The sequence below is a fragment of the Tursiops truncatus genome, chromosome 4 (assembly GCF_011762595.2).
Source record: "Tursiops truncatus isolate mTurTru1 chromosome 4, mTurTru1.mat.Y, whole genome shotgun sequence".
NCBI lineage: Eukaryota > Metazoa > Chordata > Mammalia > Artiodactyla > Delphinidae > Tursiops > Tursiops truncatus.
In genome coordinates, this window is record NC_047037.1 from 16,624,550 (window position 1) to 16,685,497 (window position 60,948).

At 37.2% G+C, this 60,948-nt stretch overlaps 1 long non-coding RNA gene across 1 annotated transcript; it reads left to right on the plus strand.

Annotated features, from left to right (window-relative positions):
• The first annotated feature begins 14,720 nt into the window (after window positions 1–14,720).
• On the plus strand, window positions 14,721–58,529 carry LOC141278445 (uncharacterized). Its single transcript, XR_012331197.1, has 3 exons — window positions 14,721–14,883; window positions 41,271–41,327; window positions 58,404–58,529. It is a non-coding gene; the product is annotated as an uncharacterized lncRNA (long non-coding RNA).
• The last annotated feature ends 2,419 nt before the right edge of the window (window positions 58,530–60,948 follow it).

The following is a 60,948-nucleotide window of genomic DNA, read 5'->3' on the forward strand; positions in this document are numbered from 1 at the left end:
TAGTGAGAATGAACAAATGAAGAGAAGGGTGTTTCCTTCACAAAAATACTACTGTACTTTTTTTTTTTTAAATAAACATACTTTTATTTTATTTTTGGCTGCATTGGGTCTTCACTGCTGTGCACGGGTTTTCTCCAGTTGTGGCGAGCAGCGTTGTGGTGGGCGGGCTTCTCACTGCGGGGGCTTCTCTTGTTGCAGAGCACGGGCTCTAGGTGCGCGGGCTTCAGTAGTTGTGGCACGCAGGCTCTAGAGTGCAGGCTCAGTAGTTGTGGCGCCCGGGCTTAGTTGCTCCGCGGCATGTGGGATCTTCCCAGACCAGGAATCGAAACCATGTCCCCTGCATTGGCAGGCGGATTCTTAACCACTGCACCACCAGGGAAGTCCCTGCACTTACTTTATATTCTGGTAGTTCTCCATCTGTTCCACATTGAAATACTAGGGAGACAAATTTAATCCTGGACTTATCTGTAAGAAAGCACTCTTCCAAATTCAGTAGAACTGGAGTTTCTCAGAGAACTTCCTAATTGCTCTGTCTCTTTTATCTTTGGTCCTGCATTGGTCATAGGTTGTTCTAAACCAGCCTCATTCTGCAAAAGACTATCCGAACTCCCTTATAGGAAGAGATGTTGATTTGGCTCTGTGTTAGGTGATGCATATTTAAACATGGAAACACAAGTCACTGAATTGACCAATCTCCTGTTAGGCATGTAAGCCAAGGAAATATAAACAGAATTGTGGTAATATAGAAGGACCACCTAAATCTGCGTGGACAATAGCAAAATGTCTGAAAGTAAGTGGGATAGAACTACATTCCCTTAAAACACAAAGCTGGAATGCCCTCATTTACTGCTTACATATCTAGCTAAGCCTTGACTTTGCCTCTTTTTCTTTTGTCTAGGAGGAAGCCTCTATGCTCTCTGTAAGCACTTCTAATCCTTTTATCCGCATCTAACACTTTTGCCAATGCTCTGAATCTTCTTCCCTCTTATTTCCTCTGGGATGTTCCTCCATTGGTCAGCTCTTACAGTCCATCTATTTCTCTAACATACTGCTATTAATTAACTTTATTTTTTTCAGTTTATGAAGTTTGTCAGTTCTCTCCCACATTAAAAAAAAATTAAAATTAAATGATCTCACTTTACTCTCCCTTCAATCTATCATCCTCTTGCTTGTTCCTTTCACAACTAAATCCCTTTAAGGCCAATGTTTAGAAAGTAATTAATTGCAGGACTCAAAGAAAAAATAATCAAGGACTTTGTAAATTGTAGAGCAAAAAGCAAATATGAGAAAAAACATGTTCTGCTTCTTGAAACTCTTCGGTAGCTCTGCATTGCACATAGAATGAAAGCAAAACTTGCTGCCATTGCCCACAGACCACTGTTAATCTAACATCTTCAAACTAAATTACAGCTTCCCCATCAATCCCAGATGTCTCATATGCTTTCTTGGACTTGTTGATATTTTGCAGCCGGGAATTTTGCTCTTGTTACTGGCTCTGCTGGAAAACTTCTTCCTCAACACTCAGGGTGGCTATTTCCTTTTCATTATTTTGGTCTCTAAGCAGATGTTTCCTCTTCAGAGAGCCTCTCTCTGACCATACAGCCCTGCCCCTGCCATCTGCCCAAATCACTCTCTTTTCCTCCTGTTTATCTCCCTCAGAGCACTTCTCATGTTCTTAAATTATTCATTTATTCATTAGTTTGATACTAATTTGTTATTTTACTCCACCACTAGAATGTAAGCTCTGGGGGGGCAGACTCCTTATTTGCCTGGTAGAATTTAACAAAGAGTTCAATTATCGAATCAAAGAGAGATAATAGATCATCTCTAGAAAGAGCTTTTTTTAATGAAGGAATAAAATAATCAAAGAAGTAATAGGAAAACATCCCCAAGGAGCCAGACAGAGCCACACCTTTTTGGCAGGCCAGCATCAGAGCTGCTTTGCAGGCAGTCAGTTGCCATGATATCCTAGGGTCCTCCCCTCCTTCCATTTCTGAATAGCATATGTCTCATGGTTAACCCTGGGTACATGCCAACCAGCCTGCTTATAGAGCATTTCCTTGAGACCTTCCTTACATGTCCTTGGTCTGCACTCTGGATCCCCAAATGATGGCGTAACAGTCTATAACTAACTGAGAGTCAGATGATCTCTGATTTGTTGATGAAGTTAAATACCAGACAACGTCTAAGATAAGAATTTCAAACAGCTGCCACTCTCTTGACATTAATGCTACCTAAACAAAGCATATTTTAATAAAACCTGCTCAAATGCCTCCTTGCTTGTTTTTCTTGATTTTTAAAAACATGATTCTGATATATAAACTAGAAAGCAAACAAACAAGGAAAAATTTCTAAACATTATATAGACAAAAGATGCAGCACTTATTTTTAAAAAGTGAATCAATCAATCAATCCATCAAACAAACAAAAGAGCTGAATCCTGGAACTTACTTCTCCAGATCAAATGGTTGCATACACACATCTGGATTCATAAAATTCTAAACTTACCACATGTGCTATAGTTTTCACCTGCGTTCACATTATTCTCTATGGCTCCTCAAAATTATCTGGGAGAGGTGTATAAACATAATATGCTAAAAGGTTAGAAGATAACAGTGATTTTCTCCTCATGATGTAGTTTCTATGCTCCTCTGTCACTACCTTTTCCCTTTTGTTCACCTGGTCCTAGGAGTGCTAGTTGCTTCACGTAGTTACAAATCTCTGGGGTTCATTGTTTTTGTTTTTTTAAACTTCTGATGCCTGTATAATCAACTATCCAAGTCAAATTCTTTCTGTTTGGTATACTTAGCATCATTTCAATTTCCTATCTGGACCCTGATAATACAAGCATTTGTATGCCCGTTTGTCAAAATTATATCAGCCTTTTTTCCACACATTCCTCTTTTTAAATTTTTATTTTGTGTTAGAGTACAGTTGATTAACAATGTTGTGTTACTTTCAGGTGTACAGCAAAGTAATTCAGTTATACATATACATGTGTCTATTCTTTTTCAAATTCTTTTCCCATTTAGGTTATTACAGAATATTGAGCAGAGGTCCCTGTGCTATACAGTAGGTCCTTGCTGGTTATCTATTTTAAATATAGCAGTGTGCACATGTCAATCCCAAACTCCCAGTGTACCCCTCCCACCCACCCTTCCTTTAATCAATTCTTTTAAAGCAGAACAAAAGGAGAAGCCAAAAAACGTGAACATCATAATGTTGCTTTTGCAAAATTTACTCAGAAAATCTGCTGATGTAATATGAGGTACAAATTCTCCAGATAACCATTGGTCTCCAAGTAAGTCAGAAGCAATTGTTCAGAGACAGATTTTGCTGCCCCTTGGTCTATAGCTACAATGAATCTAAATGTTAGATTTTTTTTTCTCCAGGGCATTTCAGTGAAGAGCAAGGCTTTAGTTAAGGGAATATAAAAACATAACTGTAGGGTTTATTACTGTAAATTTTCCATTCTATGGAAATATAAAAACATTATTGTAGGGTTTCTGCTCAAGAAAATAGCCATCAATTTATTTGTCAATTTTAACTAGTATACTAATTTTCTTTTCGGTTTTGTATAATTATAATCTATGAAAACAGATGTCTGTTAGACTTGCTGGATTCTGTTGTCATGCCAGCCAAGTAAGAGCTCTATGTTAGTTTCATTTTAAGCTAAAGGCCTTATATATAATAATACTCTCAGTTTCCATGGTGATTAGTTATGGTTATAACTCTAGTTATAAATCTGTGGTTCTAATGAAATTATGTGTAATAGAGGATAGAGAAAGCATGTTAGGGTCTTTTCAGTACAGAGTTAGAGAGAAAAGGTGATATAGTGATGTACATGGAAACCAATGCAGAGCGCCAATGTGTTTTAATAAAATTAAAATATGACAGCTCAAGGACACAAAGGCTACCACTGGATTTCTAGTCAGTCATGAATTATCAGAGTGAATAAGAATAAGGGTTCCAGAGATGTAAAATAAGGTTTAAGTCCTGTCTTTAAGGTTAATTGACTTTGTGTAAGTTAAATAGTATTTCTCTACCTTGTTTCTTCATCTGTGTACTGGGATCACTATAAAAATTTTTACATCATAGGATTTTTTTGAGGAGGAAGTGATAAAATATATTTAAAATTCATAGTAGTTTATGTCATTTAGTACTCCCTCAAAAGAAAAAAGCAATTAGTCACCTAATTACACATGAGACTAAAACAAAATCTATTCTCGAGGACAGTGCTGACTTTTCATCAAAAACAATGGAGCCTAGGGAATTCCCTGGCAGTCCAGTGGTTAGGCATGAGTTAGGCACATGGCTAGGCATGAGTTCAATCCCTGGTGGGGGAACTAAGATCTTGCAAGCTGCATGGCGTGGCCAAAAAAATAAAAACAATGGAGTCCAGAGGGCAGTAGAAGGACATACAAAGTGCTGGGGGCGGGGGCTGGGGAAATATACTGTCAGGCAAGGATTCTATATACAGAAAAACTATCCTTCAATGTTAAGTCAAAGTATCAATAAAGTCATCACTAGATAAATGGAAACTGACAGACTTTGTTGCTTGCAAAACCTTGCCCTTCAAATAATACTAAAGGAAATCCATCAGGTTGAATGGAAATGATACAACATGATCACATAAATCCACAAGAAGGAATGAAGAGTGCTGGAAATTGTAAACATATTGGTAAATATAAAAGACTGTGTGGATATCTATGTCTCTAACAATGTTTGTTTTAAAGTCCATTTCGTCTGATATTATTAGATCCGCTCAGTATGTTTATGGTTATAGTTTTCATGGTTTATCTTTTTCCATCCTTTTACTTTCAACTTATTTGTGTGTGCGTACTTATATATTTCTCTTCTAGCTTCTGTTTATTACATATACAGATATAAAATTTATAACACTGACAGCTAGAAAGAAGAGAAAAAAATTGAGCTATATTGCAGCAAAGGCAGTAAAGTTGCCATACTTTACTGTAATTTAGTCAGTATTAAACAGAGTAGGTTGTGATAAAATAAGGGTGCATATTCATAGAGCAACCACCACGAAAAGAACACAAGCATATTTAAATCATCAGTAAAGGATTTAACCGGTACATAAAGATTCATAAAATTAAGGCATTCAAAAGTAATTGAAGAAAAAATTACTCAAGCCGTATAGAAAACAAATAGCAAAGTGGCAGTGATATCAAACAGCAAAATTCCAATGACATCAATAACTCCACTGAATGTGAATAGACCAAGTCTCCAATAAAAAACAGATGTTGTCAGACCAGATGAAAAAGCAGGAACTAATGATATGGTATCTCCAGGGAGAAATATCTTAGATTCACAGACACAATAGCACTTCAGTGTGGCAGCCAACTGAGGCTACTGCTTCCTTTCATCCCCAAACCATATGAAAGGTGCTGTACACCTAATTTTCTATCCTTTATCTATTTCTATAGAGATACATAGATACATAAATACATAGATAGATACATAGCAGAAAAACTGCTATTTTTCTTACAGAACTATGATGGATACAGAAATGCCTATCTGAGAGATTAAATCACAGTGACAATGAAATATTTTGGTGAAAATAAGGAGTTTAAGTAAGGATTGCAATGGAAAATTTAAAGAAAGAAAACAATATAAATTTAAGCCATTAGATATCCAGCTCATGGCACCATCAGAAATTCAGAAATTCTGTCTGCCCTGACAGAACAACATCTCTTACAGGTGTAGGCCCAATGTATTTAAAATTAAACCTACACTTTGCCAGTTAAATTCATTGTCCTTCCAGGCCTCCTATGTGCAACTAAGAACTTGAGAAAGAAGAGTGCGATCAGAGTATTGTGTTGATAACATTGGTATCGATTCTAGGATTCCTTAAATAATACTTAAACGTCAAAGGTCCACAAAACCTGCCTTGCCTGCTGCAGTCACCCTTCTCCTTCATCCTCTGGCTGAAGAATTTATCTTCCAATTCTTGAAGATCATGTAATAACCTCACTTAAGTCAGTTTTCTTCCAAGATTCACTCCCATCACCTTGTTTGGCTTCACAACCAGATAAAATTCACAGATAAAGATTCACAACCAGAATGAAATCCTGGTGACCTAGAATGATGAATACAATGTCTGAGCCTGGAAGATATGTAAATTGACTGAAAAAAATAAGGCCCCTCAGGGCTTATTACCAAGCAGATCCAATGATGCTCAAAGTCTGAGGCATAAGTTTATGAATAAAATATATGGAAGATGGAGAGTCCTCAAAAAATTAAGCATAAAACTACCATAGGACCCAGCTATTCTATTTCTGAATATTTATCTGAAAAATACAAAAACATTAATTCAAAAAGATATATGCACCCTTATCTTCATTGTGGCATTATTTAGAATAGCCAAGATATGGAAACAATCTAAGTGTATATCAGTGGATGAATGGATAAAGAAGATGTGGTAAATATACACATATACCACTCAGCCATTAAAAAAAGCCATAAAAAAAGAATGAGATCCTGCCATTTGTGACAACATGGATGGATCTGGAAGGTATTATGTTAACTGAGATGACTCAGATAGAGAAAGACAAATACCATATGATTCCAATCCTATGTTGAATCCAAAAAACAAAATAAACGAACAAGCAGTGAGATACTCTGTGTTGAGAGATCGGTTTAAGATGGCATGGTAGAAGGACGTGAGCTCACTCCCTCTTGCAAGAACACCAGAATCACAACTAACTGCTGAAAAATCATTGAAAGGAAGACACTAGAACTAACCAAAAAAGATACCCCACATCCAAAGACAAAGGAGAAGCCACAATGAGATGGTAGTAGGGGCGCAATCACAGTAAAATCAAATCCCATAACTTCTGGGTGGGTGACTCACAGACTGGAGAACACTTATACCACAGAAGTCCACCCACTGGAGTGAAGGTTCTGAGCCCCACGTCAGGCTTCCCAACCTGGGGGTCCAGCAACAGGAGGAGGAATTCCCAGAGAATCAGACTTTGAAGGGTAGCAGGATTTGATTGTAAGACTTTGACAGGACTGGGGGAAAGAGAGGCTCCACTCTTAGAGGGCACACACAAAGTAGTGTGCACATCAGGACCTGGGGGAAGGAGCAATGACCCCATAGGAGACTGAACCAGACCTACCTGCTAGTGTTGGAGGGTCTCCTGCAGGGGGGGGGCCGATGTGGCTCACTGTGGGGCCAAGGACACTGGCAACAGAAGTTCTGGGAAGTACACCTTGGTGTGAGCTCCCCTAGAGTCCTCCATTAGCCCCACCAAAGAGCCCATAGGCTCCAGTGCTGGGTCACCTCAGCATTTCCTCTAAGATCAGGAACAAGACAAGGATGTCCACTCTTGCCACTATTATCCAACATAGTTTAGGAAGTCCTAACCATGGCAATCAGAGAAGAAAAAGAACTAAAAGGAATCCAAATTGGAAAAGAAGAAGTAAAACTGTCACCATTTGCAGATGACATGATACTGTACATAGAAAATCCTAAAGATGCCACCAGAAAACTACTAGACCTAGTCAATGAATTTGGTAAAGTTGCAGGATACAAAATTAATGCACAGAAATCTCTTGCATTCCTATACACTAATGATGAAAAATCTGAAATAGAAATTAAGGAAACACTCCCATTTACCATTGCAACAAAAAGAATAAAATACCTAGGAATAAACCTACCTAAGGAGACAAAGGACCTCTACACAGAAAACTATAAGACACTGATGAAAGAAATTAAAGATGATACAGATGGAGAGATATACCATGTTCTTGGATTGGAAGAATCAACATTGTGAAAATGACTCCACTACCCAAAGCAATCCATGGATTCAATGCAATCCCTATCAAACTACCACTGGCATTTTTCACAGAACGAGAACAAAAAATTTCACAATTTGTATGGAAACACAAAAGACCCCAAAGAGCCAAAGCAATCTTGAGAAAGAAAAATGGAGCTGGAGGAATCAGGCTCCCTGACTTCAGACTATACTACAAAGCTACAGTAATCAAGACAGTATGGTACTGGCACAAAAACAGAACTATAGATCAATGGAACAGGATAGAAAGCCCAGAGATAAACCCACGCACGTATGGTCACCTTATTTTTGATAAAGGAGGCAAGAATATACAATGGAGAAAAGACAGCCTCTTCAATAAGTGGTGCTAGGAAAACTGGACAGCTACATGTAAAAGAATGAAATTACAACACTCCATAGCACCATATACAAAAATAAACTCAAAATGGATTAAAGACCTAAATGTAAGGCCAGACCCTATCAAACTCTTAGAGGAAAACATAGGCAGAACACTCTATGACATACATCACAGCAAGATCCTTTTTGACCCACCTCCTAGAGAAATGGAAATAAAAACAAAAATAAACAAATAGGACCTAATGAAACTTAAAAGCTTTTGCACAACAAAAGAAAACATAAACAAGACGAAAAGACAACCCTCAGAATGGGAGAAAATATTTGCAAATGAAGCAACTGACAAAGGATTAACCTTCAATATTTATAAGCAGCTCATGCAGCTCAATATCGAAAAATCAAAACAACCCAATCCAAAAATGAGGAGAAGACCTAAATAGACATTTCTCCAAAGAAGATATACAGATTGCCAACAAACCCATGAAAGGATGCTCAACATCACTAATCATTAGAGAAATGCAAATCAAAACTATAATGAGGTATCACCTCACACGAGTCAGAATGGCCATCATCCTAAAATCTACAAACAATAAATGCTGGAGAGGGTGTGGAGAAAAGGAAACCCTCTTGCACTGTTGGTGGGAATGTAAACGGATATAGCCACTATGGAGAACAGTATGGAGGTTCCTTAAAAAACTAAAAATAGAACTACCATATGACCCAGCAATCGCACTACTGGGCATATACCCTGAGAAAACCATAATTCAAAAAGAGTCATGTACCACAATGTTCATTGCAGCTCTATTTGGAATAGCCAGGACATGGAAGCAACCTAAGTGTCCATCGACAGAGGAATGGATAAAGAAGATGTAGCACATATATACAATGGAATATTACTCAGCCATAAAAAGAAACGAAACTGAGTTATTTATAGTGAGGTGGATGGACCTAGAGTCTGTCATACAGAGTGAAGTAAGTCAGAAAGAGAAAAATAAATACCATATGCTAACACATGTATATGGAATCTTAAAAAAAAAAAAAGGCTCTGAAGAACCTAGGAGCCAGACAGGAGCAAATGTAGAGAATGGACTTGGGGACACGGGGAGGGGGAAGGGTAAGCTGGGAAGAAGTGAGAGAGTGGCATGAACATATATACACTACCAAATGCAAAATAGATATACAGTGGGAAGCAGCCGCATAGCACAGGGAAATCAGCTCAGTGCTCTGTGACCACCTAGAGGGGTGGGATAGGGAAGTGGGAGGGAGACACAAGAGGGAGGAGATATGGGGATATATATATACGTATAGCTGATTCACTTTGTTATATAGCAGCAACTAACACACCATTGTAAAGCAATTATATTCCAATAAAGATGTTAAAAAAATAAAAGAGATAAGGTGCCCACTCTTGAGGTCAAGGAAAACTTCTCTGTCTGCACATGCGCAGGAAGGTTCCTTGGGGGTCAGAAAGGGAGGGGGCACCACCCCATAATATGTGTGGACATGCACCCACAGGCCTCTGCAGTGGGATCCATCTTAACAAAGAGTGCGTACACATGTTGGGGAGGGTCCTAGGACCAGTCAGTTGTGAAAAAAGAAAGAATATAATTGGCCAAAGGTAAACAAAGACGGGGAAGGACTGTCCTATATAAGTAATTTAAATCACCTCTTTACTGCGCTCCTCATTTAGGACGCCTGCACTCCTCTCCGGGTGTGTATTTCTGCCTAGCTTCTGACTTACTGTGCTCTTCCTCATTAGAGAGGACGCCCATACCCTTTCACTCTGGGTGCGTTTCTCTGCCTTACTCTGTCTTAAACTGTTTCTCTGTGTGCTCTCCCACATGTTATGCTGTGTCTCTAATAATAAGGTATGCACCTGTTTTTACAGTTTTTGACTCCATGAAACATTCTTGCTTTTAAACGGGGAAAAGAGCTAGGGCCACTTTGCTTCTAGCCTTTAGCCCCTGGTAGACTAGCGGTTAGGGTTCCTGGTTTTCATCCAGGCTACCCAGGTTCAATTTCTGGGCAGGGAAATAAGATATCTCTTGAGGACCACTCACTGCTGTCTCTCTGAGGTCAGCTGCATATCATGGTCACTTGCAAAAGGCAAATGAACAAGGTGTTAAGCTGATGAATGTCAACACAGGAAGGAAACAAAAGTGTCATCTAATTTACATGTTTCTAATCTTAATAGGAAAACCAGACCTTCCTATTTGGATCACCAGCATTGGAAGCTACCCAGGTAGTTCTCATGACTTTGTCGCCAGCTGATATTACTTATTTAAAGACCTCTTTTCCCACTGCCCTAGATGTCTGCAGCTTGTGTCCAGTTTACAATCTCACAGGTGGAGATGTGCACTGGCCAAAGCATGGAATTCGGCCACCAGCTGACTTTGTTCTTTGGTGGCGCAAGCTCATCCCGAAGATCACCACATCAAAGTACGGGGGCCAAGGGAAGCCAGCTATCTACTGCCCCCACCGACCCACACGACTCTGGAAGATCTAAGGACTTTAGAGACCCAGAGGAGGGGTCGCTAATGAGTGACCTTTGAAGGCTTTCTGCTACAGGTGAGCTCAGAGAAGTTGCAGTGGTGTATCCAGAAGATGGGTACATTCCCCCATTGACTTCCATCAGTGCTTTATTGGGGTTTTCTCAGAAATTATTGGCATGGATGCAAGGATGGATCAAAATCATCCTCTGGCCCTAACCACTTTTGTCTTGCCTTTCTTACTGATTATCCAAACTCGAATTAGGGAAAAGGTGGGAGGATGGACAGTACAGACTACTGCTTAAATCTTAACAGTGACTACTTAGCTTGGGGGACAACCTAGAGAAGGATAAAGAAGAAAGGAATAAATTAAAAACTGCTATGTCAGCTGCTCAGAACTCTTTACTAAAAGAAATAATCCCTGCTCTGGACAACCTATGAAGGGAATGAAAGCAAAGAGATAATATGTAATTATTGCAAGAAAACGGGATGTTGGAAGAAGGACTGTAAAAAGTTACTTTGGAGGATGCAAGAATTTCATGAACAAGGGAAGCAAGAAAGGCCAGAGGCTAGGAAATAATTGACAGATGGCTTAAAATTGACAAATTCAGGGATCTCAGAGCCAGAAACTGGTGAAATGGTCATGCTGGTGCTACTTACTCTGCAATTTCCTTGAGAATTTCTCATTTCCATTTGGTGATAGATCAATATAAGATATTGGTGTATTGGATCCACCATGTTCCTTTTCCTCCGAGGTTCCCATACAAATCGGTCCTCTGATTGAAGTGCAAATTTCCTTACTTCCTGTATCCCCTGGGAAGAGATCTGCTGTGCAACTTAAAAGCCAGCATATTCTGTACTCCGGCAGAATGTCTGTGGATTTCTATGGGGAAAAAGCCACCTGATTTGTTTACTGTGTGTCGTCTGAAAGAAAAGGGATACTGCAGAAAGTAGCAGTGTGACACCATGTGGGAAAAGCACCCTGAAACAGGTTGATGTGTTACTTTTGGCCCTAGAACCAGATCTAAGAGAATCAGAAAAATAAGGGGTAGTTTAAAAAGAATGCTCATTCTGTAATACTCCCATGCCTCCAATAAAGAAGGAAGGTTAATTTTATATGGATGGTCAATGACTATATGGCTTTGTACAAAATTTCGGAGAAGTAAATAAATTTGTTGTTCCATTATCAGTGTGGTTCCTAACCCTGCAACTGTTCTGACTTCAATACCATTGTTTGCAAGGTTTTTTTTGCATTGAATAGTTGATCTATGTTCTGCATTTCTCACTTTCTGTCCCTCTCGTGGATAAATCTAAATTATTATTGCTTTTGCTTATAAAGGAATCCAGTATCCAGTATTTACGGCAAAGGATTCCTAAAGGCTTTGGGGACTCTATTTTTAAAAAATTATTTACAAAACAAAAAGTGAGCAAGAGATTTGTCCCACCCCCAGAGGGATCGGTAATTACTCAATATGTAGATGATTTGCTGGTAGTGTCAACAGCTAGAGAGCAATGAAAGATTGATAATTTGGCTTTGCTGCAATTCTTTCCTTCACAGGGGCATAAGGCCTCCCAAACAAATTGCAATCTTGCTAAATGTTTGAGGCATCTGTTGTCAGCTATAAGTCACAGAGTATTACAATCTAGTAGTCAGTGATAACAGCTTACCACCAAAAAAAAAAAAAAGCGACTCGTGGGACTAGTACAGAATTTTACACAACAGACTCCAACATTTGCAGAGTAGACAAAACATCTGATGAAAAACGTGCGTGATAATTCAACATGATAATTCGTCCTCTGGTTTGGTAAGAAGAGGCTTTGAACAACTGAAATTGGCTTTGATGCTATGCTATGGTGATTTCTTATTAAACTTGGAAGTTTGGAGGATTTTTTTTTGGGGGGTGGATTTTGTTTTGTTTTTTTGGTCTGTAATTAAGTCGTCACAAGCAGCTAAGTTAATAGCAGTTAGGAGAGCTGTAATTCTTGGTTCTGCATTTACAATGAATATGTATACTATTAATAAATATATGTTTGGTGTTTGCCATGAAACAGGGGAAATTTTTTTTTTAAAGGGCCTCCGGGTGTCCCAGCCCCATAGGAGCAGTAGAAGGCCGGGAGGAAGCCGGTGGAGTGTAGCCTGGTCTCTCCCGCGAAGCGGCGCCAGCCCGGAGCCGCCCGGGTCCTCACGGGCAGCTTGGTAGCCGCCGCCCGCGCGTCGCGGACACCCCCGCCGCCATCTTGCTCCGAGGTTCGCGGTAAGTTGGTTTTTTTTTTTTTTTTGCGGTAGGCGGGCCTCTCACTGTTGTGGCCTCTCCCGTTGCGGAGCACAGGCTCCGGACGCGCAGGCTCAGCGGCCATGGCTCACGGGCCCAGCCACTCCGCGGCATGTGGGATCTTCCCGGACCGGGGCACGAACCCGCGTCCCCTGCATCGGCAGGCAGACTCTCAACCACTGCGCCACCAGGGAAGCCCCGCAGTAAGTTTTTTGAAGAGAGAATTTTTTTTTTTTGCGGTACGCGGGCCTCTCACTGTTGTGGCCTCTCCCGTTGCGGAGCACAGGCTCCGGACGCGCAGGCTCAGCGGCCATGGCTCACGGGCCCAGCCGCTCTGCGGCATGTGGGATCCTCCCGGACCGGGGCACGAACCCGTGTCCCCTGCATCGGCAGGCGGACTCTCAACCACTGCGTCACCAGGGAAGCCCCAAGAGAGAATTTTTTGTATCAATGGGAACTTAGATATCCCATAGGAAACTGATAGCTGCTTTATCAGAGGCTTTACAACGGCCTGCTCAGATGTCAGTGATTTCTTGTAGGACTCACAGGGCAGAAGGGCAAAATTTCTAAAGGCAATAAATGTGCTGACAGAGTTTCAAAAGCGACTATGAACCTATGGCCGTCTCCAAATTTAGAAGTCCCACTTTTAATGCTATAAGAAAGTTTTGTTCATAAAATGGACAAATGGACTATAAAAGGGGCCCAAAGAAATGTGGCTGGACTATGGGAATTACCTAACAAAGTAATTCCTATATCATAGTCCCTATTAGTTTGGTTAATACTGCTGTGTCAACAAAGTCATCTGAATAAAAGAGGGATTTTATTTTAGTTTAAAAATTTTTTTGGTTTGTTTTTGTTTTGACATTTAAGAATGTTACAAATTCACAGTTTTCTCACTTTTTATTCATTTTAGTGAGCTGTAATTTGAGGAAACTAGGAAAGTCTTATAAAATTCTTCATATCTAAGAAGTTTTTACACATATATGTAAGACTTGCTTTGTTTTTTTTTGTGGTTAAGTTGAATACCTGAAAGTAGATTTAGTTTATTGAGTAACAGTGTACACTCAGTACTAACAGGCAGAAAAAGCTGGCAGATAGAATTATTGGGATGCCAAGAAATATTCTAAACGAAGGATTTTAAAGGAGCTAGACTTATACTACTCCTAATAAAAAGATGAAATTATTTAAAATATTAAAGAGTTGTGCTACGTCTCAGTAGAATTCTTTGAGGACACTTCCAAAATAAATGCAAGGAGTTTTCCTTAATCAACTTTCCAGAAACCTGGTGTCAGTTGAATTTCATAGAATTAAGGCCTGCAAAAGGAAAAAGATTCTGTCTAGTTATGGTGGATATGATGTTTGAATGGCCCAGGCAGCAGTAAAGCCTTTCTTAATACACATAATTCCTACTTTGGGCACATCAGAGCATATTAGATATAGAAGTCATTTATTTCTACTGTTGTCTGGGAATTATACAAACGTTTGCAGATTCCTATAAGCCTCACTCCTCTGCACAAGTAGAATGAATGAATAAAACTCTAAAAAAAAACTCATTGGGAAAGATTTTGCAACCTCCTGTGTTAAAAAGGCCTAGAGCTTTACTTGTAGCTTTGTTAAAAGTTAGAGGGACCCCTACAGGCAAGAACAGAATCTCTCCCTCTGAACTTATAATTGTCATACCTGTGAACTTATAATTGTCATGCCTATGAATTTGGGTCTGAGACTATATCCTGTGCCTGATTTAACTGAATCCTGTCATAATCATTGTCCAAAACTTAAAAGAGCTTCTCTGTTTCCTAGAAACCCTGAGACATAAAGTCATAAGGACCTGGAAGGACTCACTGGAAAAGGTCTGCCACCTGTATGGACCAGGATATCTCACCTGCATGAAGGTATTCCAGAGGAAAGATAGGCTGTCACTGCCCTGAGAAGGACCCACTCAGGTTGATGCTGATCACCGTGGCTATCAAAGTAAGAGAAAAACTCAGTTGGATCTGTGCTTCCCATGGGAAGCATTTCCAAAAACAACTTCAAACTTAAATTTTTTAGACTGATGTTGGTACTGAACTCAACTAAAAGGAGGTATTCTAGCAAACTTATTACTATTCTCATAGACTACCTTGCTGACCTATTCACAATAGGGTTATTTCAGATACTTTAAAATCACATTTCCTAGAAAACAAACATGCTATTTGTTACATTACTTTTTCTTTGGTATTCCCAGTAATGATGCCTATAATCTCAATCAATTCTAAATTATATTCCCAGTGTAAACAAGGTCTGGACTTATAAATTCAACAATCTGATTATTGATAGAGTAAAAGTAGAATAATCTTTCTTAGTAATATTTTTATAATAACAAAGTAAAAATAACTGATATGCACCCAGATACTCAAGCCCTAAATTTGACCCGAAAATGTTTTAGTAACTGGTTTGATTGGAAAGATGATGTAAAAAAGAACATCGTTGAATTAATAGACACATCTGGCGTTTACAGATAGGAACTTGAAGTCAACCTCATTCTATTAACTTTGGGATGCAAGTTGCCTCTAGCTCCAGTATATCCAGATAAACTAAAGTAAATGCCTGTCATTAATGCATATGTAGTTGACTGTTATAAGAGTATAATTATGGATTTAGACCCAGTGCAGGAAAAAAAAAAGTGACCTATAGGGTGAGTTTTTCATATACATTAAACATTGGAAGTTCAAATCTGTACCTTTCAGTGGGTATCTCATAGTGAGATTTTCATATTTGATGATGGCCATGGGTGTCTTTGTGTTTCACATCCAGGTAAAATTATTTGGGAACATACCAATTGGTAAATAGTTAAATCAGATTCCTGATTAGCAATGAACACAATTTTTTCTTGGTCATACATAAATTTTACAAGCTGTGATGTCTTTAATGCTTGTACTTTCAAATTATCAACTATGTATTTGGCAATTCCTTATGAAGTCTTACCCAATCCAAGCCTACAGAGTAGCTTAACTCTGGAGACCAATAAGCTAAATTTGTAATTAAGTGGTTTCTTTGCAAAGCCCAGTAAATTTCTCCTGAGTTTCAGTCAATCACATACATAGCGTCACACTGATATAACAATTTAGGCTTTTTAGTCATTGTACTATGTTCCCAAATAATTAAGCTTCTAGGGCTGATAAATTGTGGGGAAATGACTAGACATGATATTGGAGGGGAAATAATGGAGGGTAAGGTTTATTTTAGTAGGGTTGTTTATGCAAACTCATCTCCATGTAGACTCATCTCCAGTGCTAAGAATGCTCTCCTCTTCCTGGTGCAGGGAAGACACCTTTCTCATGGGACATGTTTTCCTTGATTGTGGCAGATGGGGGAGGGCAGAGAGCCCTTTCTGCATCTGCTGTTTCTCAATTACCCGCAGCTCAAAATAATCCTTATACCAAAGTGTCTTATTTTGGGGTGGCACATCCTAATTCCCTTCATTTGGAGCCCCAAGATTCTGCTTCCTGTTCAGTTGTCTTCTACTTTGAACTTTATGATGTCATCTAGCTCTTTGTTCTTACTGATGAGTTATATGCTAAATTCCTCTTCCAAAAATCCAGATATTTCATGGCAGAAGTAAATTTATTGTCACAAGGCTCAAATATTAAAAAACGTAACTCTGCTTGCTATAATAAAACTTCACTTAGCTCTTATTCTTGCATAATTGCTCATACGGGGAAATTTTACTTTTGTTAATTCAGGGTAAACTCAGTTATTTACAGTTTAAAATTCATTTTCTTTTGGGTAGATGCTCAGTCAAATTAGGATTCTCCATCTCTGATTTTTCCTTTCCTCATCACCATGTGGTATTCCTTGTTCTGTGTTAGATGACAGAGGCAGAAATAATTGGTCGCTGGCTGCCTTTTGCCAATACTTACCTATTTCTAATCTACTGACTCTTGATGCCAAAAAGTGTCCCTGGTAAATAATTACTCAATGCATTTCCTTTTTCCTAGTCCTTTTTCACAACCCCTTGTTTCTTCAAATTCTAGAACTTTTATGATAGTGAAATTGTAAAGACTTGGGTAAGATTATCCTTTCAACATGTTGTTTGCTTCCAGTTCACTTAAATCTATTTTGGAACTTCTAAACATTGTCAGTCTTGAATAAATTATGCTTCTAAGATCATAAATCAATATAAGACATTTCTCCAAAACCTCAATCAGACATCACACCATGGGTCCTCACCCAATATAGGAGCAACCCCATAGATTTTTGAAGCCTGTTTTTTCCACTTTATCACTATTTTCAGCATAATATCTTCAGCAAATTATAAAATTGCACTGTAAAAAGGAGAAATAGTTGGACTTCCCTGGTGGTGCAGTGGTTAAGAAACCTCCTGCCAATGCAGGGGACACGGGTTCGAGCCCTGGTCCAGGAACATCCCACATGCCGCAGAGCAGCTAAGCCTGTGCATCACAACTACTGAGCCCGCACACCTAGAGCCGGTGCTCTGCAACAATGCAAGCCACCACAGTGAGAAGCGCGCTCACCGCAACGAAGAGTAACCCCTGCTTGCCGCAACTAGAGAAAACCTGCGTGCAGCAATGAAGACCCAATGCAGCCAATAAATAAAATAAATTTATCAAAAAAGAGGAGAAATAGTTGATAGTTTTGATTATTTAGTCCATCAACAAATGCTAGGTAATGTTAAGGGGAAAAAGTAAAGTATTCCCTTTGTTATAATGAACGATAAATTCCTTGATGATTGAAACCAAATTTGATTTGTCTCTTTCTTTCTAGAAGTTCCTGGCTTCTAGAAATACACACATACTCTCAAAGTTGAATTAAGCCAACGTAACAGGCAGGACTCTCAAAGTGAACTTTTAGCTCTCTAATTTATAGGATACCAAAATATATATCAAAAACCAACTTAGTAATGCCTGGATTCAGAACGATGAATGTTCAGAGAGGTGAGATTTTTCCAAGCTAACCATGCCCTCTACTCAGCCTGGCTTGACCATCTCCTTCATAGTAAATCAATGCCTCTTTGGCATGTAGCCTCCTTCATTCCTGCCTCAGGGAAAGGAGACTATGAAACTCTTTTTATAAGATATCATGGCTTCTGGGTGTTCAATCAGTGAGGATATATACACATGTAATACAAGATAATTTACATTACCATTACTCTCAGGAGCTCACTGAAGTAAAACTATTGAAAAATCTGTTACTGTAAATTTTAGGTTTTTTATTTTATAAAACATTTTGTAATTGAAGTAAATATTAAATGAACCACTGAGAGGCAGTGTAGTCCCCCAAATCATCCCTTCTTCCCATAAAAAGATGGTTTTAGTTTTCCTTTTGAATCCAGAGCATACTAATACTACTTTGAAAGATTTTGGTGTACATAAGGGATGAAGACTCATTGGCAATATCTCATTCTTCTTACTGGCTCTTTTTCTATACAACCGAAAATCAAGCTATTTTGGAAACACATCCCGGAAAATTGAAAACTGTCCTAAAAAAATGGTTTCCCAGCAAGATCATAAGGTGAATATTTATCATCATTGGAACAGGGGTGGATTTAACATTTGTTAAGGATCTTATTTGAGCCAAGCATCTATTTTTAGTAAGAAATTTTACTGAAACAAATTCAGTGGAAAAACCCAGAAATAAGGATTAAATGGTCCGCTGTGAAGGTATCAAGCAGATTTATGAAACTAAACAAGACAGACTCACAGTAGAACATTTCAGTTGAACGGATAGAACTTTTTTTGGTTCCTGCTCCACCTGCAGGTGATACTGTGCTACTCACCACATCGTCTCTGGGAAAGGAAAACTCAGAGGGACACAAGTGTTTAAAAAAATAATTTTGTTTCACTTGCAATGTTTTGCAAAAATGACTTCAGAATAACTAGCTATCCAAAAAAAAAAAAAAGCCAACACACAAGTACTTAGAGTAAAAACCAAAAAAAAAACCCCATAAATATTACCATAGTTATAGGTAGTCTGTTCAAGGTGGGGAGATAGCAGTTTGCTTACTTGATTTTCATATCTGCAAGAGTCAAAGGTCATCATATGTCTCCAGTCATCAGTATTTGAAAAGTAGGGGAGATAGCAACTTAGAGAAAGGGCTCAAGGCTTTACTTACTCAGAAACCAGTGCTCTAAAAGAATGCTTTTGCTTTAAGTTTATCTGAGGATACAGATTGCTTTTTTTCTCACTGTTTATGTGAGGTGCTTAGTAAAAAAGACAAAAGAGCAAGGAGTCCATTTTGCCCTCTCAGTCCCTGTTTCTGGTTAAATATCATTCCCACATAAGTAGGGATTTGACCACATATGTTTGTATAGCTATTTCTAATTCAGTATCAATAATTTGATGTTTATTTGGCTGGTTTTATTTTATTTTATTGTTATGAATAAACAAAAATGTTCTTGTTAATATTACCATAACTAGAACCATGTGAAACTAGAGCATGATATTTAATTTCTCTCTGGAGGCTTTGTAAAAGTCTGAGGACCATAAGTTAATCACTTTTTTTCAGAAGTACTTTTATTGCCCTTATAACTATAAATTGCAAGGCTTGGGTTCAGAAAACAACCAATGTACCCCTACTAAGTTTTGCCTGCAATACTATAAATGTAGAAATATTTCTCTTTCTCTAAGATCTCCAAGATTCCTGTCCTGCAAGAAGGTAGCATTCTTTCCTATCTGTAAGTCTAGGAATCTATAAATCATAGAGCAGGAACCAAAGAGTATATTGTGGCATCATTTCCATATGAAAAATATATTCTTTTTTCCTCAATAGACTTATCATGCCTTACTAAATAAGATTTTTATTGAAACTATGCAAATAATTATAATAAAAAGCCACAAGAAATATTAAAGGCATTTTGCCCAATATTTAACCATTGTTCTGTCAACAGGAGCCAATAATGTTCCTTTGATTTAAACAAAACCATCTTTCTTAAATTTTTCCAATTATGTTTATTTTATATATTGAGGGTTTTATTTTCAGGACTCTTACTGAACTCTAAGAAATCAATTAAATATATGTCATTTAAAGAATTTTTGCAGTTTGTAATAAGATAGGCTGTTAAAATGGATAGATCAAGAAGAAAAGTGTTCTCATACTTAGTAAAAAATAAAACAAAACATTAAGTACAATTAAATTTTCTCTTTCGAGTCATTCAGTCTGAAGTAATTACTTCTTACTCATTTGATCTGAAGTTTTTGGGGAGTCCACTATCACAAAGTCATCTGCATCTATACCAAGAATGCTAGAAATCCTGTCTGATAGATATCTGCTCCTGAGAGCTGTATGCTGAAGGCTGTTCCTTACAGAATCAGTAGTTAAGAGTGTGTGGTCAAGTCCTTTACTGAAGTTATCATTCTTTTGATGTTTCTTCCAGTACACTCTGAAGCTTGTAGTAGGGACCTTTAGATAAGTGTGAATGAAAAGCAGAAACCACTTTTTGTTTATAGGATTGAAAGACTCTGGTTATTTTATTATAAGAATGAACAAAATAAGAATGGAGAAATCCGCTACTGAAGTTTCAAACAAATCAATTTTTTAACAATCAGTAAATGATTACCCTGAGAATAAGAACATATTAATGACAGTGATGTCACTGACAAGTCTCCAGGGTCTTTTAATTTATCCCCCAAAATGTGTGTTATAATTGTCACCAATTGGCAAGCTATTTTAAACCGAGAAACTAACTCTTTATAATCAACTTATTGATAGTTGTTGTAGCCGTCTTTGCACACTATGGCTGTCTTTGTACATTAACTTGACTGTTGCTATTCATCCTAAAAAGTACAAATGTACTAAACTATTTATTTTGCGTATAATTATTATAGGAAAAATGTGCTCTTTTTGATTTGTCAGCTCTTCTTATATCTTGGGCTTGGCAAACAAGTCAGGTTTCACAGTAGTGTCGAGCCAATTAAAATTATGGTATGATTTTATATACATACACAATTATTTTTTAGCATCCCTTCTTTTATAAAGTAAAAGAGAAATTTACTGATGTATGATTATTGATTGATCTATTAGTCTTCTGGGTATAAAGGACACCTTGATAGTTTTATTACTCTGGTTTTGAGGGCTGAATCTGTTGCTCTCAAAAGGAGATAATACATGTTATGAGAGTTTAAAGATAAGTGCTTATAGGAAACAGTTACAATCTTGATTTTGACTGAAAATAAACACAGCAGTGAGTAACAAGATATATGAGGAAATCTAGCTTTTCAGAAGTGAAATCTTGTTAAAAATATATTCAAAAGCATGAAAAAAGTACACACACAAAAATCAGTAGGCTCTTGAGTGAGACTGTTTTGATGATTATAAGAAACTTTTGCCACCTAAGAAGAGAAAAATGTAGTGCTACTTGTCAAGAGTGGCCAGTAGATTCAAAGATCAATTTTCCTTTGAACCATTTCGTTGTTTTTTCCTCTTTATTATAAGCTTCCTTTAACAATTTTAATATCTTCATATTTATCTTTAGACATATAGCAATGCACATTTAGTTAAAGGCTATTGTTTAGATTATCTCAGGATGCAAATTGCTTTCTCCCCCCTCTCCGTGGCAAGTAAATAGGCTTGTTCAAAATGGCAAAGAATAACAAGTCAACATTTCTTCTCACCTGGTACACAGGAAAGAAAGGGCTTGACAGGAGAAGTCCAGTATACTTTCTTGTCCAGGAGAGACATCACACATGTAAGCTCCTGAGTAAAATGTACCTTCTCTTTCCAAAACGAACACAGCAGGCTTGTATTTCTGTTAACTTGGCAGAGGAAGAAACCATGAACTAAAAAAGATAAGTTCTACGTAGGCCAAATTTCTTAACTATTCATCCTGTTTTAAAATGGTGAGGATAGAGGTTCAACGTAACTGTCTCATTGCATTCTGTTGTTTAATAAGCTAACAGTTAAGGAAAACGCCGTGCCTTTATCCTTAGGGAAAGATCAAGAACACTCATTTGGTACAAGCTTTATGCATCTAAATCACATAAGGGTGTGTCCTTTGAAATCATAACAGGGGAAATACACTGAAATTGGCAAATATATTTAAGAAGGGTTAAAAGAACCTTGGAAGTGGAAGTTTCAAATTTGCTCTTTGCACACTCTGTATTTTGTTAGCTAGCCATAATTTATCTTTAAATCATCCCATAATACTGTTAGGGTTAAAAAAAAAAAAAGATGGGAGGGAAGGGAGTATATAATTAATTTGATACAGTTGGGTATGACCTATACATTTTGATTCCTGTCCATCCCACACCACCACAAGTACATATTTTACTATAAAAATATGCCTGGGTAGTTCATTCAAGGTAGCCCAAGTTGTGTCAGAAATTAAAGTATACACATCACCAGTTTATGGTAATTTTTAGGATCTTAACATTCCTTGGGGGAAAAAAATGAGGGAGTGGGGGCTTAACCATAGATTTTTTTTTTTTGCAAGGGTGATTATTCTGTAGAGGAGCCCACTTAATGTGACTTGTTTCAATAAGGAATCTTTAAGTGTGACTAAAATATTTTAAAAAACGGTTAAAACATTTTTAATGCAAAAGAGAATGGTTTTCTTTCTCATCTGTTATTAATTAACCAGATTAGGACTTGCACAAATGGAAACAAATAGCTTCGTTTCATGAATCATCTCTGAATAAACATACAACTTCAAAAACAAAAAAAGAATTCAGATTAAATACCTCATGTATTTGAGGCAGGCCTGGGCCAAAGTGTCTTTCACCAAAAGAAGTACCAGAAAAAATGCTGAGTAACATCAAGAAGATGGAGGAATAGGAAGTTATAGCCTAATACAGAAACACCAATTTTATAACTGTCCACAGAAGAAAATACCTTCATGAGATTTCTGGAATCCATGTGAGAGGTAACAGCACCAAGGTGGAGCACAGAAATAAAAAAAGATGAATTGAAAAGGGTATGAGTAGTTTCACTTTATGTGCATCACCCATCAAAGTACAATGCTAAGAGAGATCCCCTTGGCCCACAAGTCTCTCATGGAGGAAGGGAGACTGAAGTGAGCAAGGGACTTTGCTGCAGACCCTCAAACACTGGTGGACCCCATCAGCCAGCCCACCCAGAATCTTTGGCTGGGCTGACTGGTGAAGGCCTTTCCCTGCAAAGACTGGAAGAAGTGTTCCTTCTTCAAATGCATGGACACCAACACAAGGCCACAAGGATCACAAAGAATCAGGGGAAACTTGACACCACCAAAGGAACTAAAATAGAACCCTAGTAACTGCCCTACAGAAATGGAGATCTTACTACCTGACAAAGAATTCAAAATAATTGTCTTAAAGAAGTTCAGTGAGCTATGAGAGAACATAGACAGACAACCAAATGAAATCAGAAAAACAAAATACATGAGAAGAACTTTATGTAAAAAAGCAAAAAATCATGTACTGTATAGATGAGAATCATCTATGCTGCTCAAAAAATGGTTTCTTTTTATCTTACATCATTGTACATTTATAAAGTCATGTTTTCAAAGACTGTATAGCTCTTTTTGAGACACTCCTAAATTAGAGGCCCTATATAGGAAATACATTTCGACTTCTTTGAATAAAGCAATTAAATATTCAATAGTAAAATAAACACACAAAGTATCTGGACTCCAAGCAATATTAATTTGTAATGTTTTAAGTTCTAATTGAAGTGAAAAGAGTTTTGCTTTTGTACAGATGGGAAACTTCCTGAAAATATCTTTCCTCATGTTTTCATTCTTTCACGTTAAGCTAGTTGGGAGCCTGAGAAAAACAATCTGAGACTTTGAGGAGCATGAATAAAAACATGAGGTCAGAGGAGGCTTGGATGATGAGAGCAGAGATTCATGATGGGAAATAAACTGTTCTACTCTTGGGGGGGAAAACACTTATAAAATCATACTAAGTGGAACTGTCATTGTAAAGCCACAATGTATTTCATTTTAAAATATATATATAATGATTCTATGTGTGCATTCACATGTAACATTTTCTAGCTTTGTCAACTAAAAAAGCCTAAAAATGATTGACAATAACCAATCCATGAACAATAAGCATTTTAAGTATCCAGACTGTGATCTTGAAATAACAATTTAAAGGGAAAGAAACCAGAACATCTTGAAAAGTGACGTGATTCCAGTGCAAGAAATATACTAGTTGAGCCAAGAACGCCTTGTCCTACCAGATAGTAAGGAAGCTATCAAATATCACAAGGGTCATGTTAAAAGGATGCAGGAGCCAACTTGAAGGGGCTCCCACTGACCAAATATGGAACAATTTAAGTTTTAATATGGAGAAGAAATGCAGTGGATTGAATTCCATCAAAAATGTTTAAATATGTAAGTTCATAATAATATTTAAAAAGTAAACCAATAAACTAGGTATCTTCTGAGAATGACAGTGAATCAGTTTTTCATCTTGAAAACTGTATGTTTTCAAGAATCAAGAATTTATCCTGACTGTCCCCTATAAACTGTACTACTGGGCAACCTAGGAGTAGGTAAGAGTAAAAGGCTTTTTATTAAAATCATTACAGCTAATAAATGAAAAAGAAGTGATACAACTAGAATATCACCTTTTTTCAAACTCAATTGAGGTTAACAGGTCTAGGTACTAAGTATCAATGATTACCACACCAAAAAGGAGCAAAAAACGACAGCATGCATCTTCTGATGGAAGAACACAGCCTTACCTACAGAATGGCCAAAGAGATGGAACCTGAGTCTGATCAGGACTTCTAAACCAGCTGCCGATTTGCATGAAATACAGAAGACAGAGAACCATGTTGACCTACATCATAAGTGTGCAAGATGAATATATAAAAATTAATTGTATTTCTATACACTAGCAATGAATAATTCAAAAATAAAATTAAGAAAACAGTTCTATGTACAACATAAAAAATAATGAAATACTTAGTAATAAATTACCAAAAGAAGTACAAAACATGTTCTCTGAAAACTACAAAACATTACTGAAAAAAATTAAAGAATACCAAATAAATAGAGAGACATCCTCTGTTCATACATCTTTTCTCTCTCACAGCTTAGTCAAGAAAGTTCAAAATCCTGTTCTTTATCTTTGAGAATGTCTTCTAACATAAGAGATTAAATAGAAAATAACAAAGCGTTCATTCCTCATAATGGCTCCTACAAATAAAAATGAAAGCTCTAAGGTCAATAGATTTATAAGAAAATAGATAAAAATTTAAATGAGGTAAAACATATTGCTTGATATTTACTTATCCCCGGGAACTGGCCAGATTTCCAAGGCTCAGGAAGCTTCGTGATTACTCCCTTCTTTATCTGTTAGTTCCCAAGACTTGCTAGCACCATTTCTGCTGACCTGCATGTAGTCTAGCAGTTCGGCATGTAGCTCTTTCAGGGTCTTTGTTTAGTCAGAGGCCTACTGTTGCCTCTGAAGCCTGAACAAGACTATTTTACTAGCTTCCCCAACACCTTCCAATACCAGTGGAGCTCCAGGAAATGCCAAAAGATGACTCAACACATGAAGGCCTGGTCAGGGTTCCATAAATTTATTTAGATAAAAGATGAAAGCATCAGGAGATACAGGAGGATTTTGTGGACTTCTCACATCTCAGCTCAGATGTTACCCCTGCAAGGTCTTCCTTTATAGAAAACATTAGAGAGGTACAAAGATAACAGAAGCATCATTTGAAACCAAATAAACAATACAAGTGACAATTTCAATTGCATGAGAGAAGCCTAAAGCATACAGCATCAATACTTTGCTACTCAAAGTGTGGTTTTCAGACCAGGATGGGCATCACCTGGGAGCTTACAGAATTCCAGATTATAGGCCATGCCAGACCTACTGAATCAGATTATGCATTTTAACAAGATCACCAATTAATTCATAAACACATTAATGTTTGAGAAACTGTGCTAGACAGATGCTCCTTCACTTTATTTAATGGGTAGATGAATGGAATCATATAGATAAAAGCTAAGGAATATTTTAGTCTCAGCACTTCAGAGCCAGGTGATCAATATTTTCCTTGCTTCCTTAAGCTATAGTTTGCAAGAGTCTAATTGAACATTTTCATAGGAAATAATCATTCAAGTTACTAAATCTATAGATATAAAACTATAGAAAAGTTATATTTATTGAAATTCTAGGCTAAGCATAACATATGCTAAATGTTGTAGAAAATATAAAAACAGAAGTTTGATAGCCTCAAAAACATGATTACCATGATCAGAAGGCTACAGACACCCAGAAAAAAAGCATTCTAAAAAAAAAAAAAAAAAAAAAGCATTCTATATAAATAAAGATAGAGATAGATAGAAAAGTAAATATACACAAACATTTGTGGATAATAAAACCACCTTGAATCAGAAATGGAAACAGATATGGGGAAAAAACAGGGAGAAATAAAAAAAGAGTTGCTTGAACTCAGGAAAGAAATGGCAGAAAAGACAAAATTATCTCAGAAATGAAAAATATAAGATGCTGAAGGCAGAGTCATGTCAAATAAAAATGTAACAAAGGCATTGAAGAAAGGCAGGAAAATGACCAAGAGAATGAAAATGACATAAAGAAGTAAAAAGGGTGGAAATAGAAGACAGGTAAAGTAGGAATAATATTTATGTTATCAGAGTCGCTGGAAAAGAAAAAGCAATGGAACAGAAATAATATGTAAAACTATAGCCCAAGAAAATATTCCAGAAATTTTTAAAAAATCACCTAAATCTACACATTGAAAAGGTTTACTGAGTAGCTGGCAAAAATGATGAAGGCGTTTTCTTAGTAAAATAACTAGATTTTAAAGATAAATTTAAAATCTTCAAGACCTCCAAGCAAAAATTCAAATAATTTACAAAGTCAAAATAATTAGATTGACAGATTTTTCAAAACCAAATACAAGACAACTATGAATCAATCTTTATAAAAATATTCAGTAAAAGAAAATGTGAAAAAAGGATTTTATGTTCAATCAAGCTGTCCTTTAAATATCAAACTTAGTAAATTCATTTCTAACATACAAGAACACAGGAGATTCTGCACTTAGCAGCCCTTCTTGAGGAATTAACTAGCGAAAGAATTTCAACCAAGCAATGATGAGGAAACCTTCATCAAAAGGATCAATAATAAGTGTAATAAAGTATATAAATGTACATATAAGACTAAAGCAATATGGGATAAATGTGGAAGACTAAAATACAAATGTTACATGCTGTGTAACATTTAGTAGTAGAAATTAAGCTACTAAAAAAATGGAGTAGAACAAAGAAGGAAATAGTGAAACAGAAAAGGCTCATTGCTATATAGGCAATAGGTGAGCATTAAAGAATGCTGAAAAAATAGTATAAACCAGATAGTAAAACGTTAGATAAGAAAACATGGAACTAAATATATTTTTAAAAGGAATAAATACAAAGGTAATCACAAGAATAAAAATACAAATCTTCCTAAACACAAATAATAAATGAACAAAGAAGAACATAAAGAATATACATCTCATAGATGAAGACAGAGCAAATACAACAAAATATCCATAATTACAAAATATCGTGACAATTGAAATGAAATATATCAGTCATATCAATAAATGTGAATGTATTTGACTCACTTATTTAATAAAAAAACAATTTCCAATTTGGCTTAGAAAACAAGGCCCAAATATATGCTGTAAACAAGAGACAACCCTAAATCAAAGTAATTCAGAGATGCTAAAAAATAAAGACATGGATATCCACTTACAGGAAGATAGAATAGACACACTTTTCCCTATTTCTCCCACTAAGTACAACTAAAAGTCCTGAATATTATACATAAAAGAAACATGAAAAGTCTCTGAAAAGTGGAAAGAAGGCAGACCAGCTAGGGCTCTCTGAGCCTAAGGAACAAATCATAGTGAGTTTCTTGGGTTTACTCTTTTGGCTCATGAGTCCTAAACTTTGAGCTGAAAAAAGCAGCTACCTCGAAAAGCCAAGGTACACAGACAAAAACAAACAAAAAACCCCTGCTCTCTTTAAAAAAGGACTAAGAAAGGGGCAGCTTAGCACAACATAAATATATAGATAACAACCACGCTACTCCAGTCAAACAACACAGAAAAAAACTGTGGCTCACCCCAACCTATGCCAGAAAAGGCAAAGTAGGCAGCCACCACTTCCACCATCATGCTTGCCTTCCACATAGCAAAGACTGTAAAAGAAGAGCAATTAGCCTGTCATATATAATAAAACTCACTCTTGTCTCCTTTTTGTCAATATGGTTTGCTGTTGGGCCTCCAATATTCTGGACCTCTCACCTATGTGTACCTCTGCCTGCCTCATGAAGTTGGCCTTTGCACTAGATCTGTGAGATGTAACAGCTAGTTTTGGTCTCTGCTCTTCAGACTGACCTCGATGCCTTCCACATTCCAAAATCACACACAAAATTATGTAAAGTCTCTAAACGGCTTTAGCTTTTTATTTCCCAATTGTTTTAAAATTTGTTGAAACAATACCACTTTCACTAGATTACTTGTTGAAAGGACAAAAATATTAAAAAACATGGAAAAGAAATAAAAGCTAATATTCAACACATGTCAAAAACCACTACCACTAAATATTTGAGAGTTATTTGCTTAGGTAAGGAGAAACTTCACCCAAGCCACTGCAAATAATTTTCAAATGATGTTGCATAATATTACCAAATATTGGGCATTAGAATAAAATGCTTATTTTCTGATTGTGTGAGATTTCTCAAACAGATCCAGACATAGTGTAATGTCTCTTCAGGACAGATTGTATTAGAAGATATTTTTAAAGTTCTCAAAAAGAATGAAAGTCATGTTTTACATCTAATAAAGTGTTTCTTGAATTTGAAAGGTAATGTTATATTTGTATTATCTGCTCAACTATGAGATGACTTTGGGACAATATCTTTATGAAAAGATAAAAACCATTGTTTTATCATCTCTCCAATAGGACACCAAAGGCACAGGCCATGAGAGAAAAAAACAAACAAATTGGACTTCATGAAAAATTTTAAATTTGTGCACCAAAAGACAATATCAACAGAGTAAAAAGGCAACCCATAGAATGGGAGAAAATATTTGCAAATTATATATCTGATAAGGGATTAATGTCCAGAATACATAAAAGAATTCCTATAATTCAAAAAGTAACAAAAGATCCTTATTCAAAAATAGTGGATTGAATAGATGTTTCTTCAGAGAAGATATACAAATGGCCAATAAGCACATGAAAAAATGCTCAACATCAAAACTTTAACAAGATACCATCTTGAGATACCATCTCGCGCCCATTAGGCTGGCTACTAAAAACAAACAACTACAACAACAACAGAAAATATAAAAGGTTGAAAAGGAGGCAAAGAAATTGGAACCCTGTGAACTGTTGATGGGAATGTAAAACGCTGTTAAGATGCTGCAGCTACTGTGGAAAACAGTATAGCATCTCCTCAAAAATTAAAAATAGAATTATCGTATGATCCAGCAATTCCACCTCTGGATATAAACTTAAAAAAATTGAAAGTAGGGGCTTCCCTGGTGGTGCAGTGGTTGAGAGTCCGCCTGCCAATGCAGGGGACACGGGTTCGTGCCCCGTTCTGGGAAGATCCCACATGCTGTGTAGCAGCTAGGCCTGTGAGCCATGGCCGCTGAGCCTGCACGTCCGGAGCCTGTGCTCCGCAATGGGAGAGGCCACAACAGTGAGAGGCCCTTGTACCGCAAAAAAAAAGAATTGAAAGTAGGGTCTCAAAGAGATATGTAAAACCATAGTCATAGGCATAGCCACATTATTCACAATAGCTAATAGCTATTCACATGAAAGCATCCAAAAGTCTATGGATATATGAATGGATAAGCAAAATGTGCGTATGCATACCATGGACTGTTATTTGGCCCTCAAAAGGAAGGAAATTCTGACATATGCTACAACATGGATGAAACTTGGGGTTATTATACTAAGTAAAATAAGCCAGTCACACACGCACACACATGCACACACTGTATATGAGATACTTAGAGTACTCAAAATTATAGAAAGTATAAAGTATCTGTGGGACATCCAGAAAGCAGTTAGATGTCAGATTGTCAGAGGAGTCGACTGGGATACAAATAAACTTTAAACTCAAATAGGTCCACAAATAATCAATTTATCCCCCAATTTATTCTTACACCTATTTTCTCTATCTTGATTTTAATATCTCATCCATTCCATTTTCCAAAACCAAAACTGTTTCTCTTTCCCTTCCCCAAACCAAATTGATTCCACATTTAGTTGTAAGTCAATAACTTCTCTTCATTCTAACTCTCACTCAGCCTGAATTATCTGTCCTGGGTTCCTGAAATGCTTTCTCAGGGGGCTTCATGCCTTTCATTTCTCCTCCCTCCTCCTAATCTATCCTCCAAACTGCTCCCAGGATTATCTTTAAAATATATTGTTCTGTTCTGGTTTCTCCTAGTAGCTGGTATCATCAGTGATTCTTCATCACTATCAGGATAAAAATTTGTATTTCTTAGCATGATCCTGTTTACTTTTCTAGACTTATCTGTTGCTATCTTCCCCCTTAACGACAGGAACGTTTTAAATTATCTTTGTTTCTCCTAACACAAAGTGTGGTAAAAGCAGGCACTTAATGTTTTTCAAGTAAAAGAATAAAGAAGGATCATTTTCCTTAACAAACAGTATTATTTTGTACTCCTCAGTCTTTTGCACAAGTCTAGAAAACTTTACATCCCACACCACACTGCTGCTCTCCACTGTCTCTAACATTCACTTATTTGTCCTTCAATATTCATTTCAGGTGTCACTTTCTTCAATGTATCTTCACTCACTCCTCCCTACCAAATAGAGTAAATCAATTTCTCTTCTCTGACATACTTTATAATGGTGATACTATTCTACATAGCAACAAGCAATTATAATTAATTTGTTTACATATATTCTTTCTTAACAGACTTGAGGGTAGTATTTCAATCAACTCATACATTCCCAAAGTTTGGCATAGAAATTAGCAAGTAGTAACATAGAAAGGGTACAACAAATGATTTTTCAGAGAATAAAGGAATACAATTATAAATCAAAATACAAGAAATTTGGTAAGGGAGATTTACAACATATATCATCATAGTAGAGCTACTGTCTATTAGAGTAAATATTTTCAAATATTCTATTAACCTAGGTGTATTCTTGACATGGTGTGCTGTACTTTCAAGAAATAATGATTCATGATCAATAAACTGCCAAGCCTAGGAGTTTTGAAAAATATTCCAAAGAACTAGAACTAATCACAACAAAGAGAGTGAAAAGGAGACATTTCTCTGACAAAAACAAAAAGACTAATTTTATCCAAAATAGAATTAAAACACAAATTTTCAAATTCAAAAATCTTTGTTTTGACTTCTATTGCTTATTTTTCTAAATTTCTTCTCTTCTTATCTTAGAACAGAAGTCTCAGTGTACCGTTTCGTGGTCTAAAATAACCTGACCAATTTCAAGACCAAACACACTTTGCTAAGCTTTAGATCAGGATGCAAATTCTTGCCCCAAAGTAACTTGTAACTGCTCATCCATCACAAATCAGTGGGTAATAAGAAGCATTTGGGATCTGGGTATGCATAAGCTTTGCTCTGAGGAGGCCAGAATTTGATTTTAAACAGGACACATTCCTTCAATGGAATTAGAATGTTCTTACAAGAAAGGAGAGAGGGATATTTGTAGGGTTAAAAACCAAAGGATATAATAGTGGCTGGCATATAGTAGATGGTGGATAAGTGTTTGTTAAATAGGATTGATTATTTGTGATTGAATAAAATAGAATATGTTTGTTAATTCCTAATTACTATCATTTACATAACAGGATTTGAGAAGCAATCCTTACCTTAAAGTGTCTTTTCCTTATAGAAAGACTCAGCAGTAACTCCTTCTCTGACAGATGACCACTATGGAATTATTCTTATGAGAACAAATTGTTGCATGTGAAAGCTATAAAGTTAAATGTTACTTCAGTTATTAATAACATTACCCCCCCCACACACACACTATTCCATATATAACTAATAAGTTTACCCCTCAAATGTTAAGGAGAAAATGAGAGTTGAGATAGTGCCTACAAGAGGGTAAAAAAAGTAGATCCAGAGATGAAGAAAATGTTTTTTGAGGAGACTCCATGGATAAGTTAGGGAAGAGAGGACTCCTCTGCTGTGGAGGCTACTATAGCTGGAACAAATAGCTGAGAAAACTTTCACTGTATCTCATAATTTTGCCTAATTTAGAATATAAGACATTGATCACCACCCCCAACTCTCAACCATGCCTGCCTTAAGATGAAGCAGCTTTATATGGACCCCTTTCATTTCACAGTTCTCTGAAGACCATACCTTATGAAGCTCCAGGAAGTCCTTTAGACTTGTCTAGTCACCCTAGGCATTCATTTCTTAGTTACCTCTCTAAGAACCTAACTCCAAAAGGGTGTAATTCATCCATACCACTCTTCTGCCTTCTGTTTTCTTTGTTCCCATCCTGGGGAGCCCCTGCTGTAAATAGCCTTAGAACAAAATGATCTGCTAGAAAGAAAATCTAAGGAAACTTCAATAGGTATTTGACATCCAAATCAGAGAGTCTGCTTATAGCTTTCCAGAGCTTAGGAGCCAAGCTCCAAGAAGAGTCAAGAATGGCTTTTCCAAAATCCGCATAACGGACGAATAACTTCCCTTCAGCCTGCACCTGATCACCATTCAATGTGGAGGCCTTTCTTTTGTTCCTTAAGCTGTTGAGTGCTCTTAATCTATGATTTATTGAAAGCTTTTGTTTCATAATTTGTTGAGGGCTTACTGAGTAAAGACCAGATGCCAAGATACAAGCTTTACATATGTCACTTCTCCTGTTTTGATGGAAAAAAAAAATTTTTTTTTACATCTTTATTGGAGTATAATTGCTTTACAATGGTGTGTTAGTTTCGATGGAAAAATTTTAAATGAAGTTCTTCCATACCTAAGCCAAAGGTTTTTTTTGGTATTTATATTGCTACTATTCAGTGAAACTGGACAAAGCATTTTAGATGTATTTATCCACCTTTTTCTTTTGACCACTGCACTAGTTTAACCCGTCTTTGGAACATCCACAAACAGATCATAAAAATTATCATCAGCAGAAAAGAAGACTAAAAATTTAAAACTAGAAAACAACCAAGGCTTGATCTAAAGTTTATTTTGGTTATTAACAAGTTTATGTTTCAGTGCCAAGATGACTGTGGAGGGTATGGAGGGAAAAGAAGAGTAAATGATGGTGTATGTATTCTTTTTGTTTTTGATAATTTTAATTCCATTCCTCAAATTGCTCCAAAAGCACATTCCCCCTTTATCTTCAGAATACCTCTCTTTTACATTCTGTTTATTGTCCCTCCTTGTAGCCTTCATTTTTCATTTCCACCTACAAATGTTTGAGTTGATAGGGAAAGGAGAAAAATGAGGCTTAGGAAAGCTTAATGATGAGAAGTAAAAATGATTTCAGAGCTATTAAATCAATTTAGTTTTGTCCATGCAAAGGCCAACTGCAAATGTTATTTGGGTTTCTATGAAGCCAATTGTATTTAGTCATGAGAAAACTTTTATTGAATAAAAATAAGGTGAAATCATCAAAATGGCTGTATAGGAGTTTTCTACCATCTTCCTCCCCAGAGAAAATAGACTTTTGGCTATCATCCATGAATGACAGAGCCTCTGTGGATTTCCGAAGTTCAGCAGAGAAGATACACATACCAGTGAAGCAAAAAAAGTCTGAGATTGGATTCGTTAAAGAGGGTAGGAGGAGCAGTTTTACTTTACCTGTGTCACTTCCCCCAGGGTGCACAAAGTGCCAAGAGAGACCTTCTTGGCCCATGATTTCTGCCACAGGGGAAACTGAGAACATGTGAGTGAGCACCTGATTTCCCCAGCTGTGCGGGTCACTGCCATTTCTTTCCTGCTCCACCCACAATACTGCATCATGAACTGCACAGCTGGGAGGCAGTGAATGGCTGGGAGAACAGCAGCCTGGGCTATGAATGAAACATATCGAAGAAATGCAGATCCTACTAACTGCTTTGCAGACTCCATCAGGAAGACCACCCATGAGCCTCTGGGGCTGCCTCACCTGAAGATCATCCCAACTGGCCCATGGGTTCCTCCAACACTGCACATGCCTCATTCTCCCTCCCCCACCATGCACCCCAGGCCAGCTCCCTATGTGTGCCCCTAACTGCAGACAGTTAGTGAATGTGTGCAGAAAGAGACTCAACTCTGCAGGTTTGGGAAAAAGTACACAAACCTGAACATTCAATACCACACTAGGGAAAGCAAACAAGACACAGTGAGCACCTGGCCTGGCTTGGAAGGAACCAGAGAAGGCATATAATCTTGAGAATTCTTCCTCAAGAGGACACAAGAAATGTAGAGCAGGCATATCAATATAAAAGGTATGAGAAAGCCTCAGAATCCTTAATAAGGAAGTACAAGAATTTTTGTATGAGATCAAAGTTAAGTTGCTATCATCTTAAAATAGACTTTTTTATCTATAATGGTTTTATGTGAGCCTCATGGTAACCACAAAGTAAAAACCTACAGCAGATACACAGAAGATAAAGAGAAGGGAATCAAAGTATACCATTACAGAAGATCATTGTTACAAAAGACAGCAAGAGAGGAAGAAAGAAACAAGAGAACTACTTAACAGTCAAAAACCAATAAAATTCCATTAGTAAGTTCTTAACTATCAAGAATTTCTTCAAATGTAAATGGATTAAGTTGTCCAATCAAAAGGTACAGAGTGACTAAATGGATTAAAAAAAAATAACACACAACTATATGCTACCTACAATAGACTCATTTCAGCTTTAAGAACACACATAGTTTCCAACTGGGAGAAGGGAAAATAGTATTTAATGCAAACGGAAACCAAAGAGAACAGGGGTAGCTAATTTTTTTTTCTTTTAGATATTTATTTGGCCGCACCAGGTCTTAGTTGTGTCATGCAGGTTCTTTAGTTGTGGCATGCGGGGTCTTTTAGCTGTGGCATGTGAGCTCTTTTTGTTGTGGCATGAGGAATCTAGTTCCCTGATCAAGGACTGAACCCAGGCCCCCTGCATTGAGAGCACGAATCTTAACCCTGGACCACCAGGGAAGTCCCACAGGGGTAGCTAATCTTAGATCAGATAAAATAGACTTTAAGTAACAAGGGACAAAAAAGGGTCATTATATAATGATAAAGAGGTCAATTTATCAAGAGAATATAACAATTCTAAATATATATGCAACCAACATCAGAACACTTACATATACTAAATATACTAAGCAAATACTGACAGGTCCGAAGGTAGAAATAGACAACAATACAGTAATAGTAGGGGCCTTCAGTACTCCACTTCCAACAATGGATAGATTATCCATACAGAAAATTAATAAGGAAACATTGAACTTTAACTGTACTTTAGACCAAATAAGCCTAACAGGTATATACAGAATATTCCATCCAACAGCAGCAGAATACACATTCTTCTTAAGTACACAGGGACTATTCTCCAGGATAGATCATATGTTAGGCCACAAAACAAGTCTTAGCAAATTTAAGAAGATTGAAACCATACTAAGTATCTTTTCTGACCACAGTGTTATGAAATTAGAAATCAATAACAGAAAGAAAACTGGAAAATTTCTCAAATATGTGGAGATTAAACAATAGGCTATTGATCAACCAATGTATCAAAGAACTCAAAAGGGAAATCAAAAAATATCTTGAAACAAATGAAAATAACATACCAACAGTTATGGGATACAGGAAGAAAAGCAGTTCTAAGAGGGAAGTTTATAGTGATAAACATCCACATTAAGAAAAAAGAGAGATCTCAAGTAAATTACTTAAATTTATACCTCAAGAAACCAGAAAAAGAAAAACATACTAAGTCCCAAGTTAAGAGAAGGAAGGAAATAACAAAGATTAGAGCAGAAGTAAATGAACTAGAGAAAAAAAAAAATAACAGAAAAGATCAACAAAACTTAAGAACTGTTTTTTTTTTTTGAAAGGTAAATAAAATTGAACATTTAGCTAGACTAAGAAAAAAAAGAGGGCTTCCCTGGTGTCACAGTGGTTAAGAATTCACCTGCCAATGCAGGGGACACAGGTTCGAGCCCTGGTCCGGGAAGATCCCACATGCCGCAGAGCAACTAAGCCCATGCGCCACAACTACTGAGCCTGAGCTCTAGAGCCCGTGAGTCACAACTGCTGAGCCTGCGTGCCACAACTACTGAGCCCATGCACCTAAAGCCCATGCTCCACAACAAGAGAAGCCACCGCAATGAGAAGCCCGTGCACTACAACGAAGAGTAGCCCCCGCTTGCTGCAACTAGAGTAAGCCTGTGCAGCAATGAAGACCGAATGCAGCCAAAAATTTAAAATAATTAATTAATCTAAAAAAAAAAGAAAAAAATTTTCCTCTAGGACCAGGAATAAACCAAAGATGCCTATTCTTGCCACTCTTATTCAACACTGTTGGAATTCCTAGCCAGAGGATTTAGGCAAGAAAAATAAAAGTTATCCAAATTGGAAAGGAAAAAAATTCAAATTGTCTCTGTTTGCAGATGACATGATATTATATACAGAAAACCATCTCATTTACAGTAGCATTAAAACAATTTTTAAAAACATTTGGAATAAATTTAATCAGGAGGAGAAAAATCTGTGCCCTGAAACATGAAGACACAGATGAAAGAAATTGAAGACACAAATACATGGAAAGATATTTCATTTATGAACTGGAAGAATTAATATTGTTAAACTGTCCATACTACTCAAAGCCATATATAGATTAAATACAATGCCTATAAAAATTCTAATGTTATTTTTCACAGAACTAGAACAAACAATCCTAAAGTCTGTATGAAACCACAAAAGACCCCGAATAACTGAAGCAATTCTGAAAAAGAAAAACAAAGCTATGGGCATCACACTTCCTGATTACAAGCTATATTACAAAGCTACAGTAACCAAAACTTTATGGTACTAGCATAGAAACAGACTCACAGATAAATGGAACAGTATTGAAAACCCAGAAATAAACTTATGCATTTACAGTCAACTAATACTTGATAAAGGAGCCAAGAATACTCAGTAGAGAAAGGATAATTCAATAAATGGTGTGGAGAAAACTGGATATTCACATGCAAAAGAGTGAGACTGGACCCTTATCTTACACCCCTCACAAAAATTAACTCTAAATGGATTAAAGGCTCAAATGTAACACCGGAAACTCTAAAACTCCTAGAAGAAAACATATTGAAAAACTCCTTGACATTGGTCTTGGCAACAATTTTTTGGATATGACACCAAAAACATAAGCAAAAAAAGCAAAAATCAACAAGTTGGCCTATGTCAAACTAAAAGGCTTCTACATAGCAAAAGAAACAGTCAATAAAATGAAAAGGCAACCTATGGATTGGGAGGATATCCTGATAAGGAGTTAATATGCCAAATATATAAGAAACTCATATGACCCAATATTAAAAAAAAAAAAAAAAAAAAAAAAAAATCCAATTAGAAAATGGGCAGAGGAACTAAATACACATTTTTCTAAAGAAAATATACAAATGACCAACAGGTACATGAAAAGGTGCTCAACTTCACTAATCATCAGGGAAATGCAAATCAAAAGCAATGAGATATCACTTACACATGTTAGGATGGCTATTATCAAAAAGACAAGTGACAGCATGTTGGCAAGGATGTGACAACATGGAAACCCTGTGTCTTGTTGGTGGTGATGTAAATTGGCAGAGCCACTATAGAAAACAGTATTGAGATTCCTCAAAAAGTTAAAAACAGAATTACCATATGATTCAGCAATCCCACTTCTGGGTATATATCCAAAGAATGAAAACACTAACTTGAAAAGATTATCTGCATGCCCATATTCATTGTAGCATTATTCACAATAGCTAAGACATGGAAACAACCTGTGTCTGTCAACAGATGAATGGATAAAAAAAAGTGAGATTTATATAAATATTATTCAGCCATAAAAAGAAGGAAATCCTGCCATTTGTGACAATATGGATTGACCTTGAGAGCACTATGCTGAGTGAAATAAGTCAGAGAAAGACAAATACTGTATTGATATCCCTTATACATGGAATCTAAAAAAACCAACTCACACAGAAAGTAGAATGGTGGTTTCCAGAAGCTGGGGTGGGGGAAATGGTGAAACGTTAGTCATAGGGTACAAACTTCCAGTTACAAGATGAATAAATTCTGAGGATCTAATATACAGCATGGTGACTAAAGTTAATAATATTGTATTATAGACTTGACAGTTGCTAAGAGAGTATATCTCAATTGTTTTCACCACACACACACACACACACACACGCACAAAGGTAATTATGGGAGGTTATGGATGTGTTAACCAAGATTATTGTGGTAATCACAGTATATACATGTATCAAATCATCACATTGTATACCTTAAACTTACACAATGTTATGTATCAATTATATCTCAATAAAGTTGGGGGAAAAAAGTACATTTATATTTTCTTCTCATCGAAAGACTCAGTTACTTGTTAGAAAGTTTTGCCCTTTCAAATTAATTAAAGGCAAATATATTAGGATTTTAAAAATAATAGTTGCTAACAGGTGAAGGGCACACTAGACCTCTCTGTACAAACTTTGCAATTTCCTATGAATCTATTTCAAAATAAAAAGTTAAAAAAACAATAAAGATAGAGAAAGTAGTATGCAAAATATTAATTCTTCTTGAATTTAATAATGGGTATATAGGTGTTCACTGTGTTATTCATTTTACTCGTCTATGTGTTTGGAAATTTTCATAATAAAATTTGGAAAATAAAAAGAAAACTTTTATTTAAAAGAAGTAAAAATTATTATTCAACCCTGGAATTCATTCATTTTAATTGTGTGTACATATATATTCTGTTATAAATTGATTGCAGCCGTTTAACTTCTGCATATATACCATGTTTCTCCAAATGGATGAATACAGACAAGTAATACTCAGAAAAAAAAGTGAAAGGAAAATTATGAGAGAAAAGAAGAACACATAAGAAGTCAATTTAATTCTTCAAAATTCACTTGAAAATGGCTTTCTCAGGGCCATTTTATGAAATGAGTTTTCTACTTATCCCCTTACAATGTGTAATTTTCAGTTCTTTAACCTGATCTTTTCCATTTTCAGGGCTTCAGAACACTAAATCCAAGTGGATTTAGTTTGGCTTTAGTTAGAAATTTCAGGCTAAAGTGGTTTTCATCCTGCTGAGCTTTTTTTTTTTTTTTTTTCCTATCTTTCATCTCTTCTTTCCTCCCGCTCCTTCTAAGAATGACATTTGACTCAATCCCTAACAACTAGAAAAAGACTTGACTTTCATTTGTATCTTAAAATGATACTTTGGAGATAATGACAGAACAACCTAGGACTAGTTAATTTTAGAGAAAGGCGGTATATGAATGTTAAGTTATTAAGTTACTCAGCAAAATATACCAAGATTATATCAATACATTTATTGGGGGCCTGACATAGAGGCTCTCTAGGACTTCTAAATGATGCCAAAGTGCTTTAAAAACTTAAAGCACCTGAGCTATGTGCACCAATCTCACTCTTCACACAGTAGACTGATAAAGAAGCCCTTGAGATTGGAAATAAAAAAACAAAGATAAAAAATACACTCAAAGAGACTGGAAATAATCAGTTTTCTGGTATCTTTGTAAATAAGACATTGCTGAAAGAAACCCAGATTAACTTCAGCTCCCCCTGGTCTAACCACTTCTCAACCTCTCTCAACATTCATGAAAAATTCATTCCATAACAAAAAAGACCTACTTGACGTTGACAAAATTGCTCATTTCCCATATGCAAATAATATTTTCCAAAACATCACTGTAAAAGGATAACACATGTCAAGGAAGATGAAAACCTTTAATTAACATTTAGAGACAGGGACTTCCCTGGTGGCACAGTGGTTAAGAATCTGCCTGCCAATGCAAGAGACACGGGTTTGAGCCCTTACCCGGGAAGATCCTACATGCCGTGGAGCAACTAAGCCCGTGTGCCACAACTACTAAGTCTGAGCTCTAGAGCCCGCAAGCCACAACTACTGAGCCCACATGCCACAATTACTGAAGCCTAAGTACCTAGAGTCCGTGCTCCACAACAAGAGAAGCCACGACAATGAGAAGCCTGTGCACGGCAACGAAGAGTAGCCCCTGCTCAGTGCAACTAGAGAAAGCCCACGTACAGCAACGAAGACCCAAGGCAGCCAAAAATAAATAAATTAATAAATTAATTAATTAAAAAAATTTAGAGTCAGTGCAACAGCGTGGTCCCAGGAATGCAAAATACTTATATGTTTATTTTCTGTGGGTCCTTCTTAGTTTTGCCTTGCTGTTTTCAATAGTTCTCTGAGAGATTTAACTAAGGGTTCAAGAATATATTTGTGATTTCTCTTCTGGTCTGAGTTAAAAACCCTGAATGCCCTGCGGTTACTCTTTTTATAGCATTTTATCTGTACAATTGCAAATGTGTTTGTCAGTCTCTCCTCTTGAAGGCAGGAATAATAATTTTTTAAGGGCTTTTAGAATAGGGGAAATAGGTGCACATATCAGAACATTTATTGCTGAATAGGAAATTGTGCGTTGACTAACAAAACTATGTTTAAAAGAAGTTAAAACAAAAAAACTGTTTTAATACAGCAGAACCTGTACCAAAGCCAGCTGAGTGACCTGGATTGCCTTTTCTTTTTCACATAAAATTTGTTTGTCAACTAATTAAAAAAATACCATAATCATTATTATAAAGGAGTGAAAACAAATTCTCAGAACATAAAACCAACACATTAATGAAAAACAAACTCTGAGGAAGAGAAGGTTAACAGAACCTGCACCCTAGCCCTCATTTATATCCATACCTCAAGGTTGCATTATTAGTTTCCCTTTTATGAGAAGGAGGGAGAGTGGGAAGGAGGGAGGAAGCAAGGGATTAAGAAAGAAAGAAGGAAATAATGAACTGTTTTGATTGTAAGCCAGAATTTTGTGCATACATTTAATGTTCAGAAAACAATGGATTCCCTATTTTACAGCTATCTTTAATATCAACTAGCCTGGACTTAGTATTTTTAGCTCATCTTTTCTTACTTTAAAATAATAGTTCTTGTCCTAGTTAGGGCTCAGAATTACCTACAAAGTTATACAAAATGCAGATACTAAGAACCCATCCCAAGATTACTGAATCTCCAAAGGTAAGAAGCAAGAATTTGTATATAGTTTTATTTTTCGTTTTTTTAATTTAATTTTTTAATTGAAGTGTAGTTGATTTATAATGTTTCAGGTGTATGGCTAAGTAATATATATATATATTATTCTTTTTCAGATTCCTTTCCATTATAAGTTATTACAAGATATTGAATATAGTTCCCTGTGCCATATGGTAAGTCCTTGTTGTTTATCTATTTTATATATAGTACTGTGTATCTGTTAATCTCCAACTCCTAATTTATCCTTCCCTCCCTGCCTTTCCCCTTTGGTAGCCATAAGTTTCTTTTATATGTCTATTGTATATATTTTTAAAAAGAAAAGGTAAAGGCACAAGGGATTCAGATATGCATCTCGGTTAAAAACCCAGTGCTACTAAAAATCCAGAGAACCAAATGAAAAGGGTAACACATAAGTAAGCAAAGTAAGAGAATATAAAATTAATGTGTAAAAATATTTTATCTTTAAGATATAATGTTACAAATAAAATAAACAAAATAACAGCAAAAATATAAAACATCTAGGAATAAAATTAAATAGAAGCCTTCAAGATCACTCCAGAAGAAACTTTAAAATTCTCCTGCAGGACACAGAAGAAGACAGAAACAAATAGAAAGTCCATGTCCTCAGGAAGGAAGATTCAACAACATGAAATCACCCAGCAGGATGTTGTAAAAATAGGGGGAGACCTTCAAGATGGTGGTGGAGTAAGACATGGAGATCACCTTCCTCCCCATAAAAACATCAAAAATACATCTACATGTGGAACAACTCGTACAGAACACCTACTGAATGCTGGCAGAAGACCTCAGATTCCCAAAAGGCAAGAAAAGTCCCATGTACATGAATAGGGCAAAAGAAAAAACAGAGACAAAAGAACAGAGATGGGACCCACACCTCTGGGAGGGAGCTGTGAAGGAGGAAAAGTTTCCACACACTAGGGAGCCCCTGCACTGCTGGGGATGGGGGGGTTGGCAGGAGTGAAGCTTCGGAGCCATGAAGGAGACTGCAGCAACAGGAGTGCAGAGCGCAAAGTGGAGAGATTTCTGCACAAAGAATTGGTGCCAACTAGCACTCACCACCCTGCCAGGGCGGGTGGGGGCTGGAAGCTGAGGCTCAGGCTTTGGAGCTCAGACCCCAGGGAGAGGACTGGGGTTGGCTGCATGAAGACAGCCTGAAGGGGGCTATTTCATCACAGCTAGCTGGGAGGGGGTCCAGAAAAAAGTCTGGACCTGCCAGAGAGGCAAGAGACCTTTGTTTTGGGGTACATGAGGAGAGGGGATTCCTTCCCAGTGTGCCCACAGAAGGCAGAGCACCACCTAAGTGAGTTCTAGAGATGGGTGAGAGCCACAGCTATCAGCTCAAACCCCAGAGATGGGCAAGAATCGCTAATGCTGCTGTGACTGCCACCAAGAATCCTGTGTGCCAGCACAGGTCACTATCCACACCCCCTGGGAGCCTATGCAGCATGCCACTGCGAGGGTCCCGTGATCCAGGAAAAAGTTTCCCAGGAGAATACATGGTGTGCCTCAGGCTGTCGCAATGTCATGCCAGCCTCTGCTGCCTCAGTCTTACCTGGCATTCCAATTATGACTACCATATCCCTCCCTCCCCCTGGCCTGTGTGAGCAAGAGAGCCCTAATCAGCTGCTGCTTTAGCCCCCACACCCATCTGGGCAGGGAACAGACTCCTGAGGGCGACCTACATGCAGAGATGAGGCCAAAACAAAAGCTGAACCCCAGGAGCTGTGCAAACAAAGAAGAGGAAGGGAAATCTCTCCATGCAGCTTCAGGAGCAGCACATTAAATCCCCACAATTAACTTGATAAACCCTGCCTCAAGAATACCTGAATAGACAACGAATGTTCCCAAAATTGAGGCAGTGGACTTTGGGAGCAACTGTAGACTTCGGGTTTGCTTTCTGCCTCTAATTTGTTTCTGGTTTTATGTTTATCTTAGTTTAGTATTTATTATCACTGGTGGATTTGTTTATTGGTTTGGTTGCTCCTTTCCTTTATATATATATATATTTTTATTTTTTTTCCATTTTCTCTTTTTGTGAGTGTGTATGTGTATGTTTCTTTGTGTAATTTTGTCTGTGTAGGTTTGCTTTTACCATTTTTCCTAGGGTTCTCTCTGTTCATTTTTTGTTTTTTTTTCTCTTTCATTTTCTTCTGAGCTATGTGGCTGCCAGGGTCTTGGTGCTCTGGCTGGGTGTCAGGCCTGAGCCTGTGAGGTGGGAGGGCCGAGTCCAGGAGTTTGGACCACCAGAAACCTCCCTGCCCCAGGTAATATCAACTGGCGAGAGCTCTCCCAGAGATCTTCATCTCAACACTAACACCTAGCTCCACCCACTGCCAGCAAGATCCAATGCTGGACGTCCCATGCCAAACAACCAGCAAGATAGGAACACAACCCCATCCATTAACAGAGAAGCTGCCCAAAGTCATACTAAGTTCACAAACACTTCAAAACACACCACCAGATGCAGTCCTGCCCACCAGAAGGAAAAGATACAGCTCCACCCACAAGAACACAGGCACCAGTCCCCTCCACCAGAAAGCCTACACAAGCCCTGAACCAACCTCACCTACTGGGGGAAGATACCAACAATAATGGGAACTATGAAAGTGCAGCCTGTGAAAGAAGACTCCAAACACAGTTAAACAAAATGAGAAAACAGAGAAACATGCAACAGATGAAGGAGCAAGGTAGAAATGCACTAAACCAAACAAATGAAGAGGAAATAGGCAGTCTACCTAAAAAAGAATTCAGAGTAATGATAGTAAATATGATCCAAAATCTCTGAAATGGAATGGAGGAAATACAAGAAACATTTAACAAGGACCTAGAAGAACTAAAGAGCAAGCAAACAATGATGAACAACACATTAAATGAAATTTAAAAACTCTAGAAGGAATCAGTATCAGAATAACTGAGGCAGAAGGACGGAGCAGTGACCTGGATGATAAAATAGTGGAAATAACTGCCATAGAGCAGAATAAAGAAAAAGGAATGAAAAGAACAGAGGACAGTCCCATGGACCTCTGGGACAACATTAAATGCAACAACGTTTGAATTTTAGGTGTGCCACAAGAAGAAAGAAAGAAAGGGACTGAGAAAATATTTGAAGAGATTATAGTTGAAAACTTCCCTAATATGGGAAAGGAAAAAGTCAATCAAGTCCAGGAAGCACAGAGAGTCCCATACAGGATAAATCCAAGGAGAAACATGCCAAGACACACAATATTCAACCTATCAACATTAACGTCAGCAAGGGAAAAGCAACAAATGATATACAAGGGAAACCCCATTAGGTTAATAGCTGATCTTTCAGCAGAAACTCTGCAAGCTAGAAGGGAGTGGCAGAATATACGTAAAGTGATGAAAGGGAAAAACTTACAACCAAGATTACTCTACCAAGCAAGGATCTCATTCAGATTCGATGGAGAAATTAAAACCTTTACAGACAAGCAAAAGCTAAGAGAATTCAGCACCACCAAACCAGCTTTACGACAAATGCTAAAGGAAATTCTCTAGGCAGGAAACACAACAGAAGGTAAACACCTACAAAAACAAACCCAAAACAATTAAGAAAATGGTAATAGGAACATATCAATAATTACCTTAAATATAAATGGATTAAATGCTCCAACCAAAAGACACAGACTGGCTGAATGGATACAAAAACAAGACCCGTATATATGCTGTCTACAAAAGACTGACTTCAGACCTAGGGACACATAAAGACTGAAAGTGAAGGGATGGAAAAAGATAATGCAAATGGAAATCAAAAGAAAGCTGCAGTAGCCATTCTCATATCAGACAAAATAGACTTTAAAATAAAGACTATTACAAGACACAAAGAAGGACACTACATAATGATCAAGGGATCAATCCAAGAAGAAGATTTAACAATTGTAAATATTTATGCACCCAACATAGGAGCACCTCAATACATAAGGCAAATGCTAACAGCCATAAAACGGGAAATGGACAGTAACACAATCATAGTAAGGGATTTTAACACCCTACTTTCACCAATGGACAGATCATCCAAAATGAAAATAAATAAGGAACACAACCTTTAGAAGACACATTAGACTAGATAGACTTAATTGATATTTATAGGACATACAATAAAAAAATGACAGAATACACTTTCTTCTCAAGTTCTCATGGAACATTCTTTGGGACAGATCATATCCTGGGTCACAAATCAAGCCTCTGTAAATTTAAGAATATTGAAATCATATAAAGTATCTTTTCCAAGCATAGCGCTATGAGACTAAATATCAATTACAGGGGAAAAAACTGTAACAAATACAGGGAGGCTAAACAATACGCTACTAAACAACCAAGAGACCACTGAGGAAATCAAAAAATACCTAGAAACAAATGACAATGAAAACACAATGACCCAAAACCTATGGGATGCAACAAAAGCAGTTCTAAGAGGGAAATTTATAGCAATACAATCAAGAAACAAGAAAAATCTCAAATAAACAACCTAACCTTACACCTAAAACACTTAAAGAAAGGAGAACAAAAAAAACCCAAAGTTAGCAGGAGGAAAGAAATCATAAAGATCAGAGCAGTAATAAATGAAAAAGAAATGAAGGAAACAGTAGCAAAGATCAATAAAACTAAAAGCTGGTTCTTTGAGAAGATAAACAAAATTGATAAACAATTAGCCAGACTCATCAAGAAAAAAAGGGAGAAGACTCAAATCAATAGAATTAGAAATGAAAAAGGGGAAGTAACAACTGACACCACAGAAATCCAAAGGAACATGAGAGACTACTACAAGGAACTATATGCCAGTAAAATGGACAACTTGGAAGAAATGGACAAATTCTTAGAAAACTACAATCTTCCAAGACTGAACCAGGAAGAAATAGAAAATATGAACAGACCAATTACAGGCACAGAAATTGAAACTGTGATTAAAATTCTTCCAACAAACAAAAGCCCAGGACCAGTTGGTTTCACAGGTGAATTCCATCAAACATTTAGAGAAGAGCTAACACCTATCCTTCTCATCTCTTCCAAAAAATAGCAGAGGGAGGAACATTTCCAAACTCATTCTTCGAGGCCACCATCACCCTGGCACCAAAACCAGACAGATATGTCACAAAGAAAGAAATCTACAGACCAATATCACTGATGAATATAGATGCAAAAATCCTCAACAAAATACTAGCAAACAGAATCCAGCAGCAAGTAAAAGGATCATACACCATGATCAAGTGGGGTTTACCCCAGGAATGCAAGGATTCTTCAATATATGCAAATCAATCAATGTGATACACCATATTAACAAACTGAATGATAAAAACTGTATGATCATCTTAATAGATGCAGAAAAAGCTTTAAACAAAATTCAATACCCATTTATGATAAACACTCTCCAGAAAGTAGGCATAGAGGGAACTTACCTCAACATAATAAAGGCCATATATGACAAATCCACAGCCAACACTGTTCTCAGTGGTGAAAAACTGAAAACTTCCTCTAATATCAGGAACAGGATAAGGTTGCCTACTCTCACCGTGCTTATTCAACATAGTTTTGGAAGTTTTAGACACAGCAAAAGGAATCCAAATTGGAAAAGAAGAAGTAAAACTGTAACTGTTTACAGATGAGATGATACTAAATATAGAGAATCCTAAAGATGCTACCAGAAAACTAATAGAGCTAATCAATGACTTTGGTTAAGTAGCAGGATATGAAATTAATGCACAGAAATCTCTTGCATTCCTATACACTAATGACGAAAAATCTGAAAGAGAATTTAAGGAAACAATCCCATTTATCATTGCAACAAAAATAATGAAATACCTAGGAATAAACCTACCTAAGGAGACAAAAGTCCTGTATGCAGAAAACTATAAGACACTGATGAAAGAAATTAAAGATGATACAAACAGATGGAGAGATATATCATGTTCTTGGATTGGAAGAATAAACATTGTGAAAATGAGTGTACTACCCAAAGCAATCTACAGATTCAATGCAAGCCCCATCAATCTACCAATAGCATTTTTCACAGAACTAGAACAAAATTTTACAATTTGTATGGAAACACAAAAGAGCCCAAATAGCCAAATCAGTCTCGAGAAAGTAAAATGGAGCTGGAGGAATCAGGCTCCCTGACTTCAGACTATACTACAAAGCTACAGTAGTCAAGACAATATGGTATTGGCACAAAAACAGAAATATAGATCAATGGAAGAGGATAGAAAGCCCAGAGATAAACCCATGCACATATGATCACCTTATCCTTGCAAAGGAAGCAAGAATGTACAATGGAGGAAAGACATTCTCTTCAATAATTGGTGCTGGGAAAACTGGACAGCTGCATATAAAAATGAAATTAGAACAGTTCCTAACAGCATACACAAAAATAAAGTCAAAATGGATTAAAGACCTAAATGTAAGGCCAGACACTATAAAACTCTTAGAAGAAAACATAGGCAGAACACTCTATGACAGAAATCATAGCAAGACCGCTTTTGACCCACCTCCTAGAAAAATGGAAATAAAAACAAAAATAAACAAATGGGACCTAATGAAACTTAAAAGCTTTTACACAGCAAAGGAAACCATAAACAAGATGAAAAGACAACCCTCAGAAATGGAGAAAATATTTGCAAACATAGCAACTGACAAAGGAAAATATACAAGCAGCTCATGCAGTTCAATATCAAAAAACAAACAACCCAATCCAAAAATTGGTGGAAAACCTAAACAAACATTTCTCCAAAGAAGATATACAGATTGCCAGCAAACACATGAAATGATGCTCAACATCACTAATCATCATAGAAGTGAAAATGAAAACTACAATGAGGTATCACCTCACACTGGTCAGAATGGGCATCATCAAAAAATCTACAAACAATAAATGCTGGAGAAGGTGTGGAGAAAAGGGAACCCTCTTGCACTGCTGGTGGAAATATAAATTGATATAGCCACTATGGAGAACAGTGTGGAAGTTCTTTAAAAAGCTAAAAATAGAACTACCATATGACCCAGCAATCCCACTACTGGGCGTATACCCTGAGAAAACCATAATTCAAAAAGAGACGTACCACAATGTACATTGCAGCACTATTTACAATAGCCAGTGCATGGAAGCAACTTAAGTGTCCATCGACAGATGAATGGATAAAGAAGATGTAGCACATACATACAATGGAATATTACTCGGCCATAAAAAGAAATGAAATTGAGTTATTTGTAGTGAGTTGAATGGATCTAGAGTCTGTCATACAGAGTGAAGTAAGTCAAAGAGAGAAAAACAAATACTGTATGCTAACACATATATATGGAATCGAAAAAAAAAAAAAGTTCTGATGAACCTAGGGGCAGGACAAGAATAAAGACGTAGAGATACAGAATGGACTTGAGGACACGGGGAGGTGGAAGGGTGAACTGGGACAAACTGAAAGATTAGCATGGACCTATTTACACCACCAAATGTAAAATAGATAGCTAGTGGGAAGTAGGTGCATAGCACAGGGATATCATCTCGGTGCTTTGTGTGCACCTAGAGGGGTGGGATAAGGAGGGTGGGAGGGAGATTCAAGAGGGAGGGGATATGGTGATATATGTATACATATAAGTGATTCATTTTGTTATACAGCAGAAACTAACACAACAATTGTGAAGCAATTATACTCCAATAAATACATTAAAAAATAAAAATAAGCTGATTCTAAAGTTCATATACAAAACTAACAAGGAAAAGTCACTAGGGAAATTCTGAAGATTACTGATGGATTATCAGTTTTTCAGAAGTCAAAGCATATTATAAAACTCTAATAATCCAGCACATGAATGTTGTAAAGCTATAATAAAAAGCATATGATTAGCTATAATAATGGAAAACTGATAGTGGGAAAAGGAAATCCAATAGTACATGAAACACACAAAGAGATATGGTATACAATAAAAGTGGCATTTCAAATCAATGAAGAAAATCAGTTTATTCAGTAAATGCTGTCATCATCAACAATAAAAAAATGTAAATCTACTAGATGAAAATATGAGAGTAGCATGTAAAATAAACTTGGAGTAAAAGATTTCTTTCTAAGTGTAGCATAAAACTCAGAAGCCAAATAAAAGATTGATAAATTCAACTACCAAAAATTTTATCAAGGCCAAGAATAAAGCCTATAGAAGGAAAATAAGGAAAAATATGAAGAACATATCACAGACAATGTGTTAACTTCATTAACTGATAATAAACTTTTACAAAATTTAAAAGGGTCAGCAGTCCAACTAAAATTTCAGCAAAGGCTATGAACAAAATGCAGAAGAAGAAAACTTAATAAACTAAAACTTCAAGTAGGTCTTAACCATGTGCAGCTACAGATATTTTCCTCTTGTCAGTTTGGCAAAGATCACAAAGTGTTACTTTCAGAAAAACAAAAATTGCTGCCAAAGGTGTGGAAAAACAGGCATTTTCATACATTACCAATGGGAGTGCCACTGAGAAGCGTGATTTAACAATGGCAGTTCAAATAAAAAATGTGTGTATTCTTTGACCCAGAAAAACCACTTCTATTAATATAACCTGATTTATATTTGGAACTGATATATGCAGAACTTATTCATTTTAGTATTGTTTATAAGATCAGAAGGTTGAAAACAACTTAAATCTCTATTACTAAGGGTCTAGCTAAATAAATTGTGGGTACACATCTATGCAATGGAATAGTCAGCAACTGTTTAAAAGAATAAAGTGTATCTATGTAGATTTACAGTGAAAAACCAAGGTGCCAAGTATTTTGTTTATTCTGCTAAGTTATTTTCACATAGCATATATACTTTTTTGTGAAATGGAGTATCTCCAAAATATACATGAAATTGATACTAGTGATTTCCTCTTGGGAGGAGGATTAAGTGGCTACAGAGAAAGAGTGGCAGGAAGGTTTACTGTTCATCATATATGGTTTTGAATATTTTTATAACATTTATTCAATGAAAAATATGAATTGGAACTCTAAAAACCAACACCCTACTCCTGCCTGAGGTTTTGCCAGTTTGTTTTTCAGACACAGCCCCTTTAAAAAGAAGAGAGACAACACCCAAGGCAGAGCTTCCCTGGAAATGCCAAATTCGCCTGTTAAGACAGTGATCTTGAATTACACTCTTTCAGCTACTGTGCCTGACTGGCTCCATTATTGTCTGGCCCTCTTTCAGCTCTCCTGGCTGAAATGACTTCCATTGTTCCTTGCTTCTTGATTGCTTTAACATGTGTGGGATCGCTAAGTCAGCTTGTTTACTCCCTCCAAGAATAGCTTCATTCTCATCTACATCCACTAAGGACACAAGCAGTACTTTATCCCACCATCTGCCTTGGATTTCTCATCACAGTCCCTTTGACCTAGCCCCAGCTCAGTTTCGCAACTTCTATTCCTACATCTACAGATTAGTTAGGCATGCCTGGCAGGCAATCCCCTCCTCACCCCACCTCCCAATTTAGTTACTAGCCTTGCATCAGCTTCCTTTTCCCTAGGGATATATGTCCACTTCTCAATTCAAAGGAGAAGAATTTCATGCAGAGCAATGATATGTGTACTGGTAGGTACATTATGGACAATGGATCAAAAAGGTCAGGAGTGGGAGGTACAAGAGGAGGTGGTAGAGTCAGAATTATTCTACTAAGGTCCAGAGAACAACAAACAAGAGTTTGGTTAGAGAGTTGAGGTTGAAAATGAAAAGAAGTGAGTGAATTTTTAAAATTTTCAAGACTAAGAGAATTCACTGAGATCTAGAATACCAGGGGCAAGGATGAAGGAGAACAATGATCCTTGGCTTCTCGCTTGATAACTACATGGAAGTTGGTGCTTTCCTGATATGGGAAAAAGCAAGACACAAAAGGGTAGAGGGACAAAAAGAGTTTAAGATGCTTTGATACAACCTGGCAGAGAAGCAGGGTAGCTATCTGGGTATAATAGCCAATAGTTATTGATGACTTAACTGCACTCTAGATCTAAGAGATTTATATATTGTTATGGACTGAATTTTTATGCCCCCCACAAATTCATATGCTTAAGTCCTAACCCCTAGTATAATGGTATTAGGAGGCAAACCACTTGTGAGATGATTAGAGCATGAGGGTGGAGTTCTCATGAATGGAATTAGTGCCCTTATAAGAGACACAAGAGCATGCCCCCTACAAATTCATATGCTTAAGTCCTAACCCCTAGTATAATGGTATTAGGAGGCAAACCACTTGTGAGATGATTAGAGCATGAGGGTGGAGTTCTCATGAATGGAATTAGTGCCCTTATAAGAGACACAAGAGCATGGCTTCCCTTTCTGGTCTGGAAGATATAGGAAGAAGACAGCCATCTGTGAACAGGAAGGGGTCCTTCATCAGACAATGGATTTGCTATCTTGATCTTGGAATTTCCAACCTCCAGAAAACTTACTTTTCACCAATACTGTAAGAAAGAAATGTTTAAGCTACTCATTCTATGGTATTGTATTATAGCAGCCCAATCTGACCAAGACATAAGTAATTCAAGCCACATAACAACTCCTAGTGATTTTTTTGGTTTTCGTTTTTTTTCATACAGAACCATCACTGTTCTTTTTTTTTTAACATCTTTATTGGAGTATAATTGCTTTTCAATGCTGTGTTAGTTTCTGCTTTATAACAAAGTGAATCAGCTATACATATACATATATCCCTATATCTCCTCTCTCTTGCGTCTCCCTCCCACCCTCTCTATCCCACCCCTCTAGGTGGTCACAAAGCACTGAGCTGATCTCCCTGTGCTATGGAGCTGCTTCCCACTAGCTATCTATTTTACATTTGGTAGTATATATAAGTCCATGCCACTCTCTCACTTCGTCCCAGCTTACCCTTCCCACTCCCCGTGTCCTAAAGTCCATTCTCTACTTCTGCCTCTTTATTCCTGTCCTGCTCCTAGGTTCATCAGAACCTTTTTTTTTTTTTTAGGTTCCATAAAGATGTGTTAGTACATGGTATTTGTTTTTCTCTTTCTGACTTACTTCACTCTGTATGACAGACTCTCGGTCCATCCAACTCACTACAAATAACTCAATTTCATTTCCTTTTATGGCCAAGTAATATTCCATTATATATATGTGACACATCTTCTTTATCCATTCATCTGTCAATGGACACTTAGGTTGCTTCCACGTCCTGGCTATTGTAAATAGAGCTGCAATGAACATTGTGGTACATGACTCTCTTTGAATAATGGTTTTCTCAAGGTATATGTCCAGTAGTGGGATTGCTGGGTCATATGGTAGTTCTATTTTTAGTTTTTTAAGGAACCTGCATACTGTTCTCCATAGTGGCTGTATCAATTTACACTCCGACCAACAGTGCAAGATGGTTCCCTTTTCTCCAACATTTATTGTTTGTAGAATTTTTGACGATGGCCATTCTGACTGGTGTGAGGTGATACCTCATTGTAGTTTTGATTTGCATTTCTCTAATGATTAGGGATGCTGAGCATTCTTTCATGGGTTTGTTGGAAATCTGTATATCTTCTTTGGAGAAATGTCTATTTAGGTCTTCTCCCCATTTTTGGATTGCGTTGTTTGGTTGTTTTTTTTTTGATATTGAGCTGCTTGTAAATATTGGAGGTTAATCCTTTGTCAGTTGCTTCATTTGCAAATATTTTCTCCCATTCTGAGGGTTCTCTTTTTGTCTTGTTTATGTTTTCCTTTGCTGTGCAAAAGATTTTAAGTTTCATTAGGTCCCATTTGTTTATTTTTGTTTTTATTTCCATTTCTCTAGGAGGTGGGTCAAAAAGGATCTTGCTGTCATTTATGTCATAGAGTGTTCTGCCTATGTTTTCCTCTAAAAGTTTTATAGTGTCTGGCCTTACATTTAGGTCTTTAACCAATTTGAGTTTATTTTTTTGTATGGTGTTAGGGAGTGTTGTAATTTCATTCTTTTACATGCAGCTGTCCAGTTTTCCCAGCACCACTTATTGAAGAGGCTGTCTTTTCTCCATTGTATATTCTTGCCTCCTTTATCAAAAATAAGGTAACCATATGTGCATAGGTTTACCTCTGGGTTTTCTGTCCTTTTACATTGTTCTATATTTCTGTTTTTGTGCCAGTCCCATACTATCTTGATTACTGCAACTTTGTAGCATAGTCTGAAGTCAGGAAGCCTGATTCCTCCAGCTCCATTTGTCTTTCTCAAGATTGCTTTGGCTATTCGGGCTTTTTTGTGTTTCCATACAGATTGTGAGATTTTTTGTTCTAGTTCTGTGAAAAATGCCATTGGTAGTTTTGTAGTGATTGCATTGAATCTGTAGATTGCTTTGGGTAGTAGAGTCATTTTCACAATGTTGATTTTTCCAATAAGAACATGGTATATCTCTCCATCTGTTTGTATCCTCTTTAATATCTTTCATCAGTGTCTTATAATTTTCTGCATACAGGTCTTTTGTTTCCTTAGGTAGGTTTGTTCCTAGGTATTTTATTCTTTTTGTTGCAATGGTAAATGGGAGTGTTTCCTTAATTTCTCTTTCAGATTGTTCATCATCAGTGTATAGGAATGCAAGAGATTTCTGTGCATTAATTTTGCATCGTGCTACTTTACCAAATTCATTGATGAGCTTTACCTGTTTTCTAGTAGCATCTTTAGGATTCTCTATGTATAGTATCATGTCATCTGCAAACAGTGACATCTTTACTTCTTTTCTGATTTGGATCCCTTTTATTTCTTTTTCTTCTCTGATTGATGTGTCTAAAACTTCAAAAGCTATGTTGAATAATAGTGGTGACAGTGGACCTCCTTGTCTTGTAACTGATCTTAGTGGAAATGGTTTCAGTTTTTCACCATTGAGAACGATGTTGGCTGTGTATCATATATGGCCTTTATTATGTTGAGGTAAGTTTCCTCTATGCCTACTTTCTGGAGGGTTTTTTATCATAAATGGGTGTTGAATTTTGTCCAAAGCTTTTTATGCATCTATTGAGATGATCATATGGTTTTTCTCCTTCAGTTTGTTAATATGGTGTATCACATTGATTGATTTGTGTATATTGAAGAATCCTTGCATTCCTGGGATATACCCCACTTGATCATGTTGTATGATCCTTTTAATCTGCTGTTGGATTCTGTTTGCTAGTATTTTGTTAAGAATTTTTGTATCTATGTTCATCAGTGATATTGGCCTGTAGTTTTCTTTCTTTGTGACATGTTTGTCTGGTTTTGGTATCAGGGTGATGGTGGTCTTATAGAATGAGTTTGGGAGTGTTCCTCCCTCTACTATATTTTGGAAGAGTTTGGGATAGGTGTTAGCGCTTCTCTAAATGTTTGAAAGAATTCGCCTGTGAAGCCATCTGGTCCTGAGCTTTTGTTTGTTGGAGGATCTTTAATCGGTTTCAGTTCCAGTGCTTGTGATTGGTCTGTTTATATTTTCTGTTTCTTCCTGCTTCAGTCTCAGATGGTTGTGCTTTTCTAAGAATTTGTCCATTTCTTCCAGGTTTTTGATTGTATTGACATATAGTTGCTTGTACTAATCTCTCATGATCCTTTGTATTTCTACAGTGCCAGTTTTTACTTCTCCTTTTTCATTTCTGATTCTATTGATTTGAGTCTTATCCCTTTTTTCTTGATGAGTCTGGCTAATGGTTTATCAATTTTATCTTCTCAAAGATCCAGCTTTTAGTTTTATTGATCTTTGCTATTGTTTCCTTCAATTCTTTTTCATTTATTTCTGCTCTGATCTTTATGATTTCTTTCCTTCTGCTAACTTTGGGGTTTTTTTTGTTCATCTTTCTCTAATTGCTTTAGGTGTAATGTTAGGTTGTTTATTTGAGATGTTTCTTGTTTCTTCAGGTAGGATCGTATTGCTATAAGCTTCGTTCTTAGAACTGCTTTTGCTGCATCCCATAGGTTTTGGGTCATTGTGTTTTCATTGTCATTTGTTTCTAGGTATTTTTTGACTTCCTCTTTGATTTCTTCAGTGATCTTTTGGTTATTAAGTAGTGTATTGTTTAGCCTCCATGTGTTCGTATTTTTTACAGATTTTTTCCTGTAATTGCTATATAGTCTCATAGCATTGTGATCAGAAAAGATACTTGATACATTTTCAATTTTTAAAAATTTACTAAGGCTTGATTTGTGACCCAAGATATCATCTATGCTGGAGAATGTTCCATGAGCGCTTGAGAAGAAAGTGTATTCTGGTTTTTTTTTCGGTGAAATGTCCTATAAATATCAATTAAGTCCATCTTGTTTAATGTATCATTTAATGCTTTTGTTTCCTTATTAATTCTCTGTCTGGATGATCTGTCTGTTGGTGTAAGTGAGATGTTAAAGTTCCCCAGTATTATGGTGTTACTGTTAATTTCCTCTTTTATAGCTGTTAGCAGTTGCCTTATGTATTGAGGTGCTCCTATATTGGGTGCATATATATTTACAATTGTTATATCTTCTTGGATTGATCCCTTGATCATTATGTAGTGTCCTTCTCTGTCTCTGGTAATAGTCTTTATTGTAAAGTCTATTTGTCTGATATGAGAATTGCTACTCCAGCTTTCTTTTGATTTCCATTTGCGTGGACTATCGTTTTCCATCTCCTCATTTTCAGTCTGTATGTGTCCCTAGGTCTGAAGTGGATCTCTTGTAGACAGCATATATACAGGTCTTGTTTTTGTATCCATTCAGCCGTCTATGTCTTTTGGTTGGAGCATTTAATCCATTTACAGTTAAGGTAATTTTCGATATGTATGTTCCCTTTACCATTTTCTTAATTGTTTTGGGTGTGTTATTGTATGCCTTTACCTTTTGTTGTGTTTCCTGCCTAGAGAAGATCCTCTAGCATTTGTTGTAAATCTCATTTGGTGGTGCTGAATTCTCTTAGCTTTTGCTTGTCTGTAAAGGTTTTAATTTCTCCATCAAACCTGAATGAGGTCCTTTCTGGGTAGAGTAATCTTAATTGTAGATTTTTCCCTTTCAACACTTTAAATATGTCCTGCCACTTCCTTCTGGCTTGCAGAGTTTCTGCTGAAAGATCAGCTGTTGACCTTATGGGGATTCCCTTGTATGTTATTTGTTGCTTTGCCCTTGCTGCTTTTAATATATTTTCATGGTATTAAATTTTGATAGTTTGATTAATATGTGTCTTGGAATGTTTCTCCTTGGATTTATGCTGTATGGGACTCTCTGTGCTTCCTGGACTTGATTGACTATTTCCTTTCCCATATTAGGGAAGTTTTCAACTATAATCTCATCAAATATTTTCTCAGTACCTTTCTTTTTCTGGGACCCCTATAATTCGAATGTTGGTGCGTTTAATATTGTCCCAGAGTTCTGTAGGACTGTCCTCAATTCTTGTCATTCTTTTTTCTTTATTCTGTTGTGCGGTAGTTATTTCCACTATTTTATCTTCCTGGTCACTTATCCGTTCTTCTGCCTCAGTTATTCTGCTATTGATTGCTTCTAGAGAATTTTTGTGTTTATTGTGTTTATTGTGTTGTTCATCATTGTTTCTTTGCTCTTTAGTTCTTCTAGGTCCTTGTTAAACGTTTCTTGTATTTTCTCCATTCTATTCCCAAGATTTTGGATCATCTTTACTATCATTACTCTGAATTCTTTTTCAGGTAGACTGCCTGTTTCCTCTTCAATTCTTTCATCTGGGGGGTTTTTACCTTGCTCCTTCATCTGCTTTGTGTTTATTTGTCTTTTCATTTTGCTTAAGTTACTGTGTTTGTGGTCTCCTTTCCACAGGCTGCAGGTTCATAGTTCCCATTGTTTTTGGTGTCTGTCCCCAGTGGGTAAGGTTGGTTTGGTGGGTTGTGTAGGCTTTCTGGTGGAGGGGACTAGTCCCTGTGTTCTGGTGGATGAGGCTGGATCTCGTCTTTCTGTTTGGCAGGACCGCATCCGGTGGCGTGTTTTTGGTGTCTGTGCTCTTATTATGATTTTAGGCAGGCTCTCTGCTAATGGGTGGGGTTGTGTTCCTGTCTTGCTAGTTTTCTGGTATATGGTGTACAGCACTGTAGCTTGCTGGTTGTTGAATGGAGCCGGTCTTAACATTGAGATGGAGATCTCTTGGAGACCTTTTGCTGTTTGATGTTACGTGGAGCCAGGAGGTCTCTGCTGGACCAATTTCCTGAACTCAGCTCTCCCACCCCAGAAGCACAGGCCTGACACCCGGCCTGAGCACCAAGACCCTGTAAGTCACACAGCTCAGAAGAAAAGGGAGAATAGAAGAAAGAAAGGAAGAAAAAAATAAATTTATTAAAATAAAAAATAATGATTAAAATTAAAAGTAATTAAAAAAAGAAAGAAAGAAGAGGAGAGCAACCAAACCAAAAAACAAATCCACCAATGATAACAAGCACTAAAAACTATACTAAAAAAAAAAAAAGGACCGACAGAACCATAGGACAAATGGTAAAAGCAAGCCTATACAGACAAAATCACACAAAGAAGAATACACATACACACTCACAAAAAGAGAAAAAGGAAAAAAAATATGAAAAAAAAGGAGAAAGAGAGCAACCAAATCAATAAAGAAATCTACCAATGATAATAATCTCTAAATACTGAACTAAGATAAACATATAACTGGGAACAAATTAGATGCAGAAAGTAAAGCCCTAGTCTACAGTTGCTCCCCAAGTGCACTGCCTAAATTTTGGGATGATTCGTTGTCTATTCAGGTATTCCACAGATGCAGGGTACATCAAGTTGATTATGGATATATAATCTGCTGTTCCTGAGGCTGCTGGGAGAGATTTCCCTTTCTCTTCTTTGTTCGCACAGCTCCTGGGGTTCAGCTTTGGATTTGGCCCCGCCTCTGTGTGTAGGTTGCCCTCTGGCATCTGTTCTTCACTCAGACAGGACGGGCTTAAAGTAACAGCTGATTTGGGGGCTCTGGCTCACTCAGGCTGGGGGGAGGTAGGGGTGCGGATGCGGGGCAAGCCTGCAGCGGCCACCATGACATTGCACCAGCCTGAGGCGCACCGTGTGTTCTCCTGGGGAAGTTGTCCCTGGATCACGGGACCCTGGCAGTGGCGGGCTGCACAGGCTCCCGGGAGGGGAGGTGTGGAGAGTGACCTATGCTTGCACACAGGCTTCCTGGTGGCTGCAGCAGCAGCCTTAGCATCTCATGCCCTTCTCTGGGGTCTGCGCTGATAGCCACGGCTCGCGCCTGTCTCTGGAGCTCATTTAGGCGGTGCTCTGAATCCCCTCTCTTCACGCACCCCAAAACAACGGTCTCTTGCCTCTTACGCAGGTCCAGACTTTTTCCTGCACTCCCTCCTGGCTAGCTGTGGCTCCCTTCAGGCTGTGTTCATGCCGCCAACCCCAGTCCTCTCCCTGCGATCTGACCTCCGAAGCCGGAACCTCAGCTCCCAGCCCTCGCCCACCCCAGCGGGTAAGCAGACAAGCCTCTCAGGCTGGTGAGTGCTGGTTGGCACCCATCATCTCTGTGGGAATCTCTCCGCTTTGACCCCCGCACCCCTGTTGCTGCGCTCTCCTCCGTGGCTCCGAAGCTCCCCCTTCCGCCACCTGCAGTCTCTGCCCGCGAAGGGGCTTCCTAGTGTGTGTGGAAACCTTTCCTCCTTCACAGCTCCCTCCCACTGGTGCAGGTCCCATCCCTATTCTTGTCTCTATTTTTTCTTTTCTCTTTTGCCCTACCCAGGTACATGGGGAGTTTCTTACCGTTTGGGAAGTCTGAGGTCTTCTGCCAGCATTCACAGGAGTTGTTCCACATGTAGATGTATTTCTGATGTATTTGTGGGGAGGAAGGTGATCACCACGTCTTACTCCTCCGCCATCTTGAAGGTCCCCCCAACTCCTAGTGTTTTATATCATTATTAAACCCATTTTTGTGCATTAACTCATTTAATCCTCATAACAAACTTACAAGTTTTGTACTAGTATTAAACACTTTTCACATGAAAAAACTGAAGCATATAGAGGTTAAGAGATTTGCCCAAGTCCAGATAGACTGATGAGGGGCAGAGCCAGTATTTAAATTTGGGCAGTTCCTAAATTGAGCTCAGAGAGGAGCTCTGAGACAGAGAAATCCATGGTGGAGTCAGTCAATAAACTGTGTTTATAGCCATGAAAATAGATTGACACAGTTTAAGGAGAGCATGTTTTAAAGGAGAATGCAAGTCCTGTGGAAAGCTAATGTTTTGAGGTTAATTAGAGAAGGGAGATTCAGAAAAGGTGACTAAGGAGGAAAGACCAAAAAGGTGGGAAGAAAACTCAGAGATCTGATGCCCTGCCACTCTCTCCAATGTCACTGTGTATTCAGAATGGTCAGCCTTGTTTAAAGTTTCTAGGAGAAGGAAAAAGAAGAGGAAAGGCAAAGGAAAGAAATGCATAAAAATGTAATCAAGTCAAATATGCTTGTCATAGTATGGGGAGGGGGCAAAAGATGGAATCTTAAGTCTCAAGTAACTCATCAGAGTCTTATTTTCCAGATGAAAAGCTATATGTCTAGCATAGATCTAGTAACCATAGTTTCCAAAATATGGTTGAATTTATGGGACAATTGAATTGAAGGATATTCCAAAAACTCCAAAGCACAGAGTGGCCATTATCACATAGGGAATAATGAGTATAGGATCCTTCAAGGAAGGAGTTTCCCTTTTATTCCCCAAACCTGGAACACAGGAGACGCTCAAAAAGGGCTTGATAACATTGGACATAGCACAGAAAGATTCATTTAGAAGATAAGTAATTTTGAGGGAAAAAAAATACTGCTTTCCTTTTATTTTTAATGTCACTAGATTTGCAAAGTTTGCAGTCTCAGAATTAGACTAGTTTTACAAAGTTTTCCTCATTTGCTTTTGCCCAATGTCATACCAGTCAAGTAAAATAAATCTTCAGTTCTGCTAACATAGCTTGAACTATGGATTTAGGTCTTATTAACAGAGCAGAATTCAACCTTTGAAAGAGTTTTACCGCTACATCATGAAGTAATAAATGTGCAGTAATGTTTGACATTTAGAAAGTTATTACATGGAACTGTAAATTTCAGATTTATAAGGGGAACGGTAGGTTTTTAATTATAACAGTTTCATTAAATTCAAGATGTGTATCTACACAGAAAGAAATATGTCTTTCTTATAGTTATTTAGAAGCCAAAGAAATATGTATAAATTACCACAATCCTCTCTAAATGGAAATTTCGTGTCTCTCAGAGAGAGAATGCCATCTCTTATGTTTTTTAAGTACAGAAACATTTCACTGATTTTCCACAAAATGTTTTCATTAGAGTCAGGGGAAGCTTGGCTTTTCAACCTGTCCTCTTCTAAAAAGAGACGGCAAAAATGTTTAATGCAAGACTATTGAGAATTTTGCAAAAGACTTTCACCACCAATGTTTAAAGAGTTCCCAAATGTCATTTATATTTTGATAAAATTTGATACTTTTCTTCGACATGGGGAAAAAGGAAGTAGCAGAATGGAAAAAACTGATGAAAACAAATAGCTTGAACCTATGCTTAGCCCATCTCCAGGTTGTCAGGTTGAGATGAGAGCCCCAACAGAGTCCCCAAGAACCCCATGTCTGGGTTCTCAGTACACCACATGTGTCCAAGAGAAGAGAAAGAAACTTTATGAAGAAATAGAAAAATGTGTACTTGGTATTTTTTTTTCTTCTAATGAAGACAGCAAATAGAGGTATTTTCTTCCACTCCTCTCCTTGAGGCCCAGTGGATGGGTCAAAACTGTGGAAAATAGGGAAGGAAACATCATCCTCAGTAAGTCAAGGAAATGACCATGTTTTCAATGATGATTCAGGACACATATCTGTTAAATTGTGAA